The 69,255-nt window shown below is 38.4% G+C and overlaps 2 protein-coding genes and 1 pseudogene across 3 annotated transcripts; 2 read left to right on the forward strand and 1 right to left on the reverse strand.

Moving 5' to 3' along the window:
* Window positions 1-7,117: 7,117 nt before the first annotated feature.
* On the reverse strand, window positions 7,118-18,496 carry TUBAL3 (tubulin alpha like 3). Its single transcript, XM_037511482.2, has 4 exons — window positions 18,484-18,496; window positions 14,798-15,041; window positions 10,203-10,355; window positions 7,118-8,606 (listed from the first exon to the last, which is right to left on the reverse strand). The coding sequence occupies exons 1-4, from the start codon at window positions 18,484-18,486 to the stop codon at window positions 7,663-7,665; spliced, it is 1,344 nt and encodes a 447-aa protein (XP_037367379.1). The 5' UTR covers window positions 18,487-18,496; the 3' UTR covers window positions 7,118-7,662.
* Window positions 18,497-24,377: 5,881 nt separating this feature from the next.
* Window positions 24,378-60,628, forward strand: NET1 (neuroepithelial cell transforming 1). 2 transcript variants are annotated; one of them, XM_037510548.2, is made up of 12 exons: window positions 24,378-24,547; window positions 32,902-32,968; window positions 38,544-38,603; window positions 53,786-53,893; window positions 54,295-54,462; window positions 54,875-54,937; window positions 55,264-55,360; window positions 55,491-55,567; window positions 56,262-56,519; window positions 56,856-57,026; window positions 58,265-58,451; window positions 58,668-60,628. In XM_037510548.2, exons 1-12 carry the CDS (start codon window positions 24,393-24,395, stop codon window positions 59,069-59,071), a joined length of 1,815 nt encoding a protein of 604 aa, XP_037366445.1. In that variant the 5' UTR covers window positions 24,378-24,392; the 3' UTR covers window positions 59,072-60,628. The 2 variants fall into 2 exon arrangements, with proteins under 2 accessions (XP_037366445.1, XP_037366446.1); XM_037510549.2 differs by lacking the exons at window positions 24,378-24,547; window positions 32,902-32,968; window positions 38,544-38,603 and adding an exon at window positions 48,523-48,823.
* LOC119245108 (polycomb group RING finger protein 2-like) lies at window positions 33,765-34,621 on the forward strand (annotated as a pseudogene).
* Window positions 60,629-69,255: the final 8,627 nt, after the last annotated feature.

Genomic DNA, 69,255 nt, shown 5'->3' on the forward strand with positions numbered 1-69,255 from the left:
TACTCCACCCATGGGGTGAAAGGCTTTCCACCTCCATTGCCGGCTAGTGGGAGTGTAAATTCTATAGAGACCTTTTGGAAATACTCATCAAAATTACAAATTCACTATATCTTTAACTCAGCAATCCTTTTCTGGCAGTCATTATTAGAAAAAATGAAGCTTTACATTTAGAAAAATGTTAAAAATGAAATGAAAATCGCCCCATCTCTTAACAGGCCCACATGTAGAGAAAGAATCTTTGTCTGAGACTCAGACCCCTGCATGTGAATCTAGGTCTTCTACACACAATGCATTTCTAAGGAGATCCTCTAACTTCCCTGGAAGCTCAGGTCAGGAACCCAGCTTTATGAACAGTATCATATTTAGTTTTCATGAGTATTTTAAGGGAGCCATGATTTTTTCCACTTTGAAGACAGGGAGATTTAGATCTAGAATTGAAAGAAAATGTCTAAGTTCTCCGGGCTATTAGGTGACAGAGTCAAATCATTATGATCACAAAACCTCAATTCATCCCTCCATGCAGAACTGCCCCATTCATATGCACAAAGCATAAAAATACCAGCCATATATCACTGTCTCTCAGGTTCTGCCTGAGCCCCACTAAGCCCCGGATGCGGAAGCTGCTTCAAGAGCAGCAATAGAAACTCAGATTTGCAAAGATTATGTCTCCAGCAGTGAGTCTGGTTACTGAGAATGCTTTCAAAGCCTAACAGATGATTTAAATGTGAGTGTAAGTATATAATTAAGGTAACTAGGGTGGGCTTGTCAAACTACCACCGACAGGAAAGGCCAGTGCTCTGCTGTGCGATATCAAGGTCCTAGATTCACACACTGATCTGAACCTCCTCTAAGGAGACAAGAAATCCTGAAAACGGGCCTCACTTGTGGCCCAGGCGGTTGAGTGCAGCGCTGTGAAGCTGTCCACAGCCTCTGCAGTGCCGGTTCCATCCCTGCTGGTCTCGGAGCAACCCACATGGCGAGTAGACCTCTCCTGTCTCACCTGCTGCTACCCTCAGCAGTGTATTTCAGTCAGTCTGCCTGTTCTGTTTCTCGCTCTGTCTCTGGTGAATCCCTCTCACCCTCCTGTGCATCTGGCCTGTACCCTGGCTCTTGTATAAATAAAATAAAATCTTTAAAAAAAAAAAAAGAATTCCTGAAAACAATACCGCCAGTAAACAAAGGTATCTACTTCAGGACAGTAGAATAGAATAATAGAATAGGAACTCTAACAAATAATGAGGGCAAGCTGAGTGATTTTTCAATCTGATATTTATATAATTCCAAGAAATGGAGGGCAAGTTCGAAAGTATGTAGTATTAAACTAGAAAGACATCTCTATATATTAGGAGTCAAAAGAAATGCAAAATCTAATCAAATGGTGTAGCTGACTACCTTCGAAAGAATTACAGATGTAATCTGAGTTGGAAATTCGGTAAACATGACTCAAATCTAAGTATTTTATGATCACTGCTTTCTTTCATTAATGAAGTTCCTATTATGGACTATTGCATACTCCACCACTGTCACAAAGACCAGGTCACAGCCTGGTCAATGTCACCTAGAAGCTTCAGCACGCTGAGAGGACAAAGACAGACAAAACAAATAACTGTGGGAAGGTAACACCAATCTCGTAGGATGTAACCCGGCTTCCTTAAAGCATATTTAGTCTCGGTCCAGAATTACCCCTTCTTTCTCTTGAAGCCATCATCCACCAACTGAACCTCATGTCTTAGATTGACTCACGGTCACTGTCCCACCACCATTGTTGTGATTTACCAACACCTAGTCCACCCACCTCCTTTCTTGATCATTTTTTCTTGTCTCTCTAACACTGCCCCTCCATAACACTTGGTTTCAACATACTCATAGACCACCTATTCAGCACATCCTGGAACCCAGTTCCTTAAGCTCCTCTGCTTCGTGATCTGTTCCCCTCCTCTTTCAGCCACGCTCCCAGTACCATACTCTAGACTAGGTCGTTACAAATTATAAACTTTCTAACCACCCCTCCTATCCTTCAAAGATGGAACACCAACAACCTTTCAGCCCCACTGAGACCAATAATCCATTGATCCTTCTTCCTTTGTATACTCCCTAACCCCTGCTTATAACTTCCCTTCACTCTTATTCTAATGGTCAATCTTTTTAAGTGTTCCCTGTATACATCTGTAATTTCCTTGTTCCACTTTTGCTTTGTCTGAAATTAAGCCTTGATAAATTCAAACACTCTCTGTTCTTCCCCTGTACCCTGAAGCTTACCACAACTTAAAACACACATATACACACACACAAACATACACACATACACACAGTTTGATATTGATCTCAATCTAAAATCCTAAAGACTCCTTCCTTACATTTTTTTTTTATACGGTTGGGCAATGTATCACATTTCTGTATACCATCCCTCTCTTGCTGTCCTAGATTTTCATCTCTCCTCAAACTTTCAACATATCAATGCATTCCCCTGTCCAATCTCAGCTGGTATCTTTGCTTTCTATTTCACTAAGAAAAACAAAAGCAAAACCACCTATCTCCCTACTCTGCCCTCTGTTCTGAGTTAGACGAACTATTCAAGTGCCTAGTGAAGGGCAAACTTTGTGTCATGCACTAAGTTCTCATCCCCATTTGCTTACTTGAGACATTGATCCAACAACTGTCTTTCTTCTGCCGTATTATCACTGTCAACCCTCCACCGAATCATTCACATCAGTGTACAAGCCCATTAGAAACCAGACTTCTGTATATTTAAAAAAAAACACTGCTGACCCACCATGCCTTCCAGACAGTAGCCCGTTTCTCTGCCCCCTTTCATGGCAAAATTCTTTAAACTGTTTCTCTGCACTTCCTCTTCAAAGCATTAAACCCACTTTAGTCAGGTTTCCATTCTTCTCATTCCACTGAACTGCCCTTCAAGGTCAGCTAAGATCTCCATGTTGCTAAATTCAGTGTTCCAGTCATAGTCCCCATCCCTCATGACCAGCAAGCATCATCTGAAATAGTGGCCATGATAAACTTTTTTCCAGCTACACTTTCAAGACAACATACTGCTCCCCTTCTTCCTCAATGACCACTCTTCCTAAATCTCCCTTGCTTGTTCCTTTTGCCAGGTAGACTTCCTCCAGATATCTGCATTCTCCTTTGTGACTTCCTTCAAGTCCTTGTCAAATACTTCTTTCTCATCAAAGTCCCCATCGGCCACCTGTTAACATGCACTGTGATGTAATTATTATGTTTCTTGCCTTTGTCCCTACCTGCTTTATGTTATGAATTTAAAGAGGGCAAGAATTATTGTGCTTGGTTAGGGGGTCAGAATAGTGAGTAGAACAAGATGATGCTCAGTCACAGGTGCTGAAAGAGCAAATTAAGTAGGATGTTTTAAAGTTCTGTGATAAAGAATCTGTGCATACTCAGCATTTAAAGTGTAGTATTTGGAATATTTAACAGTATTTATCCTAACAGAATCATATTCAGCCTTATAATTCTAATTTGAAAATACATAAATTGAGTAAATAATTTACACATGGGATCTTAAGTAAAACTAATGATAGATGGTTTGGATACACCATGTTTATACTTTATTAGATTTTAATAGAACCACTGAGGTACTTGAGAAAATTTGTTGAAATCTTTAAAGGAAAATGTATTAAATTTATAAAAGCAATTTAAAATAGTTAAGAAGGTTTAAGATTGCCAAGGGGACCAAATATTCATATATACTATCTTAAGGATTAATTATTTAAATTTGCTAGAGTTAGAAATAATAAAATTCACATGTTGAACTTAAAAGTTCAATAAACAATCAGGCCTTGACTTAATTTTAGTAGGTTATTAATTTTTAAAAAGAAAAACCTTATCTAAGTGGTCTGTTCTGGGGGTGTGTGTATGATGATGCAAAAGTGCCACACACGCCCCAACAACTGAACAGTTACTGAAGCATTTCACTGGTGACCTCCAGTGTCTGAAGAGAGAAACAACACTTGTAAAGACAAAATTTAAATGGTCAGTAAACGCCCAATAAAATGGATAAGGACAAAATTTTTGTTAATGAGCATATAACTACTTTGTTTTCAAGATAGTAAGAGATCTTACATATTTCAAATATCCATAAGTCCTGGGGTGGGAGACTTAGATATATAAGTAGGGAAGAAAAAAATCAATGGAGAAATAGAATATAGATAGAATATTCTAGAAAGATTAAAGGAGCAAGGTTTTCTAGAAGAATAAAGGGAGAAGGTATAAAAATAATAGATGGTCTTGGAAATGAGAGTATTTTTCCTTAGTAAAGGGGATATATGAAGACAGAATAATTTAAAAAGGGAGATTGACGGACATAAAAGAAATTAGGGTCAGGTGTATGTAATTTCAATAAAATAATAGGCAACAATGTCATCTCCTTGTGCTTTTCAATTAAGTAAATGTTTGGATACCTATTCTATGTCTGCCACAGTTGCCTCAAGATCACATTTAAATTATGTTTACAGTCATATTTATTTAAATGATTATCTCATGTGACCTCACTCTTTAAGGAAAATATCATTTCCTCTCAACCCCAGCATTAAATCTGAAATCAAGAACATTAAGGGAGTTGGCCAAAGTCAACAGATAGTTTTGAAGATGAAACTTGGACTAAGACCTAATGTCACTTCCTCTCCTTAATTACTGTTACAAAACATAGCCTCTGTCATAGCTTACTTTCTATTTTTTGATAAGTTTCAAATTCCCTTGCTCCTTCATTTATAATGCAGAAGTTCAGAAGTACAAAATAAGAAATGATAGTAATAAGAGACAGTTAAAATAAATCTTTTTTAAATTTAAATTTTATTTTTATATTCCCCATACAATTACAACCCCCTTATTTTGACCCCAATCCCTCCTTTCCCTGCCCCCCACCCCCATAGAGTGTCTCTGGTTCATAGTTGTTTGTTTGATTTTGATATTTTCTTTCTTATAGTTATTCTTTTTCCTGGTCCCTTATTTAAGTTTTCTAGATTCCTGCTATGAGTGAGACCATCTGATATAAAATAAATATCTTAATATCTTTCCCAGATCCCTCAGAAGTAGCAACATAACTTCAAAATCCATCACTCACTATCCATTATATTCATGACACTGCGTCAGATGCTAGAAGCACAAAGATTAAAAAAAAGTCTGTTTTCTTAGAAGTCACAGTTTAAAAGAAAAATAAGAAAAGAACAAAACTAACACACCAGCTCTAACCATGTTGAGACCAAGAAGAGAATAACTGGAGGAATAAAACTGAAGTTAAACATTATAGGAAGAGTTACCTGAAAATGAGCTACGTGATCAAGGGTAACACCATAGCCCAAGAGAGCAGTAACTAGTTCATCTTAATTCAATCATTAATTAGACTAAACATTTTTTTTTTAAATCTGACTAGTGGTTATAAAGCATTTACAGCATTTTAGCCCATTGTAAAATTATAACTTGTCTGCAGATGGGACAGTTTAGTACCAAAAATTAATTCCATTAAGTATACAGGTAACCCCAAATTGTTCCGCTGTTTTTTTGTATAAAAAGCAAACCGAGGGCCTCCCTGGTGGCACAAGGGGTTAGGCACTGCACTATGAAGCAGTCCACAGCCTCTGCAGCATGAGTTCGATCCCTGGGTGGCCAGGGAGAAACCCACATGGTGAGGCAGACCTCTCCTGACTCACCTGCTGCTCCCCTCAGCAGTGTATTTCAGCCAGTCTGCCTGTTCTGTTCCCCACTCTGTCTCTGGTGGATCCTCTCACCCCCTCCCACCACCCACATCTCTAGCCTCAGCTCTTGTATGCATAAATAATAAATATTAAAAAAAAAAAAAAGCAAACCAAGACATTAAGGTCCACATTTGAAAGAAAGGGGGAAAAAAATCACACTGAATACTCATTTAATTACTGTACAAAATATATCCCCAGGGGGAAGAGCACTAATAATTAGTACGTATGTTTTCCTCCTTAAATATAGGAAAGAGAAAGTATAAATTTTACGGGTTCATAGTCTCTTGGTTGAAAAAACACAAGAATAAAGCCAGGCATCTTTCCTGGTAAAACTAAACAAAGCAAAAGATTCACACTGAGACACAGGGCAAGCTAGGAATTATGCAGTTTTAGGGACAGTGCAGGAGGGGACCTTTGAAGAATTTAGGGAGGCTTCAGAAATAAGGACAACCCAGGAAAAGTAACCAATTCCACTAGGAAAAACAAACATCCCAGAACCAAGGACAACATTGTTAATGCCAGTCCTGGTTTCCTTCAGGTGGTAAAGGGAGGTAGAGACTAAAGAAATGGAGAGTGGTTTAATTTATGGACAACTTAGAAGGGCAGCTGTTTAACTTCAATGTAGAAACTCACCCAGAGGACTAGGCCATAAAAATAAAGCTATAAGCATAACAAACGGGAAAAGACAAACCTGTTAAATAAGAAATGTGAAGATCCCCCACTCAGTAACAAATTAAGTGAGACGGCCGAGAACTAACCAATCACAAAGAGACTGGTGGAGCTTTAGAATAATCAGGGAAAGAAGGTCTATATTCCCTGAGACACGACTCCACTTTGGCTTCCTTGCCCCTCCCAGGCCTGGTTCCCTGGCCTGGGAGTCCCACTTTATTTCTGCTCTTTTTCTCCTCAATAAACTTTTTCTTTCTCTAAACAAACCTGCCTCTTCTCACTTGCTTGCCTGTGCGTCTGCGAAGTTCCTGCTGCGGCTTCGTGAGACACCAACCCGTGGGGGTCTAGTGACTGGGACTCAGAGCTGCCCTGCAGCCTGGGATCAGTTCCTGGTTGGGAGACTAGGCCTGACAATTGCGATATCAACACGATCCAGTAGCTCACAGTCACTTCCAAACCTTAGAAGATTCCCAGGTTGCAGTGCTGACTTACACGAAGAGACTGTCCCTTGTGATTATCAACCCATTTGGTTTAGAGTGGAATCTATGGCCTTATTTGATTTGCTTTCCTTTATCTTCTAATTGTTACAGGACAAGGAGAAGGGCACCCCAAACCCCACAAACCTGCCTGCTCTAAATAGGTTCTGCCATCCGCCACAGCAACACAAAACATATGAGACTTTAACAAAAAAGAACTTTAATACAATTAGTAAACAATACAAGAAAGGCAAAGAATATAATTTCTAAATCAAGCACCCAAAGTTACCCATTCCCTCTTGGGTAAAAGTCCACCCAAGCAGGATTGGCCCAGAGCAAGGCTCCAAAGCCTGCCACAAGTCTAAAGCATCTTCCAGTGGGGACCCACAGAAAAGGATCAGAAACAACCAGACAAGTTTATAAGGTAAAGGGCAAAATCAAAATCAAGACAAAAACTGCCACTGTCACCTCCCCACGGGTCTCACCCACCTCTGTTTCACCCAGTCCACGACCAAAAGGCAAGCGCAGTTTCTTCACACGTCTCTCGGTCCATGTGCCTCCTCCAGGTCTCCTTCTGGCTCTCCATCCTGCTTCCTTCCTTCCTCAGTCTCCTCTCCAGCTTCTTCTCCTCCTTCTGCTCAGCTCCACCCTCCTTTTGAGTGGGGCAGGGAACCTGGAACCTCCCCCTTTCTGGGGACCACTCTGTTACATAATCAAGAAAACTCTACCCACTAAATGTATAAGGTCCTGAAAAGAAAGTATGACACTTTAACATCCATTTTCACCACTCATATTTAATCAGAAACTTCTCCCACTTCCTCATAATCCTTCTCCAGAACTGCCAAATCTTCCCTGGCCTCTGAGAACTCCCCATCTTCCATGCCTTCTCTAAGATACCAATGTAGAAATGCTCTCTTAGCATACATGAGGTCAAACTTGTGGTTCAGACAGGCCCAGGCTTCCACAATTGCTGTGGTGTTGCTCAGCATACAGACTGCCCGCTGGACCTTGGCCATCTCCCCTCCAGGCACTACTGTGGGCGCTTGCCTGCTGATGCCCACCTTGAAACCAGTTGGACACCAGTCTACAAACTGAACAGAGTTCTTTGACTTCATGGTTGCAATTGCTGCATTCACATCTTTAGGAACTACATCTCCTCTGTACAGCAGGCAGCAGGCCATGTACTTCCCGAGTCGAGGATTGCACTTGACCAGCTGGTTGGTGGATTCAAAGCAAGCAGCAGTGATGTCTGACACAGAGAAATCCTCATAGTAGGCCTTCTCAGAAGAGATGATGGGGGCAAAGGCTGTCATGGGGAAATGTATTCTCGGATAAGGTACTAGGTTGGTCTGGAATTCAATGAGATCCACATTTAAGGGTCCTTCAAACCTGAGGGAAGCAGTAATGGAAGATATCACCTGACCTATCAGCCTGTTAATGCTGCTGTAAGAGGGACGTTCAACATCAAGTTTATGATGGCATATGTCATAGATGGCCTCGTTGTCCACCATGAAGACACAGTCTGAGTTCTCTATGGTGGAATGGGTGGTGAGGATGGAGTTGTAAGGTTCTACTACAGCAGTGGCAATTCTGGGAGCCGGATAGACAGAGAACTCCAATTTAGTCTTCCTGCTATATTCTACTGAGAGCCGTTCCATTAGGAGAGATGTAAATCCTGATCCAGTACCTCCTCCAAAGCTTCGGAAAATCAAGAATCCTTGAAGCCCATGGCACTGTTCTGCCTGGGGAAAGTAAGTGAGACATGAGAACTCAGCCATAAGTCCAGAAACAGAGATCATGGTGGGATACAATTCCCAAAAACAAACAAAGCTCTCAGAAGTGACTGGCTTGCCATTACTGAGTCTACAACAAACTTCTTACTTTGAATCATACTGGTTACTTCTGGAATGGGGGAAGTGCTTTAGAGTTTTACTATAAGCAAAGCATAAATATTCAACTATCTTTCCTGCCCTCCATGAATTTATCTGTATGTGATCTAAGGCAAGTTCATTATCGATCACAAAGAAAAAAAGGAAAAAGACTAGCAAAATATCAAAGCAAAATACCCCCAACCAGTAGATAAAGTGCATTATCCCCCTTACCTCCATCACTGCGCTGGTGTAAAAGGCATTCATTATCCAGTGACTATGCCTAACACCAGAACATTTACTAGACAAAGGTTCTCTAGAGGCAGCTACTTGCAGACTTAACTCTCAGTAAACAGAGTAATCTCCAGGCAGGGCTTAACCCCTGTTAATTTACAGAGAGTGGTTACCATGGAAAATGACCAGGTTTGGAGTGTTTTGGAAGTCTCTGATAAGGAGACAAACCTTTGCCTAAGCAGAAGGATGGGGCTATTCTTTAAAAAGAAGGACATCATATGCAAGAATGTGGATAAATCTTGAGGGCATTACGCTAAGTGAGATAATTCAGACACAGAAAGACAAATACTCCTTGACCTTACTTATTTGTAGAATCAGAAAAGGGGAACTCTTAGAAACAGAATACTATTGATAGTTGCCAGGACCTGGGGGTGGGAAGGGTGAGGGAAATATGTTAAAGGATTAAAATTTCCAGTTATAAGATGAAAAACTTCCAGGGATCTAATGATTGTGATAGTTAATACTGTATCATATACGGGCCTCCCTGGTGGCGCAAGGATTAAGAAGCAACCTATGAATCTGTCCACAGCCACTGCAGCACGAGTTCAATTCCTGGCCAGGGTGCTACCCACACGGCGCAGCAGACCTCTCCTGCCTTGCCTGCTGCTCCCCTCAGCACTGTACTTTGGTCAATCTGCCTGTTCTGTTCCCCACTCTGTCTCTGGTGAACCCTCTCACCCCCCACACCTCTGGCCAGTACCCCAGCTCTCGTATGCATAAATAAATAAATCTTAAAAAAATACTGTATCATATACTTAATATTTTCTAAAGAGCAGACCTTAAGTGTTCTCATCACCAAAAAAAATAAAATGAGATCATTTTGTGAGGTGATGGATGTGCTAACTAAACTTATAGAGGTAAACATTTCATAACGCATATGGACATTAAATCATCAAGTTGCATGCCTTAAATTTATACTATGTTTATGCCAATTAATATTGCAGTAAAGCTGAGAAAAATATTTTTTTTTAATTTCCTCACATAAATTTTTTAAGGAGTAGATAGGGGTTACACAGTTGCAGCATCTTTCAGCCTTCCTACAAAACCCCGTGTAACTGAAGCCAACGGCAGGACACATCTTAGCTCTAAGAAAGGAGGCGGGTGATGATGGTAGTGGGCAGTGCTGATGACAATTGGGAGGTGTCTGCAGGAATTATGGAGAAGGGGGTCACTTGCCAGCTTCCGGATCCTCTCTAAAACAGGGTCGATGATCTCTGAGCCCACAGAGTAATGACCTCGGGCATAGTTGTTGGCAGCGTCTTCCTTTCCGCTCACAAGCTGCTCAGGGTGGAAGAGTTCTCGATACTTGCCGGTTCGAATTCCATCTGCAGAAGGAAAGCAGGTCAGGGCATCTATCCCACTCAGTGGCTACACTCTGTACATCTTCACACAGCCATGGACTCTTACCCCAATTCTTTTCCCTAATATTGTGGTAAAGTAATAAATCTTAACTATCTTCCTAAGTGCAGGAAAAGGTACAATTATTTACATAAAGACTGAAAGCATAGTTTCTGTCCTACACCCTTTGTTAATTTCTTAGGGTTACCAATACAAATCAAATAAATTAGAACCTGGTGAATTAAAACATGAGAAATTTATTTTCTAACAGTTTGGGAGACCAGAAGCCCAAAATCAGGGTGTTGGCAGGCTTGGGTTCTACTGGAGCTTTTGAGGGGGAGATTTTTCTGGGCCTCTCTCCTAGCTTCTTGTGACTACTGATAATTCTTGGAGTTGCCTGGCTAATAGCTGGATCACCCCAATCTCTGGTTCCATCATGCATTGTCCTTTGTCTCTATGTGTTTTCTCTTCTTACGAGAACTTAGATCATTGGATTTAGACCTACCCTAACCTAGTAAGACCCACTCTTATATAAATACATTCGCAAAGACATATTTCCAGACAAAGTCATATTCTGGAGTTCCAGGCTGACGTAGACTTTTTGGGAGACACCATTCAACATGGTACATGGCATATGGCACTTGGAAAATTTTAGACAAGTATTTCTACCCTCAAATAGCAGCTATGTGCTAGGAAAGCATACCTTAGCAATATATATTACTATTTTTGTGCTTTAAAAAAGACTTAACAAAGGTGAGGCAAACTCAAATGCCCACATGACTCAGATGCAGTTTTCTGTGTAGACAAGAGCAACCTTTGCTGGGGTTCATTGCCTTTCAAAACCCTGAGAAGCATGAGAAATATCAAAACATAGCCTGTCCCACAACTCCACCCAAAGAGCATGATTCCTGAAGAGTTACACAGTGACATTTGCTGTAAATAGGCCTGGGAAATGTTGCCATGGTTACAGTGGGCACCGCATCCCAGCCCATAGTAGTTAATAGCATGCATTCAAGAACCACTTTCCTGGTTTATAACTTGCCTTCCTCACTTAGTTCTAGAGTAGTGACTTAGACTATCTAAGTCTCAATTGTTTTACCTCACAAATAAGGACAATAATAAGACTGACTCCACTGAGTTACCATGAGGATTAAATGACAACTTAATGCCCTATGACAACTTCCCCCAATAAGACCTATGACTCCTCTGAACTCTTTTCCCAGTCTTATCTCCATTGCTCTACTGCACACACACCTAAGTTTTAGCCTCTGGCTCCTGTTAAATTTGTATGTTCTACCAAACCTCTGTGAACTTGCAAGTGCTGGCCATTTGTGGGAAGATATTTGATGGTTCCAGTTGGTCATCCCTTCCTTGGTGATACCTCTGCACCTTGCAGAAATTTCTATTTATTATTAGGTTGACTCATATGAAATTGACATTTTTAAGTTTAAGAAAGGTCATTCATTGGTAATTTTATGTGGTTCAATGTAATACATTTATCAGTGTTGCTATAACTGTTTACATTTTCTTCTCCACTATGTTTTGCTGCTTCCCTGGTAAAAGAGAATGGCTTTTATAAGACAGCAAACCCAGTGGCTCAAACCCAGTTCTGTCCTCAATAATTCAACTATCTTAGGTAAGTTTCATAACTCCCTGAGACTCAGTATCTTCATCTATAAGCAGAGAATGACAATAATATTTCCTGATAGAGTTGCTGAAAGGACTAAAGCAAAGTATCTATGTAGTTCCTCAAGTAATAAATAATAGCAGCTTTGAACTGACTAATTATTCACAAAATTCATCTGTTGAGGCTCCAGTTCCCAATATAATGGTATTTGGAGGTGGGAGATTTGGAAGGTAATTAGTTCAAGAGGGTAGAGCTTTCATGAATGGAATTAGTCCACTAGAGAGAGAATCTCGCTACCACATGAGGGCACAGCCAGAAGATGGCTATCAGCAAATCAGGCAGAGAGTACTCACTATGTTGCCACTCTGATTTTGGACTTCCAACCTCCTGAAATGTAAGAAATAAATTTCTATCGTTTAGCCAACAGTTTACAGTATTTTGACTAAAGAGCCCAAACTAAGAGAGTAGAAGGGCAGGCATCAGCATATATTTAACTTTATATTTCCACTCCCTAACCGAAATGTTGACTGAATTATGTTCAATTCTCCCCTTACATCCTTGACTCTCTCAGCCTTTCCTTTTCCCCACCCCTCCTCCCTCCACAGCATTTTCATTTGTCTCTGCAGGCAGCCTGGCTAATGATCAGAGTGATGGACTCCTTGCCAGCTCAGAGTCCATCCTTACCCTGCCCCCTCCTTGCGTGCAACATGAATGACCTCAACATCCAGTACAGTAGATCAAGACAAGCAGGAACTTTGCTCTCTGGTTCCCTTCAAACCCATGCTCAGCAGCCTCTTCTTTCTTCACTTTGACCCTCAAGTCTATTTTTCAAAATGAGTACTCTAAACTTCTCCTTTCTTCTTGTTCTTACAAACCACCCTCATTACCCCATTTCCTGAATAAACCCTTCTTGTTGCCACTTCTTCTGTCCTCTCCTTCAAAGAAGAAAGAGGGAGAAGGAGAAGCACAAACTGCAGTCTTTCCTGCCCATCTGTAACATAACCGTTCCTCCACTTCTCTCCTTGCTCTGTCTAAAAATATTCTCAGTGGAATTCTTGAAAAAACACAACCAAAAATGCATTTTCTTCATTCTAAAACCACTAAGACTGATTTGGTCTGGATCATCACCCACTATCTTTGAATATCACATCTGTTGATAACTCTGTAACTCTGACTTTTCACTGAACAACTATATTTCCATTTTTTCAACTAGAATCACTCTACTGACACTTTTAAATGTGTCATGCCCACAACTGAACTAAATTTATTTCCACAAAAGTAGGTCTCACTCTGGAATTCCTATTTTGCTAATCAATCTCATTATTGAATCAGTAACATCTGGTGGCACCTCCTATTAATCTCTAGAATATTCATTGCTCTTATATCAGGTCAGAATACAATGCAATTATCTCTCAGCCTCCACACTAATCTCACCTGTTCTTAAAGTCATCAATACCTCCTTACTTTTAATTCTTTTACAACATCTAGCAAAGAAATATTGAATCTGAAAAAAAAAAGAAATATTGAATCTGTATATTCAATATTGACGTATCCTAGCCTTGACAATTCTCAATGTCCCCCTTTTAATAAAAGCTGCTATCTTTTTTTTTTTTTTCATTTTGACATCACTCTACTTTCTCCATCAGTTGGCTACTTGATTTCCCTTCTTTCTGATAAAGAAAAAAATTTCAAACCAGTCTGTACAGACTGGATTTTCCAAAGATGGCTACCACAATATTTCCCTCCCACATGTGCTTTTAGACTCTCCTTATTTCTGCCTCAAAAAGGTGGAATCTATATCTTCTCCGTGATTGGATCTTTGCAATTGTCCCAACCCACTAATAACAGTTGAACTAATGTTATGTGATTTCTTCTCAGGGAAGGTTATAAAAATGCCATGGACTTGTGCTTTGTTATCTGGGATTTTTGCTCTTGGAACCCAGCTGCCATGTTATAAGGCAATCTAACCAGCCCACAGAAAGGCACATGTCACCCACACTTCAGCCCAGGCTCCCAGCCAACAACCACACCCACTTGCTAGCTAAGCAAGTAAGCTTTTCACTTTCAAAGTGGAGCCCCCAGGTTCTATTTGGGCTTCTAGCTGATACCATGTGACACAGAGTGAGCTGTCCCCTCTGAGCCCTGCTCACATTATAGATTCATGGACAAAATAATGATCATTACTCTTTTTAGACCGTAACTTTAGATGGTAATTTATTACATAGCAATAAATAACTGATATATGGTATTAAACCCAAACCCATCCTGCTCTCTACTTTTTTTCTCAAATCAGTATCACCCCTTCTCTCTATATCATTTCTCTAGCTTCATTTCCAGTATTTTTACATTAGATACTATAAAATCAGTCAGTTATAATCATAAAATGATACTGATTTTCCACACAATGAGTAGATTTGGTTCCTTGCTTCTTTGGAGTCATTTTCAAATATTCTACTCTTAAGCAGGTAGCTAATGCCAATTTTTGAGATTCTTTGTCATAAGCTTCTAGCAATTGGCTTTCAAAGCCAAGAAAAGATACAATGTCTATTGTATTTGGTGTGTGTGAAAAAAATGTTTCAAAGGTTTTAATTCATTTCACCACACAGTAAAAGAAGGCCAGCTCATCTTCACTTTGGATATACCTGTCATGTTGATCATCTGAAATGGCCATTGAGTGACCCTCTAAGTTTGAAAAAGGCCCATATGAGACTGTTTAAATATATTAAATAAATAATTTGCTTATCCTACCCACTGATACTTGATATTTGTTTCAAGTACCCTGGAGTATAAAATTCATGTTACCTATAACAGTTGGCTCCAGGTCCATGAAGAGTGCTCTGGGCACCTGCTTCCCAGCTCTTGTCTCATAGAAGAACGTATCAAAAGACGCCTTCACATGATCCTGTTTTACATTTCCCAATGGATCCACTCTACTGTCAAGAATGATGCCATCTGGCTGGATTCCATGTTCCAGGCAATAGAGTTCCCAACAAGCATCCCCAATCTGGACACCAGCTTGGCCAATGTGAATGGAAAGGCACTCCCTCTGAAAAAAGCCACAGTATGTCAGAGCTGAGGAGCCTTCTTAGACAACATGAGCTCAGCACTCTGGACAGAAACCAAGCCAGCACAAGCCAACAAGAGAAACTGATTATAAGGATAATTAAAATTGTCTCATAGAAACCAAAAACCAGTATATAGTTAAACTTCAGGGATAATTGAACCAAGGACTCCAATTCCATTAAAGGGTTTCTTGCAGCAGTGTATGTTAAATACCTCTTGTGTGTTAGGCAATTTGAGATATCTATATATACATATATTCTTATACAATCTGCATTTGTACATACTATATAGTTACATATATTGTATATGTATATAAAATTGGTTTACTCACCCAGAAAAAAAAAAAACTAGCTAGTTGTTCGAAAGGAATAAAAGCAAAATCAATGTATAACCTTGTCATGTATTAAAATCCATTGCAAATAAGTTAAAGAAGTTGCCTTATATATTGAAATTTTACATTCACTATTCATGTAGGCTGTAATTAAGGAAGGCCATACTAAGCTTAAAAGTAATGGAAAATTTGCCAAGAAAACATGAAACAGATTTAACAAGTCCAGAATGTAAAACTTCTATATCATAACTAATAGAAATATTGAATATGTATCTACTAAAAAATACCTGAGTCATCCACAAGATACATATGTAAATGATATAAGCAAATTACAAAAGAATGAAATAATCCAAAGGCAAAAATTTAGACACGATGGTGTTCACAGCATTATTATTCATAGGAATGAAGAGCCACGAACTAGTATAGTAAACAATTCACCCATTGTTGGACATTCAATGCAACCATTCAATATTTACAAAAAAAAATTATGGCATGGGAGATGTTTATGATAAAATACTAAGTAAAAAGTATGTAAGTTGTATAATTATATTAAAGTATGATGTAAATATATTTTTAAATAAGCATAAAAATCTTTTAAAAATGCATCAAAACATTAACTAGCTTTATCAGGGTAGTGATTTTTTTTATTTAAGCTTTACTGTTTTCCTTCATTCTCATCAATCTCTACTCTCCTACCCTACTTTAAATCACCACTCACTTTTTTAAGGCAAATATTTTTTTTTTATTTAAACAGACACAGAGACCCAGTTATCTAAATAAGGGACAGAAGTTAAACCTTAAAAATCTAAAGAAACAACAATCACTGATTGTACTATTGTGTAGTCATGGAACAGGTCTTACAGGAAGAGGAGCCTGTTTTCTGCAACACCAGAGCCCTTCAAATTGTTGGTGTGATAAGCTGTGAGGTAGCCCTGCCAGCCCCAAGGCTGCACTTTTCCAAGTGCAAGAAGGCTAGGGAAACCTTATCAATAATTGGCCTGGAGTCCATACAGACAACTCCTGGGAGGAACAGAGAGAGAAAGAGAAAGAATGAACTAGTCACACCCCTGCAATCTGACTTGGACTATGCTCCTGCTCAGAGTGCATCACAAACACTTGCACTTTGGCTCCCACATTCAGAAGACATAACAGAGACCTCTTTGCTTTCTGGGCAATCAAGTTCACTGCTTGAATACAACTTCCCTCCTGTTTCTTCTCCATGCAGCTCTCAGTCCCTCGTGTCAAAAATTAAAAAATCAATTTAGAAAGCACTTCACTTAGTACCAGCAAATAGTCTAACCTCTATCTAGCACATTAAAATAACAAAACACATTCCATCATAAACAGCTTCAATCCTCTCCCCTCCTATTAGGTTTAATATGATCTCAGTACATTAGCTACTAAAATCAGATCAAAACTTGATTCCTAGGGCCTTCCCTGGTGGTGCAGGTGGTTGAGCGCGGCGCAGCCTCTACAGCGCCTCACAGCCTCTGCAGTGAGGGTCCCACCTGGCGCTGCAGACCTCTCCTCTCACACCTGCTGCTCCCCTCAGCAGTGTATTTCATCAGTCTGCCTGTTCCCTGCTCTGTCTCGGGTGAATCCTCCCACCCTCCTGCACATCTGGCCTGTACCCCAGTTCTTGTATAAAAATAAATAAATCTTTAAAAAAACACTTGGTTCCTAGATTTAGGGGGAAATGCAAAAGATGGGGAGAAGGCAATTCCTAATTTCTACATCATTAAAATCACTTATTGTAGATTTCTCTTATAACACCCCTCCTGCGCTGTCTACCACTCAGCGCATGCACAATGCACAGACAGTATTCGTTCACAATATTCCCAGTGAAAATAATAACTAATAAACATAAAAACATCACTATTCTTCATGTGGCCGGTTACCCAAGCAGTTCAGACATTGGAATGAAACTGTTTTGAACTACACATGAATACTTAGTGGGAGAAGTAACAGAACTGTGCCCTACGGTATAGAAGGCCATCACCACTGCATTCTTCTCACAGCCTTCCCCTCCTTTCCAAACTGTCTATTAAAATACTAGTCACACTGTGAAATATAAGATTGAGAGATGCCCACTGGATGTCAACCTTGATGAATCACAGCACGTTAACATATACTGCTACAAAACTTATTTGAATTACTAGGAAGGCGCAATTTTCTGCTTAGCTTTTTATTTTGAAATAAATAGGAATTGTGGATTGACATAGAATTTTAAGAAATAATACAGAAAGATTTCATGTACCCCTTGTCTATCTACCCCCATGCAAATATATTGCAAGACTACAGGACAGTACCACACCCAAAACTGATATTTCTATTACATACAGAGGACATTTCTGATACCATAAGAATCCCTCATACAGTAAGGCAAAAATTTTAAGTTAAACCATTTAAACAATTTAAAATGTTGGTGAGAAAACCCACTGGCATGAGATGAACAAAGACAGAAAGCAGTTTTAAAGGTTGCTTCCACTTCAGAGTTAAAGACTCTAAGACACTAAAAGTTACTGTGACTGGCACATAGGAGATTAAAGAGACAGTGGATCTGAAAAGGTGGCCCTCAAACAGAATTATTGTAACTGTACTCATTCTCATCCCCAATGAATTGAACTGAAGAGAGGACATGGACAACATCAGTGTTCTTTACCATGTCAGCATTTAAAAGCTTAGCAATGTTAATTAACCTGACTTGAAGTCCCCAGAAACTCTAAAGACATAATAAAAAGTGAAGCAATTGGTTTCTATGAAAAAACCAACACAGTGGGTCTAAAACAAACGTGAAAACTAAAGCAAGGATAGTTTCTCATGACAACATTTCAGTTAAAGACAGTGACTAACTGTAAATCAACTAAGCTTTTCCTAAAACCAATAAAACTACAGATGAATACATGAGTTCTTCAAATCTGCTTCAAACATGAAAATTAAAAGAAACAAATGTCTCTTTAAAAATGCCTTTTCTTAAATTAAGAGTTGATTAAGTACTGTTTGGTGGAGGGAAAAGTATCTAATAGGATGAATAAAATTTTCCATACCAACAAAGCAACACTGTCAAAAAGGCAGAAGTACCTTAGCCACTCACCATGCTGATCTGGGTGCCCCCACCGCCCTGAGGTAATGACTGAGCACACAGCCCAGGTTGGCCTTATCACGGGCAGGAAATGACTCCACCTGATGGCTGGCAGCTTGACTCACTTAAAGCAGCACAGCCCCTTTCCAGTTCTTCAATTCTCCAGTCTCCAGATCTGTGTGGAGACTGAATACCGTGAAATAAAGGGGTGCACAACCACAAATGAGTAAATTAGAGTTTATCCAAACCAGCTTCCAACTTATACCTATGTTGAAACTAACAAATGTGTATTTTTTTAAATATATCTCTAATTTTAAGAATTTAAGCACTGGTGGGGAAAGAATATGTGTAAAACTTGCTTTTTCCTTTTTTTTTTTTTAAAGATGTATTTATTTATACAAGAACTGGGGTTCAGGCCAGAGGTGCAGGGGGTGAGAGGATTCACCAGAGACAGAGCAGGGAACAGAACAGGCAGACAGACTGAAGACACTGCTGAGGGGAGCAGCGGGCAAGACAGGAGAGGTCTGCCATGCCATGTGTGTATCTCACCAGCTGGCCAGGAGTCAAACTTGCGCTACAGAGGCTGCAGACAGCTTCACAGCACTGTATTCAGCCTGCTGTGTCACCAGGGAGGCCCAGTGTCAAAGATTTTAAATAGCATTGGTGTGCACAGGGAGAGAAGAAAGGATTTCAGACAAAAATTTCCCATTAAAACTCCCCCAATTACCCATCCCCTTGTGGGCAAATACCCAGCCAAATAGACTCAATTTAAAGTGGGGCTGCTGAGGCCTGAAAGCTTGCCACAAGTCTAAGTTACCTTCTGGTGGGGAAACAGTAAAATGGGTCTAGGCCCATCCTAAAACAGAAGGAGAGGCCCAAAATTCAAAATATACCATGGGGTACATTTACCACATGTAATCCACCATGGGGTCCAGATAACAACTGGCAATAATAACTGTGTGATCTTACTAGCTGGAAAAAAAAAAAAAAAAGCAGTATAATATGGATCACTTGATAAAAAGTTTTGCTAAACTAGCTTGATTTATTTATATACTGTAAGAGCAAAGATTTTAGAATTATTTATTTATTAATATTAGTATACTGTGCCTTTAATTCAAAATAATCCTTATGCTAAAGTAGTTTATATTAGTGACATATTCTACCTCCATTATTGTATATATATTTTTATTTTTTAGAATATATTTCCAGAAATAAAAACATAGTGTCAAAGCAGAGATTTTTAAAAGCCACTGGCACATAAAAAGCAGTATATAAAATCAAAAACTGTGCTGATTTAGCCATTGTATTTTTTTATTTGAGAAGTTCCTTTAATATTATATTATTATAGCCTTTTGGTGCCTTCTTATTATTAGTGGATGAAAGCATTTTCATTCTATTTTGCTAAAGAGAGAGTATCTCTTCATATTGGGTGTCAGGAAGCTCATAACTAGATACAGTGATGGGAAGAGGGAGTGTCTCCCCAAGGTCCCGGCAATCAGAGTGCTGCCTCCGCCTGATGTTTCACCTGCTGGCAGCAGAGAACCCTTGGTCTAGGTCAAATGTGAGGGATGCCTGGACAAATGGGCACACTATTCCTCAACAGAAACCAGAGCCCTTTAGTACTTTGAGACTAAAATTAGAATGAAGAACTTGAAATACTGGTTAAAGGAAAGATTTACTGAAAGTAACAGAGCTCCAGGGAGACCTGTTTAAACAAAGTAGTTGGGGCCTATAACTTGGGGTCTATATAGTTTGAGAGTTAGGGTTTGAGAACAAAAGAATTAACTCTATTGGCTGAAAAAGCAAGGAGCATGGACTTGGTTAAAGTCCCTTTGTCCATCTGTAATTATTATAATTGTACCAATCAGCTACTGCTTGGTGATTATGCAGGGCTTGTGAACATCTCATGGTGAATATCTCATGGAGGCTGTGTCCCAAAGCTCCAGTTCGAACTGGACTGGTCTCAAGATCTGTAGCTCCCTTCTTCAATGGGTTAATTTGATAAGTTGTAAAAAGAAAATTCAGGAATGAGCAAACTGTGGAGGGGGGGGTTGTTGTTATTAAAAACAAATGACAACAAAAAAAAACATGCAATAGGCAAAGGAAATTTATGGATTTATGGCAGCACATGTCTGAGTCTAGTGTCATCAGATTTGTTTAATTTCTTGTTTACCAGTCTGATAAAAACAATGGGTTCAGCAAATTTCTGTTCTGGAATACTGTCCCTGTCCCAGGACTCTTCCCATGTTATTCCCTCCTGAAAGACATATCACTCCTCATTCTTAAGGTGGAGAATGGGCAGAGGTCTCTTCTCTGAAGCTACTTCCTGCTGGCCAGGGTCATAATACCTCCCTATGTGTTAGAGGAGTGAAATTTTATTTCTGCCTGAGAGAGACATAGGGCTCTAGGTTTTGGACAGTTTGAAACCCCTATAATATCATTTGTACGTGCAATTGTTAAATGTTTGAATAGACCAAGAGTTTGAATAAACAAGGACTCACAGCATTAGGAGAATAAGAATAACCATCAAGACACTTATGAGTGAGGAGACCCAAGATCACCATACTATAAACCTGCCCCATGGATTTGACATCCCTTGAATTCTACATCCTTTTGGAGACAAAGGAGACTATGTAATTCAGGAAACAAAGGTCAAAGATCAAAAGAAGTAGCATATTCTACTAAAGTAGCCGCAGGACCACAGGGTCAGGATTCAGTTTTGTTCAAGGTGCCCCACCTCTGGGTAGTTGTTTCTTTCTCTCTGTTTTCAGCTTTCAGCTAGCCCTGGAGCTCAGCTCAAGGTTGTTGCATTACTCACCTGCTAAAACAAATCTTAGAGAGAAAGTTAGAGAAGATTTTTTTTTCTCTTTGGGCTCATTAAAGTCTAAGAGCAATTAACAATTTAGCCTCAGCAATTAACAATTTTGCCTCTAGTCTCCTAGAGTCAGCCCTAAGAGCACACTTCCATTACCTTTGGTAACTGGTATTTATCTCACTTGAATAATTTTGTATGTATATGGCCAATAAGTATACCTCATTTTAGTTATCACTTTCAACCTCTTTTCCCCCAAATGCTAAGAATGATCTAATATGCTTCTGTGGAAGGATCAGTACTGTTAAAAAATGTCCACACTACCCAAAGCAATATATAGGTTTGTGCAATCTCTATCAAAATTCCAATGGCATTTTTCACAGAAATAAGAGTAAAGAATCCTAAAATTTGTACAGAACAACAAAAACCCTGAAGAGCCAAAGTACAACCTTGGAGGCATCCCATTCAAACTATATTACAAAGCTATAGTAATCAAGACAGTATGATATTGGCATAAAAAAAGACATGTAACTCAGTGGAAAAGTACAGAATCCAGAAATAAACCCACACATATTTAGTCAATTAATTTGTGACAAAGGAGCCCAAGATATGCATTGGGGAAAGTATAGTCTTTTCAATAAATGGTATTGAAAAAACTGGACAGTCACATGCAAAAGAACCAAACAGTACACCACACAAAAAAAGATTAACGCAAAATGGATTAAAGATGTGAACATAGACCTGAAATCATAAAAATCCTAAATGAAAACATAGACAGTAAACTCATTGACACTGACCTTGGTAATGATTTTTTGGATGACTCCAAAAGCAAAAATAAACAAGTGGTACTACATTAAACTAAAAGCTTCTACACAGCAAAGGAAATCATCAACAAAATGAAAAGATAGCCAAGTGAATGGAAGAAAATATTTGGAAATCATATATCTGATATAAGAAACTCATTTTATTCAGTAGCAAAGAAAAAATGAGAATATAGGCAGAAGATTTTTACACTTTTCTGAGAAAGACATACAGATGAACCAAAGTACATGAAGAGGTGTTTGACATCATTAATCATCAGGGAAATACAAAATCAAAACCATGAAATATCACCTTGCACCTGTTAGGATAGCTATTATCAAGAAGACAGGAGATAACAAATGTTGCCGTAGATAAGGAGAAAAGGGAACTCTTGAATTTTGTTGACAGTGGAAATGTAAATTGGTGCATTCACTATGGAAAACAATAGAGGTTCTCAAAAAATTAAAAATAGAATTACCATATGATCCAGCATTCCCACCCTGAGTATCTATCTGAAGAAAATGGAAACACTAACTCAAAACGATATCTGCACCCCCAAGTTCATTGTACCATTGTTTACAATAGCCAAGACATGGAAACCATATAAATGCCCTCAATGGATGAATAGATAAAGAAAACATAGTATTTATATACAAAGGAGTATTATTCAACAACAAAAAAAAGAAATCTTGCCATTTCCACCAACATGGATAGATCCTGAAGGCATTATGCTAAGTAAGATAAGTCAGAGAAAGACAAATACCACGTTATCTTACTTATGTGAGGAGTCTAAAAATAAGAAAACAAAAACCAGGCTCATAGATACAGAGAGCAGATTGGTGGTTGCCAGACGCAGGGGTGGTAGGTGGGGAAAAATGAGTGAAAGTGGTAAAAAGGTACAAACTTCCAGTTATAAAATAGTCACAGGGATGTAACATAATGCAAGAGCCTAGTTAGTAACTCTATCGCAAATCAATCTTAAAAGCTTTCATGGAGGAAGCAAGAGAAGGAGAAAGAAGGAGAAAAAAAAAGTTTTTATGACAGGAAAAACAACTATAAATACTTAGGTGAAGGATCTTAAACTTATTGTGGTGATTTTGCAATATATACGAAAGTCAAATGTAAAACTAATATAATGTTATATATCAACTCTACTTCAATGAACAAGTAAAATGTTTTCAGTCTGCCTTGGCTTGTGAAGACAGTCCTGATAAACAGTAAAACAGGTACTGGGATTTGGGGATTTAGAATGGTGACAATCCAGTAAGAATGGCACATATCAAAAAAACTAGCAACAAATGTTGGCGATGATGTGGTGTAAAGGAACTCTCCTGCACTGCTGGTGGGAGTGCAAACTGGTCCAACCTCTATGGAAAGCTGTATGGAGGCTCCTCAGTTTACTAAAAATGGAGCAACCATAGGATCCAGCAATTCCACTCTTAGGGATTGACCCAAAGGACACAAAAACATTGATGCAAAAGAATACCTGTGCCCCTATGTTTACTGCAGCACTATTTATACTAGGCAAAACCTGGAAACAAGCCAAATGCCCAAAAATAGATGACTGGATCAAGAAGATGTGGTATACACACACAATGGAATACTATTCAGCAATCAAAAAAAGATAAACTAATGCCATTTGCAGCAACATGGATGGAGCTAGAAGGAATTATGTATGCTCTGCAAAATAAGTCAGAAGGGAAAAGAAAAACATGGGATGGCTTCACTTATAGGAGGAATATAGGGGAACCAATTAAGACATGAGGGGGGAAATAATAACAATACAAAACACAACACAACAAAACAAAAACAAACAATTATAAACCAGAGACATCCTGCAGGGGAGGAGGAGGGAGAGGGATGAGAGGGAGGGAGGGAGGAGCACAGGGGACTGTGGTGATGGTGCAGGGGTGACTTAGTGGAAGAAATTCCATGGGGACTACACCTGAGGGGGGGAAAGCAAACATTGTTTAAAAATGAACAATGGTATAAATATATTAATTAATTAATTAAAAATAGAACGGTGACAATTAAATCCAGTAAGATGCACTCCTCCTCCGCAAGGTTGGCTCATCACCCTGCGAGGCCACCTTCTAATTACGTAACGGAGGGCGGGACGCCACGTTTTCCGAGCAACTCTCTACTGCCGCCTGATTGGCTGAGAGCCACGGCCGCCATTTTCAAACCCCCCGGAAGATGGCGGCGGCGGTGCTGTCCTGACAGCAACTTCCCGGGGCAGAGTGGTGGGCGCGGTGCCCATCCCAGCCAGCCGCCGGGCACCGGCCAGCGCCCACCCCCCTTCCGCGCCATGGAGCCCGAGCTGGCGGCCCAGAAGCAGCACCGGCCGCGGAGGCGAAGCCGCCGAGCCTCCGGACTCAGCTCGGATGGCGCCGCTGGGCCTGAGCCTGCGGACACCCGGGACCCCGGGCCTGCTGACACCCCGGTGCCGGAGCCTGACGGCAGGTGAGGCAGGGGGTCGGCAGAGACTGGGAACCCGGCGGCAGTCCCGAGGCGGGTGTGGGGTTGTGGGGTGGCTGGTAGATCACCCCGCTTTGCCTCCTCCCTCTCTGGCAGGGGTGGGCTGGCTCCTCTTCTACTCCACCTCCTCCTCTGCAGACCCTTCAGGGGGCGGGCTGGCCCCTCCTCCTCCTCTGACGCTTCTTCGGGCGAGGGCGGGCTGGTCACCCTCTCTTCTGGCTCATTGGGTTTCTTGGACCCATCTTGGGCGTGCAAGGTCCGGGGCAGCCCAAAGCGGTCTTTATGCCCAGCTGGTTTCAGGCTGGAACGCGGGCGGCTCCTAAGTGAGAATCCGGGGGCTAAAATTTGTCAGGGCGCCTGCGGTGTATGGGGAGAGAATTCGGCTCTGGAGCCCGGACTTCTTCCAAAGACACCAAACTTTTATCCTAAAAACGATTGTTAGAGTGAAATATTATGCCGGGGCCAGAACTCTGTTGAGAATGGCCAAGTTTGCGAACGGACATTTTTAGCTAGTGATACATTTCACATTCTGCTTCGCTTGTCTGGAGAAAAATGGCCAGTCGATGAAGGTTTGAGAGTTTGCGGCTGGAATAAGAGCAGTGAAAATATTCTCACCTTGTTCCCCTGTCATTGTAATGGAGGTGGGTGGTAGGCTCCGGTGCCCAGTTCTTGGACCTCATATCTCTAAGGCGTTGTCCTCATCTGTAAAATGGAAATTGTAATGGTACGCGCTTCCTGTAAGTTGTGAAATTCAGTGAGATGATGCACATAAGGTACATACATAGTGCCTATACATAGAGCTCTCGATAAATTTGTTGATTTTTATCTATAAGAATACACATCTCTCTGGCCTGTACCCCAGTTCTGGTATGCATAAATAAATAAATCTTTTTAAAAAATACACATCTGCCCCATCTCTTCAGAAGTCCCTTTGGTTCATATAACATTATTGCTTTAACTAAACAACAGTTACTTACATAATTTACATTCTAGTCATGGCTGGATGTGCCCATCCTTTTTTTAAGAGATAGGAGAAGACCTTTCTTTGACAAATCAGGCACTTAAAAACCCATTGTAAGTTGCACTGCAGAGAGCTGGACTTTTTCATTAGATGCTGATTTTTATTATTTGAAGTTTAGGGGAATCGTTACCTAAATAAACATTTGTGAAATCTTTATACTGATTGCAGCCTACATTTAAGAGCCAGTGAAAGAGCAGAAAGTCATCTCTGAGACTGAGTAATAGGAGAACCAGGAAAAACTGCTTAAGGGAAAAGGAAATTAGAATATCAAAAAACGTCAAGTAGAGGCAGTATTAAATTCACTCTTCATTCACTCAATAATACTGAGTTGAGTACTGGCCTGGTGCCGGACATCTTTGTAGATGCTAGGAATTCTGGTGAACAAAACAGGTGAAAACTCAGGTTGTCATGCCGTGAAGAGAATTAAAGCATGGTAAGAGGGACAGAGATAGGTGGATAGTTGTGTTGTTGTTTTTTAAAAATCACAAGGGAAAAACCTCTGATGATAATGATGACATGTGAGCAGAGATCTGAAAAAATTAAGAGACTAAGCCACATGAATATTCTGAAGAGCAGCAAGTACAAAGGTTTTGAAGGAGAATCCTATTGGGAGTGTTTACTGCAAAGAAACTGAGGTAACTGGAGTGTTATAAATCAGGGACAATGGTAGAAGATGAAGTCAGAGAGATAAATGGGGTCAGATTGTGTAGTACCTGGTAGATCATCAAAAGGACTCTGAATTCAAACTTGTGAGATGGGAAGCAAAAGGAAATGTGATCTGTATTTTCAAAGTATCACTCTGACTTACGTAGCAAAGATAAAACCAGGGAGATCAATTAGGAGGTTATTGAATTTAAGAGATCATATGAGAATAGGAAAAGTAGTGCTGACAGGATTTGCAGATGGATTAAATGTGGAATTAAGAGAAAAAGGAATGAAGAGTGACTCCAAGGTTTTTGTTCTGAGTGCTACAAAATGGGTTTCCAGGTTCTCAGAAAGGAAAGACTAGGTACGGAATTTACTTTGGAATATATTTTGAATCTCCTATTAACAAGTTCATTACAACAATTTTTTTCTTCTTATTTTTGATGTTTTTCTTTTCTGTTTTTAATGTTTTATTGAAGCATAACAATTGGATGAAAAACAAGTGTTTAACTCAGTGAACACTTATGTATAAAGTGAACCCACTTGCGTAACCAGATGTGAATTTAGGAGTTATAACAAATAGACTTGAAATCAGGTACTAGGAAGTCATATAGATAGTAAAGAAGAGTTGTACCAAACCCTAAGGTATTCCCACCATTTTCTTTTTTTAATAGAGGTAGCCTTTGTTTACATTGTTATTTGTGAATTAAAGGTCAGAGTAATGGGATGTGTAGAAGGAGCAGCTAGTGACATAAAAAAAAAAAATGAAAACATTGTACAGGAGGCCAGATGAAGAAAGCATTTCAAGAAAGAGGACATAATGTCAAATGTTAATAAGTAAAGGAGGGATTGACAGTTAAGGAGTAAAAACTCTGGTAATGAGAACATATTGATCCTAAGATAGAATTCATAGGATAGTCAGATTCTGTATGTAGATTGTTAACAGTGGGTTGGGAAGAAATGAGATATAATTTATTCAAGAAATATGTCAGACACTAGGAATATGGAAATAGAAAATCTGGTCTTTAGTCTATAAAAGCCTATAACCTTATAGTTATGAAAGACACATTTATAATAGTGTGTGATCAAAGTTACTATAAAGGTATACACAAGAGGTCATAGATATAGATAAAATGCATTTATCTTGACTGCAGGAAATGCTTCCAATTGTAATCCCTGAGTTTTAGAAGACCAATTTAGAGAGTAGTATAAAAAGGTGATTTTATGTGGGGAAGAAGCATGTTAAAAAGGCCTGAAACAAATGAGCATGATGGGTTTTGGGTTTTATAACTAGTTCACTGGCTAGATACTAGTTGTGTAGGGAAGGGGAATGAAATGGGGATAGAGAAGAGTTAGGGATAAGCAATTATGCAGAAGAGGTAAGAGCTACATAATGAACTGAACAGGAAAATTTACAGCTCTAAATACCTGTTTAAGAAAGAAAAAGATTGCAAATAAATAAGTCTTCCATTTTAAAACCCTTAAAAGAAGGCACACTAAACCTAAAGCAAGTAGGACAGAAATTAGAAAGGTTAAAGCAGAAATAAATGGTGTTTTTTTTTATTGTAAATCCATAAGAATTTACCTTATAAACTAGTATCTTCATATTTTATGGGTTGTTTTCCTTCTTAAATGGAAGGACGAACTCATTTATACTGCCCCATACATTTTATGGGCTGTGTTACTGCCATTTATACTTCCAGTTCAGCTCTTATCTGCATGGACAGTGACACACATCCTAATCTCTGAAAATATAATTTGACTTAAGAATGAACGAACCGGGGGCATCCCTGGTGGTGCAGCGGGTTGAGCACAGTGCTGTGAAGCTCTCCGCAGCCTGTGCAGCGCAGGTTCAATTCCCGGCCGGCCAGGGAGATACCCACATCCTGTCTCACCCGCTGCTCCCCTCAGCAGTGCTTTTGGTCTGTCTGCCTGTTCTGCTCCCTGCTCTGTCTCTGGTGAATCCTCTCACCCTCCCACTCCTCTGGCCTGTACCCCAGCACTTGTATAAATAAATCTTTAAAAAAAAAAAAAAATGAATGAATGAACAGGGTGATTCCCTTTTTGCACATCCCCTTTACCATTGCAATTATTGCTTTGTTTAGACTAAAACTAGTTTAGTATAAAAACAATTTACATTGTCAGTAACTTTCACACTAAACAATTGTTAGAGGTCAAGGAATAGTGATAATGGTCTTAATAGGAAACAATACACCATGCTAATTCATTTGTGTATTAATTTATTTTATACTTCAAATCTCATATAGTTTTATTTGAAAAAATAAAAAAGAGAATTGGACAAAAGTTATATGAAAAAAGAGAAAAAAGTTTATATGAAAAAAGAAAATTGGACAAAAGTTCTTGAAAAGATAAAGAACCATTACTTCTTATTTCAATCTTTAAATTTTTCTTTAAATATCTATACTAGTTATCTTCAAGAAATCCATTTATAATGTCATTGTCTTATGAAATAAAAAAATTTTTCCATAAGCATTTAAAATAGCTATTAGATAGCTAAGCTTTGGAAACAACCCAAATGCCCAAAAATAGATGACTGGATCAAGAAGATGTGGTACATATATACCATGGAATATTACTCAGCATTCAAAAAAGATAAACACATGCAATTTGCAGCAACATGGATGGCACTGGAAGGGATCATGCTCAGCGAAATAAGCCAAAAAGAAAAAGAAAAATACCGGATGGTCTCACTCATAGCAGGAATCTAGAAAACTTAAATAAGGGACCAGGAAAACGAATAACTATAAGAAAGTGAAAAGCAAAATCAACAAAAAACTACGAACCAGAGACACTTTTAGGGGGGCGGGGGTGGGAGGGGAGGGATTGGGGTCAGAATGGGGGGGCTGCAATTGTATGGGGAATATAAAAATAAAATTTATTATTAAAAAAATAAATAAATAAAAAAATAAAATAAAAAAAAAAATCTTTGTTCATAAACCAAAAAAAAATAAAATAAAATAGCTATTAGATTTTGAGCCTGACTTTTGTTTTTGTTTTTTTAAAAAAAGACTGTATTCTTTTCCAAGATACTTGAAAGTTGGCACTCTCTCACATACTTTCTGGGCACAATTTGGATTTTTTGGTTCCTTTTTTTCCATAGATATTCAAAATAAAAAGAGACTTGTTATTAAAATGGAAAATAATAGCATTACTGTAAAGCTGATTATAACTAGTGCTGGAAAGAATCTTGCCATTCAATTGGAAATATTTTTTCTAGTTTGTTGGCCTGTTTAAAATTCCTAAGAGCTGTTTTTCTTTCCAACTCTCAGACATCAGATTTTCATTCTGTAGTCAGTATGGTCAGTTCTAGAGAATAAAGAAATGAATAGTTTTAGTTTTCTGTTCTTAACACTTGTCTTATACCTTAAAGGAAAGGTATTTCCTAAAGGTATTGAGTATTTTAAGTGCCACTATGGTTACTACTTTATAATACGTATTTGTGTTAGATAAAAAAATATTCTTCTGAGAAATTATAATTGCTGCTTTCCAGCCCATTTCTCACTGATGGCTTTCTTTTAGCCATATAGTATGTAATAGCACTTACCTAGAGCAATGTTTATAAAAGTGTCATCTATGGACTCATGATATGAAGATACTGTTTTTCCTGTAATCTTTTAGCACTTGTTTATAATATTTCTTTCTTAAATCTTGTATTTTTTTAAGATTTTTTTTATACAAGAACCGGGGTACAGGCCACATGTGTGGGAGGGTGAGAAGATTCACCAGAGTCAGAGTGGGGAACAGAACAAGCATATTGACTGACATACACTGCTGAGGGGAGCAGCAAGCGAGACAGGAGAGGTTTGCCGTAACATGTGGGTATCTCCCAGACCGCACTATAGAGGCTGCGGACAGCTTCACATTGCAGCGCTCAACCTCCTGTGCCACCAAGGAGGCCCTGTTTATAATATTTCTATATATTGTTTAGTCATGTGAATTATGATTTACTTCAGATATCTTTTTTCATGATCTTAAATAATACCTTGTTCTAATGTTTGCTCAAAAAGCTACTGTTTTTGGGTGAAAGGGGTTAAGTCTCGGCACTGTGAAGCTATCTGCAGCCACTGCAGCACGAGTTTGATCCCCCGCCAGGGAGCTACCCACAGACCTTTCCTGTCTCTCCCACTGCTCCCCTCAGCAGTGTATTTCGGTCATTCTGCCAGTTCTGTTCCCAGCTCTGTCTCTGGTGAATCCTCTCACGCCCCACACCTCTGGCCTGTACCCCAGTTCTAGTATGCATAAATAAATAAATCTTAAAAAAAAAAAAAAGCTACTGTTTCCTTCATTGTTGCTTAACTTTTATGCAGTGGCAAAAAAATCATTTCATTAAGTCATCTTGCTCCAATAAAGAAGCCCTGAAAAAAATTTTGAGCTCCACGAGTAATAAAAGGTTTACCATGTTCTCAATCTTTCCCAAATATATTTTTTTAAAGATTTATTTATTTATGCATATAAGAGCTGGGGTATAGGCCAGAGATGCAGGGGATGAGAGGATTCACCAGAGACAGAGCAGGGAACAGAACATGCAGACTGACTGAAATACACTGCTGAGGGGAGCAGCGGGTGAGACAGGGGAGGTCTGCCTTGCCATGTGGGTTGCTCCCTGGCCAGCCAGAGATGGAGATCGAACTCTTGATGCAGAGGCTGCGGATTGCTTCATAGTGCGGTGCTTAACCCCTTGCACCACCAGGGAGGCTCCCTTCCCAAATAATTATTTAGAGATTGTTTGCTTTTAGTCCTAAAATCTTTCTGCATCTAATTTTAATTGCTATTTAGTGGTACCATATTTTTTTAATGCCAGAAACCTTGGCAGTAACCAAACAAGGAGAAAAAGGAAAAATCTACCAATTTAGTTATTGAGCCCTCTTTCAAATCTGTTCCTCCTCTCTAACCTAGCTGCTATGGCTGCAGCCTTTTACCATCTTTTTGTATACAATATTGGAGCTGCTTCAGAACTGCTCTTCTTGACCAGTCTTGCCTTATTCCAACCCATCCTCCTCATTACTTTTAGAATTCAGTAGTTAATAGCTGCATATTTAAGATCCAGTCATACTCTTTTAAGCATTGTGTATAAGGCCTTTTATCATGATCTAGCCCTTCCTTATATCTTTCAGTAGTCAAACAGGAACTATTCAATTGTAGGGATTATTTGAATGTAATTCATTTCATTCCCTCTTGTGCGGTTCCCTTTGCACTTACAGCTTTCTTGGCTCTTGTGTGCTTTGCTAATTACTGTTTGTCTTTGATTCAGCTTTGATTTTACTTAGCTTTGACATCCTTGTAGCCATTTTCCCTTGTGTTACTTGTCAAAATATAAACAAAATTCTGCATTCTGTTTAGTTCGGAAAACTACAGAAGTTCTTGTATGTGATTTAACTTGTTTGTTTTTGCAGGAATAACATCCATCTGTGGTATTTCTGTACTTTATGATGAATAAAGACCATGAGAGTCAAGGGTGAGAGAGGGAATATACAAATAGACTGTGTCTTTGCCATTTGGGAATTAAACAATAACTTCAGTAATAATTGCCCCAAAATGTTTAGGACTTGATCAGTTACTGCCTGCTTCCCAAATTTTTGTCCTTTTTTCCATCTTAGAACCAACAAGCCAAATAAGCACCCTAATCAATCACATAGGATGCCCACTTGTAATTAGCCTGCCTACAGCTTCCCTATGCCAACACCTTCTAATCAGAGCTCATTTGTAGCCCTCCTTTTTCCCTCCACAAATTTTTAACCCTCTTCAGCCTGCCTTTGAGTCTGCCTAAATGCACATAATAGTGGATCTGAATAAACAGCGTTTGCTTGTTCTCATTTGGGCAGTCCTCATTTCCAGAAGGAGGTGGAATTTATTTACTATCTGAAGTGATTAACAATAAGTATAGTTTTTAAACTCACTATTTCCTGTGCTAGCTAGTTTTGTAGTTTTCTACATGTCTTTAGACATAGAGGTTTATGTTTTGTAAGTAAAGACAGGTTTTTGTCATAGGATTCTCGCTTTATTCTTGAATGACAGAAGAAAAATCTGTCACTTAATGGTAAAGAACAAAATCCTAGTCAAATTTTAGCCCTACTTGAGACGTTTGTCTTAGATGTAGTTAGTTAAAGCCTTTTATTTGGTTTATTCAGATATATAATTTTTTAAAAATCAGCACTTGGAAGGGATTTAAATGAAATGCAGATAAATGCATTTAGGTTTTATTTTATGTTAAGAATATCCTATTTTTAAAATAATAGGCATCAATATTGAATTTTATCAAATAATTTTTTGCATCTACTAAGGAGTTTATTTTCTGTTTTTTTTTTTAATTTAACCTATTAATGCAATCTGTTTTATAATTAGATTTCATGTTATTGAACCATCTATATGTTTCTAAAATAAACTGTTTAGTTTGGTAAATTATTTTTTAATACTTATTTTGTTCACTGATTTTATAAAGGCTTTTTTCACTTTTGTAAAGATTTTGAAAATAACCAGAACTTACCTCCTGACATTTTGTTTGCATATCCTCCTTATTTCTATGATTAAATGACTAATAAGGCTACAGTTTTGAATTTATGAAAAAGGTAGCTTTTTATTTCCGTACTATGTAATATTTTATTATATTGAAGTCATTCTCAATTTATTTATCATTTGAATTTCCTATTGACAGATATTCCCTTCGGCGAGGTAGCTCCTTCACATTTTTAACACCTGGCCCCCACTGGGACTTTACTTTGGTGAGTAGATACCTAGGGTTTTTATTTCAAGACATTAGAATTAACAGCTGGGTTATCTTTTCGTTTGGTATTCAGCTTGGTTATCTGTACTTCTCTGAATATCTTAAGGTACAGAGTTTCTATACCCATCTTTGGCAACCTAATTTAATTATTTTCTGCTGACAACCTGAGAAATTTTTATTGCAATTTAAGTATAGAACAAATTTTGAAAAGTATTAGATCTATTCATCTTTAACTATATGCAATTCTTTTTCTTTTTCCTACAGTATTAAAATTAAGAGAATTATGAGTCATGAAATTATTTTTATGTATATACTCTTACATCTTCTTTCTATATAGTTGAAAAATATAAAAATGATTGCAGATGATATGTATAATGAATGATTTTCTGTAATCACCTTTGTGTAGAGGGACTACTTCATTTTTTTTAGAGTGAGACTTTATAGATACCTCTAACTTTATGCAAAGTGACACCAGAAAATTGATTATTTTTGTAATTTAAAAACTCATTGCTATTTCCTCTTGCTTCTGGAGCTTTAGATTTCCTCCTTTCCTCCCCCTTCTTATTCCCCTCCAGGAGACCTGCCTGATCACCAACCCACCTTGTCACTCTCCAGTCCCTGCCCTGCTCCCCAACCCAATATTATACATTAGACCATGGATCAAAATCACTGATTATCTGAACTCTCAGCTCACGTGTACACTCTTGCGAGGATACTTGTTGATGCCACTACCATGTGGAGTGCTTGAGTTTCTTCAGCAAAACTTCCATGTGCACTCTAATTACTGACCCTTTTGTGATGTGTAAGTCCATAAAACCTACCACTGCTGAGCATCAGATCTGGCAGAACCATCTAAGACATTGTCTATAAATTGGTCCCTGGGCTTTCTTAAAGATGTGATGAAATGGCAGTAGGATTTCTATGCAGCAATGCCCACTGCATAAGTCTTCAACATCTCCTTGAGGATCATAGCAAAGGTGTCAGGGACTTAGAGGAATAGGACCCCCTGAATAACGGAGACCAAGATGAGACAACAGTGAGCTTCCTGCTATGCACAGAAGCTATAACTGTCATGCATGTCACCAAGTTTCTCTACAAGATGGATGTGTTCAGCAAGTACAAGGTGGAGGTTTTATCCAGGGAAAAGCCACTGAAAGAATACAACACTCTCATGGATATGGCCTATGTGCACTCCTGGTAATGGAACCACTTTGTCCCCTTTAAGTATCAGGTCCAGCTGGCTGACAAGTAGCTCTCCTTGCCCACAGGACCCACCCTCTCCAAAACACCAACACCAGCATGGCATGCAAGTGTGAGTCAGTGACAAGACTACCAGCTCTGCCACCATGCCAGCCACATCCTTTTCTCTACTCAGCTCAACCACCCCTTCCCATGGCTCTCCCAACTTCTTTGAACCCCCAGTCACCCATCCTACCTCCTCCACTTCACCTAAAACAGCCAATCGAGCCACCACAGCTACCTTCCTGGGCACCTGGAATGGCCTGCCACACCGACCTTCACCAGGAGAAGACACAAGATCAATGTCAATGGGATTCCAGTGCTCCCCTTAACTTAAGGAAAGGGCCCTCTCCCTGCTTTTCCAGCCATATCTCTCCACCCATCCACTTTTTCTGTGCCCCTTTTCCTACCTCTTCTACTTCACCTAGCTCCTCCCTCCTCAGGGGTAGGTTTTATAAATTTCTACCTACCTACCTATCTATATCTTTACAAACCAAATGTACATACTTATTTTCTATGACCTATCAGATTGATTTAAAAGCCACAGAAAGCATTTTTTTAATGTACTGCCTGCCTCATAATACTTAAAGTATATCCAAATAGAGCATGATTTTTATTTTTGTTTTGGAGAAATAGCAAAAATGATTCTTTTTCAATTACCAAACATTACTTGTATGCTTATACTGATGATGTGCTAAGAGGATCAGCATTAGATACTTAATTTGTGTTTTTTTGTTTGTTTATTTTTTGGCTAAGATTTATTTATGCATACGAGAGCTGGGATACAGGCCAGGTATGTGGGGGTTGAGAGGATCCACCAGAGACAGAGAGGGGAACAGAACAGGCAGACTGACTGAAACACACTGCTGAGGGGAGCAGCGGGAGAGACAGGAGAGGTCTGCATCGCCATGTGGGTTGCTCCCTGGCCCGCTGGGGATATAACTGGTGCAGCAGAGGCTGCAGACCACTTCATAGTGCAGTGCTTAATCCCTTGAGCCACCAGGGAGGCCCTAGATACTTAATTTGTATGCTGTTCTTCATACTTAATTTCTGTTTCTACTGGAGACTGCTGTTCAAGATTCTGTACTTTCATATGGATTATGCTTTAGTTGGTGATCAGTAATATAAGCGGTCAGTAATAATTAGTGGTCAGTAATATTTTCATAGCAAAAGTCCCCTGATTTTATGCAATTATGCATTTTCCTTTGAAACTTTTTTCATCCTGGCTCTTTCCCTCACTAGTTGGTGAGTCTAAACTTAAACAGCAAAAACTTTAGTAGAGAAGTATCTGCAAACTTGATTTTGCAAACATATCCCCAAAAATATTTTGATTATGTACACCTGGTAAATTTATTTATAATTTTTATCACCATTATTAGCTAATATCTCAAAGCATAATACCCACTTAAGGTGAGGCTGATTTATTCACAAAATCAAATAACTGTGATAATTTCACCGTTTTGGGCTGACTTCTTATTGAATCACCTTTTTTTTCGCTTTATGATGTAAGTGAAAATGAGCTCATTATTTGTATATTTAAGTATTAACTAGTAAAGCTTATATTTAAGGATTGAAAAATATATAGAAATAGTTCTAACACTTTCCTCCTGTACTCCAGGAAAGTTATCTTGCATATCCTTCCTCTGGGCTGGGTGCATACCACTTTGGAAAATACTTATCAGTGTCTTCAGTGAGAAAAGAAATATCTCATGATTCACATATTAAAACTTTTGGAATGTGATTAAGGAATATTTACAGGTGATTTATAGCTTTTAAATATATAATTTAAGGAAGGGAAAAAAACAAAAATAAAGAATTTAGCACATGAATTAGGAAAAAGATAAAGTGAATCAAAGAAAATAAAAGGAAAAGCAACTGTGGAAAAAAACACCCAATCATGATAAAACTCCTGGCAAACCAGAAATCGAATAGAACTTCCTAATGCCTGGTGCCTACAACAAACGACATATATAATGGTAAAATGTTAAAGATATTTCCATAAATTTAGAAAAAACCTGTTGTCACCAATATCTATTCAGCCTATACCACTGAGCCCAACCAACACAGTAAGACGGAAAACAAGTGGTATACAAATTAGAAATGAAGAGCCAATACAATTTCATTACTTAGAGACAATATGTTTGTCTATATAAAATATGTATGAGAATATTAATAACTACTAGTACTAGTAAGAGTCAAGCATAATTACTAGCTATAAAAGTTTTATAGAAAGAAGTCAATTGAATGTATATTCCTAGCAATGAACATTTAAATGAAGTTTTTAAAAATGCTTTTATTAAAATAAAATTTAAAAACCAAGAATAAATCTATTAAAAGATTGTGAGACTTATGGGGAAAATTAGCATTAATAGAGAACATAGGAGACTTAATTAAGTGGAGAGATATATTCATGCAAGAAAAGACTCAATGACATAAAAATATCAGTTCTTTCCAAATTAATTCATAAATTCAGTGCAGTTCTGACAGAAATTCCATTAGAGTGCAATAGGTCTCATTCTACAATTCATTTGGAAAAGTAAAAGACCCAGAAAAGCAAAAGTAGTATGTGAGTAAAGAAGCATTTGATTTACTGGATTAGTTATTCAGACTTACTCCAAAGGTGCAGTAATTTTCAGCATAGCATGGGGTGCAGGTGTATATAAATAGACCAGTGAACAAAATAGAGAACCCAGAAACTGACCTACAAATAAATGAAACTATCATAGGTATCAGAAAGGAATGGCACTCTCAACAAATGGTCTTAGGGGTATGGGCCTTTAGCTATGTTAACTCATAACACATGAATGCAAAAAGAAAATTCTAGATGAATATATACATATGAAAAGCATAACTTTAAAATATTTAAAAGAAAATACACTAGAATGTTTTAAATGTGTTAATTTTGTATACCTGTACCCACATATATTACATAAATGCATAAATATAATCATATGCTTGCCTTTTTTCCCTCAGTAGAATCTTTTCACTTGGTAATTTCCACTTCCTGTCCCCTCTTCTCCCCTTATTAGTCTTTCCATCCCATAACTTTCACTCTAATCCATGTTGATAACATATGTACCCCTTTGCATTTTACTCATATAATTATTTACAAACACAAAGGCTTACAGAATGATTGATACATGTATATGGGATTTTTGGTTAATTGCTTTTCAAAATTGAGATCATATTCATACTTTTCTGCATCTTTCTGCATATGACCATGGGAATCAATAAAGATTTTTTGAGTTCTGTCACCTCATGTTTTAGTTTTTTCAATTTTGATTATATTCTTTCTTATATCATTTGGTAAAATTTTTAGCTAAAATTGAAAGTAGTGTGTTAGAGCTTTGGCCTCCTTCAGGCATTTCTTTCTGAGGTTTCTTCATTTTCTGAAGGGATGTTATTTTTCCCCTTGTTCTCTTTTTTCCTTCGAGTTAATTCGTGTAAAATTTGACTTAGAGAATTTTGTTCATTTTAATGTGAATTTAGTTTTTCTGAACTTTTTACAAAGAGGCTTGGTTCACATAATTTTCCTAGCTTTATAGAGTTCCCTCTCTTACTTTTTCCATGGTGGCCTGCTTCTGAGACTTCCAAGTTCCACAAATTTTGCCCACTTCTATCTGGACTTAATCTTTCCTGTTCTCTATTGTCCTTCTTCTGTAAGTTTTGATTGATTTCCAACAATTTCTCCTGGTCCTGGAAGACAGGTCATTGAAGGAAGCCCTGGGTAGTCAGTTTTAAGAGTTCACAAAAGCTAAGTTTTATAATAAGTAACCTGAAAAATTATTTGAGATGTGGGAAAATTAGATGTTATTTAAAGAGTCTTCTTCAATATTGATTAAGGACCAGAAATTAAAGATGTGTAGTTTTACTACTAATGGCAGCAGCATAGCCAAATGAAGGTGAAGGATGATTACTGAAAAATACTCCAAGGATCCGGATGTTCATCTTCCAGCTGATAAAGCCTGCTTCAAGCAACAAATTTTACTTTGGTCCAGGAGAAAGGTTTTTTTTTTCCTAGTTAAGATTCCACTAATAAATATGGACTAGCCCTTGACTTACATTAAGAATTCTGTTCTGAAAAACTTGAATAAATGAGTTTTTAATAGAGTAGAATGACTTCTCAACAACAGATGATTAAATTGGGGTGGGGGGGGCCTATTTAGACTATGCTAGTGGTAATTTATGAATGTCTCATAAAAGTAATTTTTATATGAATACAGCCAAAGGCTTGACTTTTTCAAAAGTGATTTCCCTAGTTATATGGTGTCTTTGTTTAATAGGGTAACATGCATTCCTTCTATATAAGTATGAATTTTTTTTTTTAATTACAGAAAAGGAAACGAAGAGAGAAAGATGATGATGTTGTAAGCCTTAGCAGCCTTGATCTGAAGGTAAGCCTAAATGCTCTTTCAAAGAAAAGCATCTAAAACTATACAGATACCATTTTATTTCTGTGCTATAAGAATAATCTGCTTAATTTTTTTTGCATTTTTAAGTGTAAAAATGAATAATGTTGGCTCTTATAGATAGCCTCTTCAATTGTAAATAAATCCTAAATCCTGGTATCTTTAGAAATACTTATCAATTCCAGTGTTTACAGAAACATCTTGATTTTAAGAAACCTCTTAAAGATTGTTATAAAAAAGTTCACATATTTTAAGTGAACATTTAAAAAATACTTTACATGTTTAATGATGGCAGCTGCTGTTTCTTTTTAAAGACAAGGTATTTTCTAAAAACTAATTTTTTATGTGTCTGTCCATCAACATTTTAGTTAAGCAAGCAAGCCAGGTTGTGTGTCTACACAAATAATATCTGTAGAAGAACTCTGCTTAAATATTAGTCGTTTTGCAAAAACAGTTTTATTTACATTGTTTAAATTTTGTATTCAAAGAAAGAAAAAACTATTAAATGGCAACCTTGAATATTTTTAGTTATACTTCAAATCTAATTATATCCAGAAATAAACAGTATTTGTAGTTTGCCATAATAAAAGCCATGGTTAAATCTACTTAAAGACAGTTCTCTTTTTCTTCACCCCAGCCATTACCATTGTACTAACAGATCAGTCTCCTTTCTTTTCCCTCTTCCCTTCCAGTTTCCTACTCTTTCCTTACTATTTTATTTCATTTGTATCATCATTTCTAGTGTTCACATTTTCTTTGATTGCCTTCTTTTTTGTATGTTTGTATTAGAATTCAAATAAAGTTCATATGTTGTAATTGATTATATCTCTTGTATCTTTTAATCTATAGATTTCCTTTTTAGCTCTGTTTTCTTGCAGTTTTTTTGTGGTTGTTGAAGAAATCATCATTTTTCCGTAGTGTTCTCCATAGCCTGATTATTTATGATTGTATCCCTATTGTATCATTTCCTTTGTTCCTCTATCCCCTGAATTTCTGATAATTTGATAGTTAATTCTTGAGATAGTTTGTTTTGAACTATGTAATTTCCTCAGAAAGTATATGTCTTTTTGTAACATTCTCAATTAGGACCTAAGAACATCTGGGCTCTTTTTGTTTTTTTAAGAGATGTCCAGGTGGTTTTTATGTATAGTCAGGTTAAAAACCACTGGGTAGAATGTGACATTCTTAAAGTTATCCCTCCCCCAAAAACACCCTGTAAATGAGTACTCTGATACTGTTCCACCCGTTTTTTTGCATGAATTTTCATCTTAGTACAGTAGTTATTATATAATAAGTTAATGATAATCAGTTTGGTATTATCATTTATATTTGTTGCTAAGAACCATTTTATATACCTCGGTATTTCCATTACTTAGCCACACATGCATGATCTGCCACATAACTACTCAGTAAATATTTGATGACTGTAAACAGATGAAGTAATGTAGGTCAAATAAGTGAAATAAGATCTTGACTTAGCTAATCATGTAATATGATTATTATGTGCTTTAACTTTGTATATCTTATATTAAGAATTTAATACAGAATTCAATTGAATTGTCATGTGATAAATCATTGACTGTCTTATCTTAAGCTGTGATTGCTTATTAAATTTGTCTCTAAGTAAAATTTTAATACTGTCTTATTGGGTTACCTTACTATTATGTATACTATTATGTATAAAGTTATTGACTTTATAAAAAACACAATATTTATTTTATAATGGTGTTTCTCAGTTAAGTTTGTTAGAAACCATAACCTTGACTTTTCCTTCTGATAGGAAGACTCAAAAGGGACTGTTTATATTATTAATGAATTAATATTGGGATGAGTAATTATGAGTCATTTTTATGGCTGAAGTTCTTTAACTCTCATAGTGATCCAAAAAACCACAGAAAGGGCCTCCCCTGGTGGCGCAGCGGTTGAGCGCTGGGTTGCAAGGCTGCCCGCAGCCTCTGCAGCGCCGGTTCAATCCCCAGCCCCGGCGAGGGTCCCACAAAAAAAAAAAAAAAAAAAAACCCCACAGTAAAACATTTTCAAAAGAAATGTTTTAAAATATATGACTGTTTCATTCTTTTTCTGAATGTTCAATTTTGAAGGTCTCATTTCATTTTCTTAAAAGTTAAAAGTATTATATAAGTGACTATGTTTTGAATATTTATGTACTTTGCAATTTTTTAGATTAAACACAATAATAAGTTGTGTATTTTGTTGTTAACAGAATAAATGATTTTAAAAGCACTTGCAATTGTTTATAGTAGTCGTTTGGCAGTTCATGCTATAATATTGAAAATGTCACTTTTGAAAAAACCACTTCTAAGAACCATGAATAGGTATTTGGTAATTTTTTTTTATTTTTTTTTTTTAGTGATACTGCACTCTATTTTTTTTATTGAGGCAACATAGGTTTACAACACTATGCATGATTTAGCAGAGGTGGGGTCACTCCTCCTCCTATGTATGTTACCACATCACCCCCACCACCAAGGCATCCATAGTCTTTTACCATCGTCCACTGGGCCCCTCCCTCATTGCTTCCCACCCTCATCTTCCATCTCTGGTAACCTCAATTCTGCAGTCAGATTTCTAGGGTTTGTTTTGGTTTATTTTTTTTCTGTTCCTTTGTTTTGCTTATCCATATTCCATATACAAGTGAAATCATCCAGAATTTATTTTTCTCTTTCTGACTTACTCTGTTTAGTTAGCATTGTCCTCTCCAGTTCCATTCACGTTGTCACACATGGCAAGATTTCATCTTTTTTTTTTTTTATTCCCCATACAATTGCAACCCCGATTTTAACCCCAATCCCTCCTTCTCCCTGCCCCCCCGCCCCCGGTAGTGTGTCTCTGGTTCATAGTTGTTTGTTGATTTTGATTTTTTCCTTTCTTATAGTTATTCTTTTTCCTGGTCCATATTTAGGTTTTCTAGATTCCTGTTATGAGTGAGACCATCCGGTATTTTTCTTTTTCTTTCTGGCTTATTTGACTGAGCATGATCCCTTCCAGCTCCATCCATGTTGATGCAAATTGCATGTGTTTATCTTTTTTGAATGCTGAGTAATATTCCATGGTGTATATGTACCACATCTTCTTGATCCAGTCATCTATTTTTGGGCATTTGGGTGGTTTCCAAAGCTTAGCTATTGCAAATAGTGCTGCTATAAACATAGGGATGCAGGTGCTCTTTGGAATTGATGTTTCTGTGTCCTTTGGGTAAATACCTAGGAGTGGAATTGCTGGATTATATGAAAGCTCTATCTTTAGTAGGTTGAGGAATCTCCACACAGCTTTCCATAGTGGTTGGACAGGTTGCACTCCCACCAGCAGTGCAGGAGAGTTCCTTTCTCTCCACATCCTCGCGAGCATTTGTTGTTGCTAGTTTATTTATTTATTTATTTAGCTAGTTGTTTTAATATGTGCCATTCTCGCTGGTGTGAGATGGTATCTCATTGTAGTTTTGATTTGCATTTCCCTGATTGCAAGTGACGTTGAACATTTTTTCATATGCCTGTTGGCCATTTCTATTTTCTCTTCGGAGAAGTTTCTTTTTAGCTCTTCTGCCCATTTTTTGACTGGGTTCTTTGTTTTTGTTGAGTCTCATCAGCTCTTTGTAGACTTTTGTGATCAGTCCTTTATCATTAGTGTTGGGTGCAAAAATGTTCTCCCAGTCGGTGGGGTTTCTCTTTGTTTTGGTTGTTGTCTCTTTTGCTGTGCAGAAGCTCTTTAATTTGATGTAGTCCCAGCTGTTTATCTTTGCCTTCACTATCACTGCTTTGGGTGATGCGTATGTAAAGATGTCTTTGAGGTGCATGTCATGTAGTGTTTCACCTATATTTCCTTCTATATATTTTATGGTTTCAGGTCTTATGTCTAGTTCTTTAATCCATTTTGAGTTGGTTTTTATGCATGGTGTGAGGTAGTAGTCAAGTTTCATTCTTTTGCATGTAGTGACCCAGTTTTCCCAGCACCATTTATTAAACAAACTTTCTTTGCTCCAGTGCATATTCTTTGCTCCTTTGTCAAAGATTAGTTGACTGTAGATCTGTGGGTTTATTTCTGAGTTTTCTATTTGGTTCCATTGGTCCGTGTGTCTGTTCTGGTTCCAATACCATGCAGTTTTGATTATTATGGCTTTGTAGTATAGTTTGAAATCTGGAGAGTGATGCCTCCATTCCCTTCTTTTTTTTTTTCAGGAGGGTTTTGGCTATTCAGGGTTTTTGGTGGCTCCATATGAATTTCATCAATATTTTTTCTATTTCTTTGAAGAATGACATTGAAATTTTAATTGGGGTATTTGGTAATTTTTTGAGGCACAGATTTCAGTAGTTTGAAGCTAGCTGGCACGCTAAAGCTAGTGACTTAACTTTTGAATAAGGCTAGCTAGCTGCCCCCCATTTTACATTTTGACGTTAGTTATATAAAATAATAAAGCATTGTTTCTCTATGCCACAGGTCTAGAAAACAAAACCGGTGTATGATACATGTGATGAAAGTTGAGAGAAACCAGAGATAGATTTAAGAAAATGATGATTCTTGTCTAAAAATTTAAAAGTTAAATTTAAAATAATTACTCTGATGGGGGTTGGGGGGGAGGGAAAGGAGGGCTTGCGGTCAAAATAAGGGGGTTGTAATTGTATGGGGAATATAAAAATAAAATTTAAAAAAAAAGAAAAGGGGGTCGTAAAATTCATTGTATTTGATTTTTAATAAATGTGGATGTGAATGGTAAAAAAAAAAGTTATATCAACAAAAAAAATAAAATAAAATAATTACTCTGAGAAGCATCCAGAGCTATTTATCCTTAACATTAATCATTCCTAGATTATTGTGAATCATTCCTAGACTGATGTATATATTTAAATACTGCACCTGCTTTTAAGTTGTACATTGTTCTTGTATATCATTAAAACAATTTTAAGTACCCTTTTAAAAGACTTGTCTTTTTAAGGAACTGAAGGGAGAGATTTTATCCCCTAGTTGCTGTGCTCCATTAGTCAATTGGTTGTTCTGCGGGGTATCAGTTTGTCACAATACCAGACTGCATATGTAAATACCACACTTGGTGTCTAAGAAGCCAAAGGTGGAAAACAAAAGGCATACTACGCAATTGAGGCAAAGCGCTGACAGGTTACACCTCTATGGAGTAGGTTGCTACTACAATGACAATAGGTGTCTGGGTACCAGACATAGTTTGTCTGTCTTCAGTCCTTTATATTTTACTTTCTTTACTTTCAGTCTATTACTGCTACTTGAAAGAAATGCATATTATTTTAAGAGCATTCAAGACCCTAGAGGCTGAGGAAAAGCTGTTGTCCTTATCTCAGTCCTTTGCCCTTTTCATAAGTGAAGAAACAGGCACTGCTCTTCCTTTTTATGACCTAGGAGAATACAGTTTGAGAGGTATCATTTGACCTTAGCTAAGTTTCAGGGGAAAACCCCACTCCGATCCCCTTATATTGGAAATTGGAAATTAGTTGTTATCATATGTACAGGCGGTAAAAAGTCACCACTAACACCAGTATCCCATATCATTTGGTTTTTGTATTATTGGAAAAAGAATCATGGTTTTGATAATAGTGAACTTCATTGCTTGTCAGTTATCCTGTTTATAGTCTTTCTAGTAGTATTTAATCGATCTTTTCCCAAACCAAAATCTTACTAAAGTTTGAAGACACTCAGAATTTTTTTATATGTATTTTTTTATTTCATACATTTTTTACATCATTTTTCATTTTTGCACAATATGCATTTTCATCTTGATTATAGTCCCCATACAATTCCCACCCCCCTTGTTTTGATCCTACTCCCTCCTCTCCCCCTGTAATGTGTCTCTGGTTTATAGTTGCCTGTTGATTTTGATTTTTACTTTATTATAATTAGGTTTTTTCCTGGTCCCTTATTTAGGTTTTCTAAATTCCTGCTATGAGACACTCAAATTTTTAATCCAAATTTTTTAAAACTCACATCCACATAGAGCTTTATAACTAACTTCTTTCAAATTCGTCTAGTCAAAATGTAACTATCCTTTTTGTGTGTGTGTGTGTTTTTTTTAGCTATTACTGGATATTTTGGGAGTCATTTTCTCAGAAGTTCTGTTTTGTTAGTATTTCAATCAGTGCTTACTTTTTTAGTAAGATTTGAAATTCTATTTTTAGCTAACCTATTTTTAACAAGAAACAGTCATTCTCTGTACTTAACTAGAGTTTTAATTTGGAACATAGTTTCTTATATTTAGAAAAAGTTCTTAAAACCTTATCTTTTTATACTCTTGTACAATTTTAAAATGTGTAACACTAGGGCCAAAGAAACAAATTTAATGGTCATCCATGTTTCTTTACAAATTATAAGGCTATAGTCATCTGTATAAAGTTCTTAGAAACAAAATTTACAAAGTTGAAAAGAGGACAGGTTGACCATTGCATTTCACAATGCCACATGTAGAGGGCAGCAGAGACTTAGATTTTTATATTTCCCTGTAATAAGGCTTTCCAAACCTAATGTCTGATTGCTTGTTATGGTGAAGACAAAAGTATATGTAAATACTATTAGACCAAAAAGAAATAATGATTATTCTTAAGCTCTAGTTCATTTCTAAATTCTGAATTCTAGCTTTACATTAAAGGGGGTAGAGAGGGAGTATGTAATGTAACAGTTTTATAGAGAAGGGAAATGATATTATCTTTAACTTCTTCATATTTTAGGGGAAAAAAAGCATTAAAGGTTCCTTACCAGCAGAATAATAGAAATTAAGTAAACCTGGTCTTTGGAAACCAGTAATTTTACAAAAAAATTGGCATCTTATATAGAGCTGCATTGTTATTTCTAGGTACAATTAGTTTTTAAGTTCATAAATGTTACATATTTTACACCAAAAAAGGCATTTAACCAATCTTTGCCTTAGTTATACCATTTTTAGAAAATCGTATAAGTAATTACTTTTATTAATGTAATCATTAAAGTCTATCATTGTTTGGAATTGGATCGCTTCTAAAACTTAAGCAACTAGAACTATTCTTTTTTACTTACCTGTTTTGTTATAAGAAAGAAGACTATAAAGCACATAATCTCAGTATTTTTTATGGTTTCCTTCTCTATACAATGTTGGCAATCATTGAGCAAACACTGTTCTCCAATTGGGTGACTTAAGTGTTAAACTTAGTTCTGATTCTAGTTTACTTAAGAGTAATTACCACAAACTGAGCATGTGCCAAATATGTGCTCAAACTGTTACATTTATATTCTTAAATGAAAGGTATATCTTAATAGGAATTGAGAAGACTAGATTCAGATTTCTATTTTAACATGTGAAGGTTTCTACCTTTACCTTTTAAATCCTCAACTAAAGGAGAAAAATAAGAAATACCCCTTCCTCTCATTATTTTTACCTTACTTCTGTTCAGAACTCAGTAGAAAACATAGTTTGGGAAAAGAGATATAGGCTAAGAGACCCATGAAAACTCCCTAGCACCATCTTTCCTAACTCTCACTGCATAAGTCACTTACTCTTTTATGAAAATAAGTGGCCATAAAGTATTGGCCTTACTTGCACCATATTTTAACTAATAAAACTACTAAATCAGACTACTTGGTTCTAATCCAAGCCACTGAGTAGTCAATGTTTTACCTTGTAAAACGAAGGAACTGGATTCCATGATCTCTAAGCTGCTCCCATTTTAATACTGTATAGCACTATCGTCTACAAATAGTCAGCCATTCAAAGACCAGCCACATCACATGTATTTCCCAGGTTTGACCTGGTGATAAAGGCCAAATGATGAGATATTACCAATTACCAGTTTTTTAGGTCTCAAGCCAGAAAGAGCAATTATTAACATCATCCTGAATATGAAACATTGGTGTTTACAGAAGGTAACATTGATCCTTCCTGCAAGGAGTAACAGTGTCCTGCAAACCTTAGAACATTGTTTTTTAGAGGTTGTCATTATTAATAGCCTGTGCCCCCTATTTACTCCTCAGCCTCTGTGATTTGTCTTTACTCCACTGAACTAGCATACTTGAGGTCCTCATTAAACCGCTAATCACTGAATCCATGAATCTTTTCTTATTCTCCTTAACCTTCTTGCTGTAATGAACAGCTTTTCTTCTTGCTTTGCTTCTTTCCTTTTGCAGAATTCTCTTTCCTTTGGCATTTGCCCAAAGTTAGGTCCTTGGACCTGTGTTCCTTTTGCACAGATTTTCTCTCCCAGGCATCTCATCCATTCCCAAAGCTTCAGCTCTTAATTTCTGTGTATCTGACTACTTGATCTAAATTGATATTCTGGCTTTCTAGTCCTTGTCCAACATTTGCGAGTACTGTCTCAATTCTCATTTTGCATGTTCTTCTACCACCTTAGACTCAGTATATCTAAAATGAAACTCAGAATTTTCTCTTAAAACTTGTTCTTCCTCATTTCTTTGTTTGCACTGTTACCTCTCCTAGTTTTAAAATCACTGACATTTCCGAATTCTTGCATATGTTGTCTCTTGCTTATTTCCTTTTCCATTCCCCCATACCTTAGGCAAAATTCTTGATACCTGTTTTCTACATTGTTTCCAGTCATCTTTTAAAATATCTTAAAACACAGCTTACAATATAACTTTCATTATCTTTCTCACTTGCTCAATTACCACAGCCCATAACCTCACAGTGTAGGTTATCCCCTCACCCTCCTTGGGGAAAGCCTTGAAGTTTCCCCTTGCTCAGACCTATGAAAAACGTAACATGGCCTTCAGCCACCCCTGAAATAGCATCTTACAGGCACCCCCTAGCCATCTTTCCCAGCACCATCGCACTGGGAAGACTACCAGAAGTAGTTCCTCCTCCTTCAATGAACTTCTGTAGCAGCTACTGGCTCTGCAACTTGGGAATTTTCAAAAGCTGTCATATTATTTACCTCTTTATGTGACCTACACAAAGGTCTGTTAGCACTTTAGGAGTATTCTTTTGTGTCACCCATAATATCTAAGAATAGTGCCTTTTACATAGTAGATTTCTCAGATTTCTCTGATCCTAATAAATCCTAATAGAAATGTTTTTTGCATCTAGCAAATTATTCATAGTAGAATACAGTTAAGATGCAACTCTACCTTTCGAAGCAGAATACAGTATTCTCTGTTAAAGAATAAAGTCTTCTTTGTACCAGGCCTACCAAACCAACAAAAGTAGTGTTTTCCATAAACGCTACTCTAGAAGTGTAGTCTGTTACCACTGTGTGACTTTGGGCAGGGAACTTCACCTTCATGCTCATTTTTTCTCCTGTGAAATGCTAGACTTTTTAAGTAGTTCTTTTGATCCTATTGGAGTAGATCAAGATCAAAACATATGCGGGGTGGTGGGGGGGGGGATTTGCCTTTAAGTCTAGAAATACAAACTTTATCTGAGCTAGCCCAGTATACTCTACCCATGGTAAAATACACTTTGGAAAGAATAAACTGAAGTATACACAGTATATTTATCTTGCTAATCTTTAAAAAAAACAAACTAGGAACCAGTTTATAAAAACTTAAATAATTTTATAAAGCACTTAGGCTTTTCTTTAGTATGTGCCCTTCTTTAACTCTGAATTACAATTTTCTTAAGTTGTCAAATAGTCCATACCAAATTCCTTTCTTGCTAATAGGGTTTCATCATAGGAAAGATCTCACTGTCTGTGACTAAGTAGTAAAATAGGTAACCTAGATAAGCAACTAGGTTTCCTTTGGCAATGCTTTTTAGATCAGGAAAAAGCCTTACATTGGTCTGGTTCCTTTTCCCTTCTCCTCTTTCTATAGGAATTCCAAACCTCTTGATAAAGAGCTTTCTCTTCCCTGGTGAAAATTGAGAAGCCTAGGTGTGCCTAGCTGTCAATTACTAGTGTCACATGGTCCCATAGTACCCGCCCACCAGCCTGTTTGTGTGTTGGGCCCCGCCCACACAGCCTGGAGTCTGTGAGCTTTTTCTTTGCTGCTCCCAGAAGCAGTAAGCTCCACCACAAGGAAGAGGCATGGGCTAATGGCTGCCAAGGGTGGCTGAGCACTCAGAAGAAACTCCTATGTGCCTGTGCAGTGCTTGGGTAGAGGGCTATCTCGGATGTGGATTAATTCTAAAGATTTTAGGGGATACGTGGTAAAGCATGGTGGCGCATGATGAGATTGGAGGTCTCCTACCTGCTAAAAGGGCTATAGGACTCCTAGATGTTAACAATCCGTCCTTCAGAGAACAAGAGGTAAGACTTTAAGAAATTAAGAGAAGAATTAATTCAAAAAAATACTTTCTAACTCCACGAACTTTTAAGATTTTAACCATTTATTAACTTTTGATCTTACTGAGTGTTAAAGTATATGACTTTATATGGAAGCTTGAAATGTGTTTAGGAACTGCTGTCTAAGTTTAGAAACTAGTATATAGATATGTATATACAAAGCATGGCTTGACTATATGTAAGAAAAAAGCTTTTATTTAAATTTATGCTACCAAATATGATTAAATTGGTCAATTTTTGATGCTTGATACAGTTTTCTTTTAACGTGCATTTTTATTACCTAGTCTTAGAGACTACTTTATGTAGTAAGAAGAAAATAAATACCCCTTCTTTGCAAGTTAATGCTAGTGAATGGGCTGCAACTAAAATGCTGTCAGACTTAGTGCTCAATTTTATTTTTCTTTTCATACCCTAGTAAGTTCATTGTGCACCCTTTTTTGGTCCAGAAAATAAGAAATATGTTAAAATATTTAAATAAATATATCATTATTTAAGTACTTTCTAGGCTCCTTTCTTTAAGGGCCTGGAGTCATTGTGACTGCTATTGGATCCCCAAAAGCATGTGTGAAAAGTAAAATAGTATATTTATTTACCAAAATAGCCAAATGATTTTTATGACGTCTAATTTTGGCAGTTGATTTAATACTATATGAGGATTCTGTTTATACTGCATACTATAATGTATAATTTACAGTAAATACTATATTATCATTGATGTGAGAGAAATAGTGTTTCAGTATTCAAATAACTGCGTATTTCTTATCTTGATTATGGTGATTATTTTTTGGCTTTGCATTATATATCAAAACTTCTCTAATTATGCATTTTAAATTTGCAGTTTAAATAAATTCAGTAAACTTGTATCATACATACACATACCTTTTAGTTGCTGAAAGAGCTGCCATCTTTAGGCTCTATGCTTTAATTTGTTGTAGTTTGGCTTTGGTTTTTGGTTTGTTGGTTGATTGGTTGGTTTGGGGTTTTGCTTATGTATTTTAGTTTTCTTGAAATGTGCAGGCATTCCTTTTGTTAGAACAAGTTATACATGATCATCAGTGTAAGTCCAAAGCTGATCATCTTTTGATCAAATTAGTCTTTTCTGTTTGGTTATCAGACACAGGCCTGATTCTGACATACCTTTATTCTAAAGATTGAAAACACCATGAATATTATCAGGTTTCTGGTACTAGCAACACGCACACACACACAAAAAAAACTAAATTTTAACTAGTTCTATCACTTAAGTAGAAAGGGAAGAAATCCTATAAGATCATAACTCATTTTTATCTTTTTACAAATAACTTTCTTTTTATTCTTGTTTTAAAGTTCTTGCCAGATAGGAGACAAGATTTTTCCAGGAACCAAACAAACAAACACAGACACAGGTTTTTCTTAAGTCTTTTGACTTGATTGACAATAAAAGAAACCCTCCAAAAATACATCTTAATAGAAAACTTTTTTATAAAAAAAGCTGAGTTCACAGCAGCATTTTTCCATGTTGGTACTTTTATGTGCCAATATACATCCCAATAAAAGACTTTAAATTGATCTTAGCAATTTTCTGTTTGTAGATATTCAGAAATATCTGAAGGTATAAAATCTGAATTAATGTAGATTAATAAAACCTCAGCCTTAAGGCATATTCATTATAATAATGCATGTGATTGTCTAATCTGTATAGTCTAGTTAAAAACTAACTTAAATAGACAACATAATTTTATGGTAAAGGGTATTGGGGTTTTTTTTCCCCAGTCTAAATGTACTTTAGTCCTGGTGAAAGGTTGACTACAGTAGAAAGACACCTTGAGCCTGTAACCCTTGGTTTTCTTTGCTATTACATAGATTTTCAGATCCTCTTTTGAGGGGCGTGTATAGTTTCAATATCCATACCATTCTATAAGCATCTTGTATTCACCATAATGCTGTTAGCAACACTTCAAAATAAAAATAAAAACAGGAAGAAAACCATTAAGTTAGCTTTATTTAGGAGGATAGTCAGCTAAATAGACTTCTACTCTCCTCCCTTACCACTTTAAATATGCATCTGTGTACATGGAAGAGCAGATGTAGGTATGAGTTCTCAAAAAATTTGTCTTTGAAATATGTTTTGTGACAGTACAAATACTTAGGTTATAATAACCAAAGCAGGATAATTAAAATGGTTTGTCTAGATCTCTTAAAAAAATTGCTTTTGGTTTTACCTCACAAACCACAAATCCTAATATGTATTTTAAAAGAGACAAATTTTGTATGACTGATGATTGCCTAATCCATATCACTTTTCCACAAAAGTTTTTTATTTATTTCTTAGAAGTAGTGTATGCGTCCTGAAATTAGCGTGTATCATTCTTTATTACATTTTTGTATTTCAATCATTTTGTAAGTTTTTCAGTAAAATTTTTCATATTTTCAATATATATATGTGCTAAAAGTTTGTGTTGTATTCACATAGGTCCTTTTAGTAAGGCAGGAAAGTTACTATTGTATACCCAAAAGCATGTTTGAAAGTAAAAAGGTGCCTCCCCCCCCCACCCCATATCCCCTGACTTAGGAGACATTTTAGATTCAGTAAGCTCTAGTGAGTAACAAGCCCTGTGTGAAGAAGTAAGACTGTAAGTAGGTTTCTAAAGAACTGTGGAGCATACTTAACCAATTCCTGCCACCCTAAAGTGACTATGCTTAACAACACAGTAAAGAAAAATGCTTTAGATACACTTATACTTAATCATCTAAATCTAAATTCTGTGCTTTTAATTTTTAATTGTCACATTTTGAGTTAATAGGATGTTATTAATTATACAGTAACTGATCCTATAAAAATTAGAATTTTTATCATTAGTTTTATGTAATAAAATTTTTGTCAGAAATTCCTTTCGTCCTGACTAAAATAACTTTTCCTTTCAAATGCATTTGGAAGAACACTTTTCCAAATACTTTTAAATTAAACTTAAATATTTTGTGATTTGCTAGGAAGTCAAATTTGTTAAGCTTTAAAATGAGGAAGAGGAATTAACCTCTTTCCAAAAAGTAGAACAGAACTTTCTGACAACTGCTTTGTTTCTAGCTAACATTAGCATATCTTACTTTGTGAGGTAATTATATCTCCATTCAAACAGAAGATTCTTTGTACTGTCTTTACTAAATAGAAAGGAATGCCTTATGCTGGACCTTCTGCTGATGCATGTGTCACTTCAGTCTCTCACCAGATGTATGTAGTAAAGGCATTCGCACATGTGCTTGGCCACACAGTCTGTCATTTTACTAAATACATTTCTTTTTAAGTTCATTTAACCTTCACACATTAGTGGCTTTACATTCAAGTTTTATTTTGGAGTTAATTATATGGAGTTGAGGGATGGGGGCTGGTCTACACAGAGCTTCACAAAACTGAATTCTCTTTGGTTATCTACAAAGTGTCCTTACTCAAGTTGTTCACATTCCTCTCTGATACATATGTGTACATTTAGGAATTGTCATAAGTCTGACTGCTTTTTTGAATATTTGAGTCGTGAGTTTTTAGAGAATTTTAACTCTTTATGTCACTTTATTCATAATTACCCAAGGGGAATTATTTTTGCTCAGTTAACTCACCCCTCACTTATTTACATTACTTGAAGGAATATCAAAGAATTTTTAGAAAACTGTTTCACCTGACATTTTTAAATAATAATCAGTATAATTTTTCATTATATATACGTAGGAAATCTCATCAGAATTTTGTTGAGTAGCCCTTGTGAAAGGTACCAAACACAAACAAATAATTATACTCCATAGACATAAAGGATAGCCCTGTTTTTATGATCTGGCCTTACTTCAATAACTGTGTAAATTGCCTAATGATATTTCTCCATTTTTCAGATAGTTAAGTTACATGATAATGCAATTTGTAAAGTTTTGAGATCCTTAAATGATAATGATGTATTTGCTATACTATTATTGTTTTTCAGACAATATAGGTAGAATAATTATTTCTTCTAAATTTGTGTATATTTTTCTTTTAAATAAGTAAATGTGTAAAATGTATGAACTTATACTTATTTATAAATGTGAAATGTATGTACTTATTTATAGATCTCAACATTATGCATAGAAAACCAAGATATCAATAAGAAAAAAATATTAGTAATAGCTAAAACTTAATGTGTTAAAAGCTCTATTCTGAGCGCTTTAAGCATATCTTAAACTTAAATATAAAATTTAATCTTCATAAAAACAGTTGTATGAACCCCCATTTTACAGATGAGAAAACTGAGGCCCAGGATATATCCTAGCAAGTGCTAGAACCAGGATTAGAGCCCAGTCTGATTTCAGAGCCCAGGGCTCCCTTAGCCACTGTCCTGGCTCTGCTTGAGCACCTTCCATCACAGGGACCTCACTACCTTCAGTCGACCCATTCCAATGTGTTAGACATGTTCATTTATAAGTTGCTTTTTAACTGAGACTTGTGTTAAAATATTCCAGTAGGTGCAGAGATAAAACAAATTGTTATACAAACTGTTTAAGCTGAGCGATAAGTGTATGAGATCCCTTATGCTATTCTCCACTTCTGTGTATATTTGAACTTTTCATAATAATGTTTTTTTTTTAATTATCCCCTATTGTAAACTGAAAAGTTTAATTGGATTTTAGAATCTAATTTCTCTGTGTTAATTGTAGTTTTTCTTCTATGATAATATTTGTTATATTCTCAGAGTGATGTTCAGATAGTTGACTCTCTTATACCATACATTTTTTAATAAACTAGTGCTACTCAGCAGTGTTCTTAGTGTTTCAACAATGAAAAACAACATTTTTTTAGAATATCATGTTCCTTTATTTTATAAATGAACAAATATTGGTTCTTGAGAGGACTTAACTTTATCCAAACTTGTTTGAAATCATTGCATCTAAATACGCATTTAGTATAACCTATTTTTGTTTTTACAGGAGCCAAGCAATAAAAGAGTTCGACCTCTAGCTCGGGTCACATCCTTGGCAAATTTAATCTCTCCTGTAAGAAATGGAGCAGTCCGTCGCTTTGGTCAGACAATACAGGTAATGGGGGGACAGGGCTAGAGGGCCAAGTGATGGTGTGGGAGACTTTTATAGAAACCTGAAATTTGTATTTTTCTTTGAGCTGTACAGTTTTTACTATTAAACATGTTTTCTTTTTGGAATATTCTGGTAAGAAAAATTGTTACCAGTGCAACAGTTGTATAAACACACGCACAAATACGTTTGCATCTTATGTCAAAGCATCTTAGAAGGTTTTTATTCCCAAAAAGTAATTTGGGCTAATATTTTAGAATGATAGATTGACATTTAGATAAATGTTTTATGTATTGAGAAATTCTCAGAACGAAGTTTTGTCTTTCTTTAAAAAATAAAAATTTGGGGGCTGGTGAGGGTGGATAATTACTGTATCCTCTAAATCATTTCTGTTTGTTTCCTTTAAGTCATTTACCCTTCGTGGTGACAACAGATCCCCGGCTTCTGCCCAGAAGTTATCAAACAGATCAACAGTCCCAATGCCTACCAAGAGGAGAAGTAGTGTTCTGTGGTCAGAAAAGTTAGATATCAATATGAAGGAGTCTTTAACTACCAATGAAATCAAACGTCAGGAGGTATGATAGCTTTCAATAGCAAGACCATACTTACTGACTCATGCAACAAAAATAGAATCCTTGTTTTTTAAACATATGTTTTGCCTGAAGAATAGCAAACTAATACTGTGGCAAAACCAACTTGCATTTTTGTATCTGTGCAGTAATTCGTAACGCATGCTGAACAACGTTCTTGTTAGTAATGGTCATCAAATTTAAAAACTCTAATGGAATAAAGTTATAAAACATGGCAACCTTTTATTCAAGATTCTATTCTGAATTACAGTTTTCAGACTGAGTCACTTTAAAAAAAGCACTGTTCAAAACACCAGTTAAATAATGGCAAATATCAATTGTATTTAATTTTCTTTTCTCAGAAGAGGGAATGATTGACCTGTGATAATTTACTGGATTTTTTTTTTTTTTTTTTTAGGCAATATATGAACTGTTCCGGGGGGAACAGGATTTAATTGAGGATCTCAAGCTTGCAAGAAAGGTCAGTAAATAATTTTTCATCATCAAATAATTTTTCATGTTCTAGTTTTTAAAAATTTCACAAATTCTATAGAATAGTTTTTTCCCTTTAGAAGTAGAGAATATCTACTAGTGAATACCTTTTTTAGATGTGGTTAAATCTTTTCAAAGATGAATATTAGTAAGAGAATCTATTTGGGTATTAACATAATTTAGTTTCTTTATATGTAACAAATAAAATCCACGCCAGCTTTTATATAGTTAGTCATGCATGCATTGAGTACAGATCTCTCATCATGTTTTATTTGCTTAATCTCTATGTGTGACATTTTTCTCTCCCTCTGATAGGCCTACCATGACCCCATGTTAAAGTTGTCTATTATGTCAGAAGAGGAACTTGCACATATATTTGGTGATTTGGATGCTTACATACCTCTGCATGAAGGTTAGATATACTACTTAATGTTCATTAGTATCTGAACAGCAGTGACATAAGCAATTTTAAGTCTGAACTCCTAGTTTACTACTGAATAATTTTTAAATAAACCTATTAATCATAATGTTTTACATTTCAGATTTGTTGGCAAGAATAGGACAAGCAACCAAGCCTAGTGGAACAGTGGAGCAGATTGGTCACATTCTTGTGAACTGGGTATGTGGAGAGTTGCTTGTTTTACTCCAGATAGTTTTCTACAGATATGTCATACTTGTAACTTTGGCTGAATGTCATATCAATTTGATCCAGTAATTATATTCTACAAAAAAGATAAACAGGGCATTCAAACTGGACAAATTTTTAGCCTTAAAAACGGTCTGTGTTTAAAAAAAATTATCTCATGAGTGATACATTTTTGTTTTAAAATAGTCTCTGGACACATTCCCATATTTTTATGCAATTAATTATCCATTTCATTCTTCCAGTTAACATATGAGTGCCTACCAGATTCTAGGCTCTCTTCTAAGAGGGATCATTGGGGATTCAATGATAAAAGATAGTCCCCTGCATTTATGATCTAATGAAGAGAATAGTAAAGGATATAGTCTGGTTGGTGACGAATGCAATAGAGGAGCACGTGGCTGTCTTGAGGATACATTAGATGAGCATCTAACTGGTGTTGGGGGAGGTAGAAGTCATCAGTCTTTGGTTAGATTTAGCCAAATTAGGAAAATTTCAAAAGGGCACTCGTATGTTAACCCAGAATACTATCCTATTCCCATTATCCCGGAGGAGAATTTTCATGGCTTGTTAAAACTTTCAAGTCAGCTGTAAGTTTTGTGTTCATAGGCTTATGAATAGACTAAATCATGACAGGCACATATCATAGTTTGTTTTCTCTTATTTGCAGTTGCCAGGCTTGAATGCCTACAAAGGCTACTGTAGTAACCAGCTAGCAGCCAAAGCTCTTCTTGATCAAAAGAAACAGGATCCAAGAGTCCAAGACTTCCTTCAGCGATGTCTGGAGTCTCCCTTCAGTCGAAAACTAGATCTTTGGAGCTTCTTAGATATTCCTCGAAGTCGTCTAGTCAAATACCCTTTATTATTAAAAGAAATTCTGAAACATACTCCAAAAGATCACCCTGATGTTCAGCTTCTGGACAAAGCTGTAAGTACTCTAATAAATGATTTTATGGTTTCAAGTTTATACTTCTCAAATATTATGCATATTGAAATTTTTTTTTGTTTTAAGTGTCCAATACATTAGTACACTGTGCACTGAGCAATAAAGAGATGTATCATATTTTATATTCCTATTTTAATCAAGGAACTAGAATCTACTCTGATTTCTTCCACTTGCTCCCTGTATGATTTTGGGCAAATCACTCAATTTGACCAAGTCTGTTTCTTCATCCATGATGTGACATTTTAGCCATGTAGGAAAACAGCATTTAACATAAGTTAGATGCTGATGTTGCTCCATCTATTATTTCATAATTTTTAGATATCAATAATACAAGGAGTTCTCTCTGATATCAACGTGAAGAAAGGCGAATCAGAATGCCAATATTACATTGACAAACTGGAGTATCTGGATGAAAAGCAGAAGGACCCTAGAATTGAAGCAAGCAGAGCATTGCTCTGCCATGGGGAACTGAAGAATAAAAATGGACATGTAAGTGCGTGAATCTAATATAAAATGATTTAATACTTTCCTTTTCCTAACCTTTCATATTTATGAAGCAGACTTGTCAGATAAATTCATTGCATAATGAAACATGGTAATCAGTTTTTATATTATGTTATCAGCTTTGGTAAATCAAATTTGTTTCCATGCTACAGAATAACTTAAATGTCTCATTGGAAATTCAGTAAAACTGTCTTTTAGTTTTGAAGCATAAATCAATTTATTTGACTAGGGTTTCTTTTTACATAAATGATTAGTTTTTTAATGCTTAATAAAAAGCTATATCCTTCAAAAAAAGATTTTTGAGGGATTTATAGTGGTAGAAGTAGTTTTTAGCTAAACAACCTGCTAAACAAATTTTTACAGCAGGTTGAATGAAATCAAATTTATTTTTAAAATCATAATTTCGAAAGTACCTGCTAGAAGTAAGTGTAAACATGGGATGATATCTTTGTTTAATTGTGTGCTTTTCAGAAGCCCAATTCATAAGTTAAGATTCCTTTTAGAAAAGGTTGAAATCTAACATCTCTGATTTCTATCCTGAGGCCTAATTGTCCTATAAAGACGTAAAGGTGCCTTAAGATAAAATAATAGCATTAAAATTTTTACCAGTTTGCATTTTTCAACCATACTTTGTTAAAGAACTATGGTATACAACACTATTGTGTCCAGTCATGTTGTTTTCTGGTAGTCAGGCCTTTGTGATTTGCCACTTACTCAGCTATTATTTGATCTAATATTACACATCAATAAAGAAACATTTTCTGGGGCCTCCCTCGTGGCGCAAGGTGTTGAGCACCGCACTATGAAGCAATCCGCAGCCTCTGCAGCACAAGTTCGATCCCTGGCCAGCCAGGGAGCAACCCAAATGGCATGGCAGACCTCTCCTGTCTCGCCCGCTGCTCCCCTTGCAGTGTATTTCAGGCAGTCTGCCTGTTCTGTTCCCCACTCTGACTCTGGTGAATCCTCCCACCCCCTGCACCTCTGACCTGTACCCCAGCTCTTATATGCAAAAATAAATCTTTAAAAAAAAACAAAAACTTTTTTTGTCCTCAAAGGGAAAGCTCACGGCATAGCCATCTTTATAAGGTCATTTGAAAGGAGAATCTTAATAAATTAACTTCGTGAATTTAATTCTGGCAACTCAAGTTATTTAGCAATGAATTTCAATCACTTAATGTCACAAAGTTTCATATTTAAGAAGCATTTGTTTCCTATTTCTCCAGAAACTTTACATTTTCCTGTTTCAAGACATCTTGGTTTTGACTCGGCCTGTTACACGGAATGAGCGCCTCTCTTACCAGGTTTACCGGCAGCCAATCCCTGTCCAGGAGTTGGTTTTGGAAGACCTGCAGGACGGAGATGTTAAATTGGGGGGGTCCTTTCGAGGGGCTTTCGGCAACTCAGATAAAGGTAAAGATACAAACTATAAGAGGTTATAAATAGAAGCTCAGAACCTAACTGAATTTCATTTTCATATTTGGTAATTCTGTCTTTCCACAAAAAATTAAAATGAAAGCTGTACATGTTTATAAATATCAGTACCATGTAAAGGATGTATGAGCACTTTATCTAAAATAAAGGTTTGTTTTAAGTGTGATTTCCTCTTTTATATTTTTGTTTTTCCAGCTAAAAATATCTTTAGGGTTCGCTTCCAAGAACCCTCTTCAGGGCAGTCTCACACCCTGCAAGCCAACGATATGTTCCACAAGCACCAGTGGGTCAGCTGTATTCGCGCTGCCGTCGCCCCTTTCCGGCAGGTCTCCAGCCCCGCTGAGCTGCAGGGGCTACCGGAGCTCCACGAAGGGTGTGAGAATGACCCCGCTGCCGGCAATGTCAGAGCCCAGAGGAGAGCGTCCACGGCCTCTAGTGTGACTCAGGTCGAAACTGAAGGCGACGCTTCAGAATGTGGCTCCCCGGTGCCCACCACAAGTCACATCAAGAGCGTGAAAACCCACCGGACACAGCCTGGCTGCCGGAAAGCCAGGGACAAAGCCCCAAACAGTGGCAAACGGAAGGAGACTTTGGTATAAAGGAAGCCCTGTGCACTAACTAGTGGAGAGACTGTTAATTTATAAATGTGTACAGTTTGTTTTTCCTTGGAATGTGAGCATGTAACGAGCATCGCAGGGTCACTTAATACCAGTCTTAACACCTATGGTTTTGGTGGTTGTCCCTTTTTTATTTTTTCCCAATGGCAGCTAAAGATATATATGCAGATTACTGCTGAACAGCAGGGGCTTTTTTGGGGTTTGGTGTTTTGTTTTTTTTTTTTGTTTTTTTTTTTGTTGTTGTTTTGTTTTTTTTAGCTATGTTCTCAGATTATTTAGAACATTCAAACCTGGTCTTTTTAATCCAATGAAATAAGTTTTCTCCTCATTCTGCATTCATCATGATTTGTCAATACCAAACCATTGTGGGATTTACTATATTTGCCAAAACTTAAAATTTTGCAAATACTGGGATTTTACCAGTGTTTCTTTGATAGACCTAGCATAGACTTTGAAGTTTTAACATTGGCATCTGACGTCTACATGAAATAGATGTTTGTAATGTTTTAGAATTTACATCAAAATTTAATTTCTTTGGAAACCATCAAACTTAATAGATTTTCCATTTTATCAACTGGAATGCTATATGTTTGTTTTTCACTGCACATTCCTCATTTTTCATTCATTTAACCAACCGATTATTTAATTTTTTTATTGTAAAGTAGTTTTTAGTATTTGCTTTTATTTTTTTACTTTAATGCCTTTTCAAATTGGCATGTCTTTAAAGTATTTTTCTTCCTTGATTAAAAATGTGTGTATGCGTGTGTGTGTATATATATATATATATACTTATATATGTAAATTTTTTTAGTCATATTAACTTTACCAAGTGAAACCAAGCCATACTGTTTTTGAGCCAATTTTGAAAACTGCAATGTTGAAAGTAGCATTTTGGGGTGGCGAACACACAAAGCAGCACCTCCTTGTGTTCTGGACTACTGAAAGGAAACCACCATCATGATTTGTTGAAAGTTTTAGTGGTGTCTGAAGAAAAGAGGGAGAGCAATTGATGACTGATAGTAAGTAAAATAAGAAGGAAAGGGAGAGTAGTTTTGTCTTAAAATTAAAATGTCTGGTTGTGCCAGAATGTGGAAGAATAGAGAAAAAGCTAAAATTGAGGGTATGTAGTAAGTTGTAGAAGGTTTGAGGGGAAGTGAATTTTATTTGCCTTGGTTTATACAACCTGCAAATAATGGGTTTGAAGAGAAACAATGATATGTGTTGGAAATTTGACTGTATTGCATTATTTGGTCAATTTATTCATATGATGGAAAAAAGACTGATTAATCTTTTATTGTAAAATGTTTCTGTTAAAATGAGATCCTAGTCTTAAAATTCTTCTCACGGCAGATTTACAATGTTGATCCATCCAAGTAAATGTTGACTATTTTGTGAAATATATTTGGCCAGTGAAAATGAAAACAAACAAAAAAAAAAACGTGTAAATAGATCAATCCAAATGATTTCTCTGTATAAATGAATTATATAATTAAAAAGAATCACACACATAATCACCATTAAACATTTCTTGTCTGATGAGTTTTTTGGGGGGACATTTGCCAGCACGTGTTGCTATGGTAAAGGAGGCAATGGCAAGCCTCACAGAAGTTTTCAAAAATTGTAAATACTTAAACCTTTAAAAACCTGATGAATAAGAAAAAGCCCTAATTCGGTCAACTTTTGTGAATCTCAAACCATTTAGAGCACAATATAATCAGAAATAGCAATTGGATTGAAGACAGTTGAACTTTGGATATGCTAGTAAAACTAATAGCAAAATATTTGCATTCATTTGATTAATTTCATATTCTAATTTAGGTATCAGGTTTCCAGCTTTGGAAATGCAACATTTCCACAATCCTAGTCAACCTAACCGCCTTCCCACTTCTAGTGATGGGCCCTTCTCCAGGGTTCCCTCCAGGACACAAACCACTACTGTTGGGGTCTCTCCCTTGCGTCTCCCCACCCCATTCTACACTGTCCCAAACATGATTCTGTCTTCACTCACGTTGGGTTCCAAATACTCTGTTAAGTCAGCCCCACCCCAGGGCCAGAGCAGCTGGTTCCAGCTCAAACCAAACTTGCTTGCCACAAGGGGCTTCTCCACCAAGGCACCACCATTTAGGAATCATCTCCGATGGAATGCTTCACGCTGAGATCACACTGTGGCAATACTAACTTGTCCCAGCTTACCCTGCTCCATAACTCCAGCTTCCTCTGAAGAAAGTTGACTACAATCCTTCCATTCCTCCCAGCTCCAGTGGCTGCCCCTTCTAAGATTCCCTCACCAGATGCAACCTCCAGCCACAGATGCCAGCTCCCTTTTGGAAACAGCCTCCTCCAGCTCCTATACTCCTCTGCTCTGCCCACCTCATCTCCCCAACCTCTTTCTCCTTTTGATCTTTTCTCCTTTTTCAGACTATGAAATGTTGGAAAGCCACAGGACTCAGTCCCCAGCTCTTTTCTATGTGCTCCCGAAAAATCTGATCATTCCATGATTTTTAACACCACCAACACCCACCAACACTTAAACCTTCATCTCCACTTATGACCCTCCCCATGGTCTAGGCACACGGCCTACCAGCCTGTCCGACTGACTTGGAAGTCAAATGCATCTCACATGACCCCAGATGTGGGGCTAGTGCTAGTCTACCCTCTCCTCCCCTGATCTTCCCCCATCTTAGTAAAGGCCAGACCATAAATCCATCCTTGATTCCTCTGAACCACTCACACGGCACGACCATTCTCCCATTTGAAGCCATGACACCTCGGCTTCCACAACACATTCGGATCCACTGCCCAGCACCTTCATTCTTCTCAATGTAATATTAGCTGCCTCCTAACTGGCCTTTCCACACTCACCACCTTAAAATCATCCTTCACATGGCAGCCAGAATGGTCTTCCTAAAACAAAAATTAGATCATGATAAAACATCAAAATAAGACATTTTAGTCTTAGAAGATTCAGGAAATTACAAAAAAGAAATACCTCAAGAAGGAGCACCCTCTCAACACAGGCTGCGTGAATGGGCAGATAATATCTGTAAAAGACACATCTGATAAAGGATGTGGTCAAAATAAACAAAAATCTCATTATACTCAATAAGACAACAAATCAGTTTTTTAGAAAAACTGAACCAAGGATGTGGAAAGATACTCCACATCATGTCATTAGGGGGTTGCCCATCAAAACAATGAGGTACCACTATACACATATTAGAGTGGCCAAAATCTGGAATACTGACAACACCAAATGCTGGTGAAGGTGGGGAGCAGCAGGAACTCTCAGTGCTTGTGCAATGAGAAATGGTGCAGCCACTTTGGAAGATAGCTCGACAATTATCAAACTATGAACAAAAACCTACCACACCATCCAGCAATCATGCTCCTTGGTATTTATGCAAACATAAGTGAATACATACACAAAATCTTTCACGAAGATGTTACAGCAGCTTTATTCATGATTGTCAAATTTTGAAAACAAGAAAGATGTCCTTCAGTGGTGAATGGATGAACCGGTACACCCAGAAAGTTTTTCAGAGTGAAAAGGAAAAGTGCTACTAAGCCCCTGAAGAGACATGAAAGAAACTTAAGTGCTTATTATTAAATTAAATAAGTCAATCTGAAAAGGCTACAGATTGATGATTCCAAGCATATGACATCCTGGAAAAGTCATAACTATGGAGCCAGTAAGAAGATTTGTGGTTAGAGAAAAGGGAAGGATGAGTGGGCAGAGCATGGAAGATGCTCAGGGCAGTGATACTACAATGTATGAGGCTGTCATGGTGCATACGTATCATGCCTTTGTCCAAACCCAAAGGCTGTACAACACTGAGTGAACCCTAATGTAAGTGACTGTCTCTGGGTGACGGTGCGTCAGCGTAGGTTCATCAACTCTAACCAACGTACCATCTGGTGGGGGATGTTGGTAGTGGGTGGCTAGGTATTTGGGAACAGGGAATAAATGGGAGCCCAACTTTCTGCCCCACTTACCTGTGAACCTAAAACTGGATGGAAATACTTGGCAAAGTGTCCAGAGACGTCCTCCCTCTGGTCATATCCCTCTCAGAGAAGTTCTCCAAGCCAGGTCACAGATGCAGTGCCCAGAGCAGCCCACTCTACTCCTGAAGATCAGAGCTAGAGTGTGGATCCACATGCCCCTTCACGAGCAGGGACAAATCAAGTGGCACAGGAGTAGAGGGTGACAGCTCTGTGTCACAGTGTCAGCCAACAGGCGCTCCTCACTTCTTTTAGTCCAACCACCATTGAGCCTGGGACCAACCTGGGGTTACCTAACTGAGGCAAAGACGCCTGTCTCTGCCTTTCTCCATTCTCTGCCTCCTGGGGTAGAGGGAAGAAGCAGAGACCCACCCCAAGTCAAAGCAGACCTCTCCTCTCCCACCATGACGTGCCCCCCTGCTTCACCCCGCAAGGCTGACCCTCAAGATCATGGGAACCAGCTGTCCACTGGGTTGCGCCGATTTCTACTTCCCCCAGGCCTGATTTCCACAGTTCAAATCCAACTGTCAGTTGAGCAGGACTGGAGAAGTTGGCAGCAGGTCTCTTCCACTCCTGGAAAGGGCTGCAGGGCTGGAAAAGAGTGTTATCTGACATCACTTACCTTTGCCAACTCTCAGGCATACACCTTGTCTGTCTTCTCCCTGGCAGACTCCTCTCCAGCCCCCAACACACCCCTGCCCTCGGGTCTGTAATCTCTATCTTGGGCGATCTCCAGGTGTGAACTCAGCCCTCAGCACCCCACCCAACTGTGCAGAGAAAACACATGTGGATTCTATGATGACGGGGTAGTGGGGGTCGAGGGGTGCAGAAAATGGAAGGGAGAGCAGAGCAGAGCAGGGGAGGGCCACAGGGTGGGGAGTGTAGGGCCAGGCAGGGGAGGGCAGTGCAGATCAGAACAGAGCAGGGAAGGAGAGGCATGAGCAGGAGAGGGGAAGGCAGGGAAGGGAGGGTGAAAGCCTTGAGGGGTGTGGATGAGGGGAAGGAGCGAGGCAGTCCTCTCTGATGGGCTCTGTAGCTGAGGGAAATAAGGTGTAAGTGGAACTGTAGGCCCACTCTTCTCCCCATTTTCTCTCCTGCTTGGACTGCTCCTGGGCAGTGCTCGCTGTGGGCACAGGAGGGAGGGAACCGACTCAAGGTCTCTGCCCCAAAGGAGTATGTAATCTAAGGCTGACAGCAGGGAAGCAGACACTGGACAAACCCCACAAACCGCTCATCTAAGTACATGACTGGCATAGTAATTTTCCGCAGCATCAAAGGGCTGTAGCACATTTTATAGGTGACAGATGGAGCTGAAAGCTCAGCACAGCCTTAAATTTACTCCGGCTGGCCGGGTGCAAGCTCCACCTGTCCCGTGCCTGCTGATTCCAGTGGGGTCTGAACTTTTCCAAAATAAGGGAAAATGACACAGAGGTATAAATACACAGTCAAACACACCCTATCTGAGGGCACAGGGGGTTCCTGGAACTGTGAAATGATGTTTGCCTATAGGGTGGGATCATGAAACTGTCTTCCCCACACATGGAAACTATTTCTGACAGTCTCTGCTGCCTCACTTACAGCCAGGTCCTCCAGGGAGAACCCTCCCAAGAACTTTCTGCTGAGTTTCTTTGTTGCAGGAACAGACAAGCAAGTGTGGTGGATGGTGTGTGTCTGCCTGTTCATAATACCCAAGCTCCATACCACACACACAGAAGTACTCTTTCTCAGGTTCTGAAATCAGAGCTTGTTGGAGAATTAACAATCTCACTAGCAACACCCAGTACCCAGGGTCCCTGGCTCTGAGCTTTCAGTTGCACAATTGGGCCCCACCCACACCTGGACCACTGCTCCTTGCTCACCTCTGCTCTGTGACACCCCCTACAGGTGCACTCATCCTTCAAGACCCAAGCAGTCAACCTGGCCCCATATATACCATCCCCCAACCAGGTCCCCACCCACCCCACCAAGGACACCACTTCTAGCTTGAAAACCACCTTCTTTCTGGTCTGTAAGTTTATTGGTCTCTCTGGCTCAGTATGGGCCAGCTCTGATACAAAGATATGCTCAAACGTGTTTGTGGGATGAACAAGAAAGGCTAAACTACTTGAGTTCGTATTGGCAGAATTCATGGCACAGGGAACAAGCCAGTCAAAGACTCACAGATTTCCAGACCCTCGAGGGCTCTGTAGACACCCCCTCCAGGAATTCACACCCTTCTCCACAACCTTCTGACAATGTACAGGGATGGTCTGTGTGACCAAGAGCATAACATGGACTTGACTGTGTGATATCTGAGCCACTTCAAATTGCTCCACCTCAGGCGACTAACCCTGGAGGAAGTCAGTCGCCCTGCTGTGGGGGCACTTGAGTTGCCCTGTGGCCATGTCCACAGAGGAAAGACTAGCCATGGTCTGGGTGGACTAGCCCACCGTGCAAAGCCCTGGGGACAGACCTTCCAGTCGAAGGCCAGCCTGGGGATAATGCAGCCTCCCCCACCGGTGTGTTGACTAAACCCCATGCTGAGCCAGACCACAGGCGAATTTTACAAAGAAATTGTGAGGTAGTACACCTCTAGCATTGTTTGAAGCCACAAGGCTTTTGTACAGTTCGTTATGCAACGATGAACACAGGCCTCAGACTCAGCTGATTTGTGTGATTGTGGTAGAATTCCCGAGAGCCAGGCCAGCAGAGGCAACAAATAAGATTTTGATGAAACCAGAGCCAAAAAATAAGATTTTTCAGGAAGAGAAACCAAGGCTCATCTCCTGGGGCCCCAAAGGGGGAGTAGGTTACACAAACACTGGCCAGTGTGCAAGCCTGTGGTGCGAGCCTGCAGCTAGCTGCCCTCTGCCCCCGAATCCCACTCCCAGAGGATATAGCGAACAAGGCGACTTGAATGTCCTGGTCTTGCACAACCTCCCAGGGGACGACTTGCCATGGCCTCATGGCTGAGAGTGGCCGCAGGGCCCATCTCCTCACTCAGCTCTCTCTGGCTCTTGCCAAGCGCCCTGCGGCCCAGCAGATGAACAGAGCAGGTGCTCCCCCCACTTCTCACTGCCCCCCATCTTTGTCCCTGTTTCTCTTCTTTCCTCTCCTGCCCATCCCGTTCTCACACACAGAATGTTCCTCATCATCTTAATCCTGGATGCATAACAACAATACAAGGCTTGTTGGACACTTTGGACACGGTGGCTCAATAACACAATGAGAATTACTACTTATCAGACGCCTATCCTTTGCATATCACCGAACCCTACATTTTGCAAGATCCAGGAGAAAAATTATACACAGGGGCTTCTAACCCACAGTCTGTCCCCTTTTCTTCCCACTGAAACTCTGTCCTGCCGAGCTCTGACATACACGCAGCACCATCCACCCCACCGCACACACACCACCCACCAAACAACCATCATCTTTGGACCAAGCTGCGCCAATGTCCATGCCCCAGACTCAAGTCAGAAGCAAACCCGTGCCTGGAAGGGGTTTGGAGTCACTGGGAGGGAATTCCAAGGACTCCTGCACCACATCCCCTGGCCTCCTGGGGCATGCAGGGACTGGAAAGGGCCCCAGGAGCCTCCAAACTAAGAAGCCCAGCAGAGCCCTGATATCCTAGACTTCAGGACAGTGCCTTGCAATATCACTCGCTGTTTTATTGGATCCTCAGCTGTTTTACTGACTGATAAAATATAAAGTTTTGCTCATTTGCCCAGCAGGAAAGCCAAGACCCCCACCCAGCTCTGTCTGACAGAGCAGGAAGCCTCAGGGGCCTTGCTCTGTCCCCTGCTACACAGGCCTGACCAAGGAGCTTGACTGACAGTGTGAGAGGCCGCCAGGCCAGCCAACTGCATGGGAGGTAGTGAGAAGCTGAGGGACAAAATGATAACATGGTAGAGCCCTGACGACTCCAACACCGTGCAGAACCCAGGACGGGACCAGAGAAGTCGGGATAAAGGGCCCTGGGCAGGTCTGTGCCCAGGCAGGGAAAACCAGGAGCACAGGCAGAGCTGGGAGCAGCTCTACCATCCTCAGTATGGAGGTGCCCAGCCAGCACCCGTGCACAGCCTTGCCAGGCCTCCACCCCATAGATTCTAGCTCTGGTGGGGGCTCTGTCTTCCCTGAGGACTTCCTTGGACTTGGTCCCTGGGCCTAGATGCTGGGCCTGACTGTGTGTGTGGTGGAGTAGAAGGAGGATCCCAGGAAGTGAGAGAAGACATCACCTTGGGCTGTGCAGTGTCCTGATTGCTCCTGGCCTTGAGAAAGGCCCAGAGACAGTAGTGTCTGCAATGACCAAGCCTGAGCAACAAAACCACACAATGAGAGCCTCCACCGCCAGGGCATCCTCTCCAGGGCATCAAACAACTAGGGAGCCAGTGTCCTCTTGGAAATCTGCTGTGGTAGAAGCCGCAAAGGGCCGCACAGTACTGTCCTGAAGAGACTCACTGATACTTGGTTGGAATGAGAGCAATGAGGGTGGGGATGGGTGGGCAGTGGGGCTGAGGGCGGCCTTCAATCATGGTACACTGCTTCCGGTTTTAATAATTCTGTGCAGGCCTCAAATGCTCATTTTTCTCATTTATTAACATTCTTTACATAAGTGTAAATAAGCTTAGGGCTGGCCACAGACTTTTGGGTTTGGGTTTGGAATGACCTAACCTAAACTTATTGGCTGGGTATACTTTGGATATGTGGTGGGTGTGCAAAGACAGGTCAAAGAGACTGACAGCAGCCCTCAGCAGGCAAGCATCTCCGCCCAGGGACTGTGATGGGACACTCAAGCTGTACATATCAAAGCCATGGATGGAGATAGCATGTGGGGGCTTCAAACATTAGCCCACATTGGAAGTCAAGATCCTAGATGCTCTGTCATTGTGGCCACACTGGAGCCCGTAGTCACAGGCACCTGGCACCTGCAGAGGAGAAGTTGGGACTGACTTTCCCGTGTTGAACAATCTTCCTTGGAGATCCTGGACAGCCAGCTGTTTCAGTTCATGTTATAAGTGTGAACTCATAGAATAAATTCATACAAATCAATAGCCACATCTTTCTGTGGACCTCGGCATAGGATCTTATGTTTATGATGCATTTCGCTGCTAAAATGTTTGAAGGCCCTTGAGATGGTGAGCTATAACCAAATGGAAAGCATGTACATAAGTTTAATTTAAGGAACGTTCCTGAGCTAAAAGAGTGTGAAAAGTTAAGACCATTGGATCAAGAAATATTTTAGTCAAGAAGCAGTTTTCCTGGGCCTCCCTGGTGGCGCAAGGGGTTAAACACAGCACTGTGAAGCTATCCACAGACTCTGCAGCACGAGTTCGATCCCTGGCCAGCCAGACCTCTCCTGTCTCGCCTGCTCTCCCCTCAGCAGTGTATTTCGGTCAGTCTGCCTGTTCTGTTCCCCACTCTGTCTCTGGTGAATCTTCTCAATCCCCGCACATCTGGCCTGTGCCCTAGTTCTTATATGCATAAATAAATAAATCTTTAAAAAAAAAAAAATGGAAGCAGTTTTCCTGGCACTACCTCAATACCTCAGGCTCACTTTGGGGTAGTTGACTCACCTCACATAGCCTCCGCCCCACCTCCCTGGCTCCATAATATGGAGACTCTGTCTTTAGCAATCTGATTCACTCAGTAAGTGCAGGCCCCAGAAGTTCTGTCTCCAGTCACAGGCTCCCCTCATTTGATGATCCTGTATCTCAGGGAATAGCCATCCCTCCCTCCAGGGCCATCCTCCAGAGCCTTCCTGTAATTCATATTTCATTGAAGGACCCACTCCAAGTCCAGTGAGTCTGGCATCAGCTCTGTGATCTTCCTCAGGTTTTATCTGGTGGTTCCCAGATACCCCTAAACTCAACTACCCCCCTCCTCTTTGCTCCAGGCCTAGGCAGGGCTCCTACTGCTGAGGCATTGGAGATGTCCCTTCTCTTGCTCCAGTCTGTGGAGAGATGGCTTCCCCAGAGGCAGTGCTGTGGGTCAGGTTCTGACAACATTCTTCTGTGGAAGCTCAGGAGAAGGATAAGGTACAGAGAAGGCTACCCTTCAGGGAAACCCTTGGAAAAAATACCCTCTCTCAGCATTTCCATGCTAGACTTGCATCTAGACTTGTAGATACACTGGAAACTTCCAGAAGCTTCCATCTTCACTCAAACCTCTGACTTCCATGCCTCCGC

Source organism: Talpa occidentalis, unplaced genomic scaffold (assembly GCF_014898055.3).
Source record: "Talpa occidentalis isolate TD23 unplaced genomic scaffold, MPIMG_talOcc4v2.1 talOcc4.14, whole genome shotgun sequence".
NCBI lineage: Eukaryota > Metazoa > Chordata > Mammalia > Eulipotyphla > Talpidae > Talpa > Talpa occidentalis.

What these genes read in the sequence shown, in the direction of transcription:
- TUBAL3 (XM_037511482.2), bottom strand. An exon ending in CCTGGAGCCAACTGTTATAG is followed by an intron (nt 10,356 to 14,797) that starts GTAACATGAATT and finishes TTCCTTCTGCAG; the next exon opens with ATGGAATTCGAACCGGCAAG. An exon ending in GAGGATCCGGAAGCTGGCAA is followed by an intron (nt 8,607 to 10,202) that starts GTGACCCCCTTC and finishes TTCCCCAGGCAG; the next exon opens with AACAGTGCCATGGGCTTCAA.
- NET1 (XM_037510548.2), top strand. Translation starts at nt 24,393, where the DNA reads ATGGAGCCCGAGCTGGCGGCCCAGAAGCAGCACCGGCCGCGGAGGCGA. An exon ending in GTCACATTCTTGTGAACTGG is followed by an intron (nt 55,568 to 56,261) that starts GTATGTGGAGAG and finishes TCTTATTTGCAG; the next exon opens with TTGCCAGGCTTGAATGCCTA. An exon ending in TTCAGCTTCTGGACAAAGCT is followed by an intron (nt 56,520 to 56,855) that starts GTAAGTACTCTA and finishes CATAATTTTTAG; the next exon opens with ATATCAATAATACAAGGAGT.